Consider the following 68,311-nt stretch of genomic DNA (forward strand, 5'->3'; position numbering starts at 1 on the left):
CTCCGTGGGACTCTGGGGCACATCGCTGGGTGAAGACTCACTACATGCAGAGGTCAGAAGTATGAGAGGAGTTGGGACCACCCATGTAAGACACAGGGCAGGGATCACTGCCACCTAAATGGGCAAGTGCAGTTGTGGTGCCTGTAGTCAGCACTTACCCTGTGCCCAGCACTTGGAGGGGACGAGAAGGAGTAAAGAGGCTCAGCCTAACTTTGGGGAGCATGTGGTCTAGTGAGGCCACATGGGCAGACTAGGACCCATCTGAGATCTGACCTGAGTTTGGATCTTGGCTTTGCTTTTATTTGCTGTGTGATCTTGAGACTGTCACGTCACTTCTCTGAGCTTCAGTTTCCCCATCTGTAAAATGGGGATAAGAATACCTACTGACAAGGCGATTCTAAGGCCTGCAGAATAAGGAGAATGGGAAGCACCTGGAGATGCCTGCCACACAGCACTGTGACTGGTGTCTTTCCCTAAGAAGGACAAGGAGGTGAATTTCTGTGGGATGCCAAGAAAGAGTCTCGTAATGACTGAGGTTGTGCAATGCAAGCACAAGGCTGGTTATCCGAGACCTGCTGCGTACAGGGCACCATACACTTTATGTTCATGTCATTTAAGCCTCACAATAATCCTATGAGGTGGATACAATCGTTATGCCCACTTCACAGATAAGAGGAGGTTAGGTGACATGGTCAAGGCCACACAGCTGGTGTCAGAGCCATTGTCCAAACTCAGGTTTTCGGATCATGCTCTCATGGATGATGCTGATACCACAGGATTCTGCACTGTAAGGCCAGCAGCTCCTGGGAAGAGTCAGTGATGCCGAGGAGGGGCCCCAGCTGTGGAGCGGGAGGGAGGCCGTGTGTCCCTCATGCTTCCTTCTGTCTCTCACTTCTTTGGTTTCCTGGGCTCTGCCCGGGGATAGGAGGCTGAATGCCAAGAATCCTGGAACATCCTGAAATCAGGTGCTGGAGGCCCAGACAGAGGTGACGATAACTTGAAGGGAGCAGGATGTAGGGCAGTTGGAGCTGAGCCCCAGAGCTTGACCTTACCTGGCTGAAGGACTGGTCTCTCCAGAAGCTGCAGAGTCTGGGCCCAGGCCATCTGCAGGAGAGAACGGGGAGGGAGGCTGGGGCTCTCCACAATGTGCTCTTGGCATCTGCCTCCCCAGGGCAGCCCGTGCAGCATCCCGGGGGTTCACCGGCTCTCACTCACCTGGGCTGAGGCTGGGGCCTTCCTCCGTGGGGCTCTCAGGCCACTCCTCAGGGGAGCTGGGTATCACCGCTGCCCCTTCCTCTGACTCTTTTTCCTCATTCCGCTCTTGCTCTTCGGTGGCATCCCCTGGCTCCTGTATGGAACAGGATCTGGTCGGGCTCACAGTCACACAAGCCCATGCCCCATGCTTTGTGAGGACCACAGAATGATCTAGAAGGCAGCCGGGAGTCACAGCGCTGCATCCCTGTTTCCCGCCACCACCCCCAGGCTCTTCACATCTGGGCGGAAGACTGGACCTTCCCAAAGGAATAGAGCGGGGAGGACTTGCTCCCTGGCGAGCAGAAGACTCCAGACCTCGTTGTTGGTGGGTGAGGGGGCGTCTTCCTCTCTTCTGCCTCACTCACCACCAACTCCTTTGCTTCAGAGTCAGCCTCCTGTTTCCCATCCACCTCCTGGGGTTCTTTCTGCTCCTCCTCTTTCATGGCAGCCTTCTTCTGAGATTCAGTCTTGGTCTCCTTGTTGGCAGCCTCCTCCCCAACGGCCTCCTTGGGTTCTGGCTTGTCTTTGTCCCTCACATCAGCTTTCCCCCTAGAATCAGGCTCAGCCTCTTTCTCACCAGCCTTGGCCTCTTTCTCACCAGCCTTGGCCTCTTTCTCACCAGCCTTGGCCTCTTTCTCACCAGCCTTGGCCTCTTTCTCATCAGCCTTCTGCGTCTCTGAGGCCTGCGTGGCCTCCTCTTTTGCCTCCGCCTCCTTGGGTTCAGACTTGGTCTCTTCTTCCCCGCCAGTCTTCTCCCGAGAAGTTATTGTGGCCTCTTCCTGTCCACCATCCTCTTTTTCAGGTTCAGCCTTGGCCTCCTCCTTCCCACTGGCCTTCTTCTGGGATTCTACCTTAACCTCATCTAAGCCGTTGGCTTCCCCCTGGCTTTCCACTGGCATGCCACCCTCGCCTGGTGCTTCTTCCTGCTTTCCTGCCCCTTCTGGAGGCCCCTCTTTGACAGTCTGCCCAGCTGTGCCTTTGGTCTCCTCCTCCGCAGAGCCACCTCCTGACGTCCCAGGGTTCTCTGTGGTCGGAGAGACGGGAGTCCCATCCTCAGAGGGTTTTCCTTCCTTCTGCTCCATGTCTGGAAAGAGAAGGCAAGAGGACCTGCTCATGCTCCATCCCTGCATGAAGTAGAGACCCCATCTTCCAAGAGTTCTTGTCTGGGAGTCAGGATGCCTGTGGGTCAGGCCTGGCTCCCCCATTACTTGGACACGATACTCACATATCCACTTGTTCTGGGGTAAATGAAGGCTACAGTACCGCTTCCCCAGAGGTGGGGCAGTTGGGCCACATTGACTTGATGTTCGGTGGTATTCACCTAACCCCCGCCCCCAACACCCTCGTAGCATCTGGCTTTGACTTTAAAGAACATTGGCTCACATGATGCCTTTTGGATGATTTTGCTCCCCACTCCCCACCTCTCTTTTCTTTTCTTCTTCTTCTTTTTCTCTTTTTTTCAGTAGCAGGGATTGAACCCAGGGGGACTGGAATTACATACATACACCACTGTGCCCAGAGATTTTGCCTCTGTGTTTATTAAGCCAGTGAAGTGGCCACACTTGGATCCTAGCATCCTGGAATACCTGTGGAATAATTGCTACTTGCCCCCCTAGAACTCAAAGCAGGCAGGAGTACCTAGACAGAATTATCTCTGTTTTGTTTCCATTGTAGGTATTTTTACAGTTACTATTTCTGGCAAGTGATATTGAGTTTCCATTTCCAACAGTGATATAAAGTGTCTTTTAAAAATACATTTATTGAATTTTAAAATAAGTTAATTCAAAGGAAGGCATTCAGGAAATTGGAGTCCAGGCGGTGCAGATGTAACTAAATCATAGAGGTGGTGTAAAAAATACTGAAATATGGGAACCCCTGGGCCAGCTGCTCTCTGAATCACTGCCAGACTGTGGTTCTCAGAAAAGGTGGGCAAAGAAGAGTTTGTTTTGGTAAAAAATAGAATCGCACTCAGGCTAGCTTCTGCAGGGAATTCTCAGCCTCCAAGTGCTCCTGGAAGTGTGTGAGACATCATTCTCCTATTTCAGTCCTGTGGATACTTAAGATCTACAATAACAGGTGAGTAGGGGGACAGGTCCAACTCCTTTATCCCCCTGCCTTTCTTGAGGGGGTAGTTACAAAGAAAACAATCCCCAAATAGGGCTCAAGGCATGACTCAGACCATAAGAAAAGTGGTCACTCTTGTCACTGGCTAAAAATACTTCCTGCCCTTGGCAGTACTATCTTTCTTGGTGATAGTGCCCAGGGCACCTGGGTAATTGGGACAGAGCACAGGAGGCAGGAAGACATGCAGACAGGGACAGGGCTCTGTTCCTGCCACCCATCTGGGTCTTACTGCCCCCAGATCAGAGTCCTGGGGTCCTTAGATTTGGTGGCCCCAGCATTTCCCAGGAAGGAGGCTGGGTTCATAAAGATGCAGTCTATAGAGTCCACCCTCCTGCTCAGCCCCCGTGGTGCAGCAGGCCCAGCAATGTATCAGAGTAAGGAGGAACATGGTCCTGGGCGGTGGCACTTCAGTAGAGAACAAGGAGGTCCTGGACCTGGCTTTGACCCCCACCTTCTAGTCACCAGATCTGAGCCCAGGTCAACTGCCTCTGACTCTCAGGGCCTTGATTTCCACTAACAATGACAGGCTTCATCTAGATCCCATTCTATAAACTGTGCTGTGTGGGAAATTAGGGTCTCCCACCATACTAATAAGGTTTCCCATGGACGTGGGAGAGAGATGTATTCTCTGACCAAAGTTCTTCTAGAAATAGCTTGCACTTCACTTAGAGTACACGGCTTCACTGGCACCCAGTGGATCTCATATGGCCCCTGGTAAAGGAAGCGTAACTTTGCCTAACCTCCAAGTTACTTTTTCCCCAAACCAATTTGCACGGGCTTTTTTCTTCCTCTGCTTTTTTTTTTTTTTCTCTTATGGGACTATTTTCCTGAAGAGCATCTACTGCCCCCTGGAGCAATACCATGTCCAGCAGGAAGAAGTATGCAGAACAGCTTGTCTGAAGGAGCCACACAGCCCTTTCCCCTCCTGCTCTGTTCTTGAGGGAAAGGTGGGTGAAGTAGTGGTGAAAGTCAATGATTGGGAGTCTTCCTGGGATCAACCCCAGCCCCCACTCTTTAGTAATGTTGTGATCTTAAGCAAGCTACCTACCTTCTCTTGTTTTAATTTCTGGGGATAAAAGTAGGCCCCACCCCTAGGGGATGATGGAGGGTTAAGGAAGCCAGTTTGGAGGGAGCACAGCACACATCAGGTCTCAGGGTGGAGATTGGATGCACCCTGCCTGTGCCAGATAAGGTCCTGACCTGGCCTGGAGGGCATTTGTTAGTGAAACAAGGGAGAGAGAACTGAATGTCAGTAAGATGATGACAAGCCCTTTTTATACCCCCAAGTGTAGCAGTGTTGGGCTGAGACGCGCTGAGAACTCCCACCCTCTTCTCTCTGTCGGCACGTCACCCACCAATGGCCATCCTGCATGCTCATCTCCTCAGCTCTCCACCCTCCAGACTGATCATAAATAGACGTGGAGTGAAGGAGTCCCGACTGCTGAGGGGCGGGGACAACACCACCTACACCTGCACTCACAATTCCCAAGCAGTTGGCAGCTCTGCCTTACCTGGTCCTTCCTCCCTCTGGCCCTTCTGAATGGGTGTTATTAGCCCCACTTTACAGACCAGTAATTTGAGGCTCAAGGAGCTGAGGCCCCTATGACCAAAGTCATAGGAGAATAAAATGGCCCAGACCATAGCTAGAACCCAGGCCTCCTGACTCCCGGGAGAGAAACCATACACAGACACTGCTCCCAATAGCTCCTCAGCCCAGTGTCCCTTCAAAGGCCCCAGAGCAGGGACACCTCACCTGTGGGTAGAGCTGTCAGGTACAGCTGAGGAACTCCTCTCTCTTCTAAGTGCACACTACTAGGTCCTTCGTGAAAGTTTCTCCACCCCCTCCTTCCTGTCTAACTCTCTACTTCCTTCCTCCTTCCTTCCCCAGGAAGCCCCCATATCATCCCTGTTTTGTGTCTAAAGCAGCACTGCAGACAGCTCCCTCCAGCAGGAAGAAGAAACCCAGGTTCCAAGCCCCAAAGAGCATGAAGGATGCCTGTTGTTTCTACTGATTTCCCCACCACCCACCGCTACCCAATCCATCTTCCAGGGGACCTGAGGCACCCCCTCTTCCCACTCTTCCCACTTGGCCAGAGACCCTCCCTTGGAGGTGTTCCTCTCAACAGCATAGAGTCCACCTCCCAACCCCACTATACTGGCAATACCCCCAAAGTCCCCTCCACCCTTTGAGGTCCTCCTCATGGATGGCTATCTGCAGGCTACTCTGTAGACGAGTTCAAGGTTACCAACTCCTCAGGATCAAGTCCCTGGGCTCTGGCATCTAAAGAGAATTGACATAGTGGTGGAGAAGATTAGAGAGGAACCTGGATTTCTCTAATCGTAGGATCCTTCTTGGAAGCCCTGGCCCTTAGAAGGTGGGCGTAGGGATTGGCAGATGGGGAGGGACCCTTAGAAAGGGGTGCAGGCCTTCTCTTACCTGGAGGCCTCTGCCTGGGCTTGGGAGCTGTCGCCTTTCTCTAGCTGAATGGCCTCACTCCCGGGCTGCCTTAAAGCCCCAGTGACTTCTAGCCCCCAGCTCATGGGCCCGCCTCCCTCTGGCTCTTCCTCTCCCCTTCCACCCCACCCCACCCCCACTGCTAGAGGCCTGGGCTGCCTGAAGAGCATTGTTTACTGCCCTGTTGGTACAACACTTTCCCCTAGACTGGGAGGCTCAGATTTCCCCTGAAGATCTGACAGGTGGCACCTTTCAATCACGCTGTGTCCCTCCCTCCCTGACCCGAGCAGCATCCGTCCTGCGATCACCTTCCTTCCCAATGTGCCCTGGCTCTGGGGACCCTGACAATCACTGCAGAGCCCATTTAGGGCCTGGTTCCCAGTCCTCTGGCCTCCTGGGCTCATCCAGACCACTGTGGCGAGGTCTTGTGCGTTCTCTCAGCCCCTGGCCCTCAATGTTCCTCCATGCAGTCTCTTTCACTCTCAGATCAAGCAGCTGCTGAAGGGTGGGCTGAGGAGGGGGTGAGTGGGCCAGCTGCTGAAGCAGAGGATGTCTCAGGCTCACACTGGACAGAGATTTGAAGGGGGAGGGGAGTCTAGAAAATACATAATTCCCGGGTTCTGTTTTGAGCTCGAGTAAGTGGTAGGCTTTGAATGCATTTCTCTGCTGAACTGCAATTTTCCTTAGTACGAAACCAAAACATGTCTTTACCCTCGCTCTGTGTCCTATGGTCTAAGAAAGGTACCACTTTGGAGAAGGTGGGCAAGAGACATTGCTGCCACTTAGGAGACTTGTGACTCCTCCAGTTAGGCTTTCCCAGACCCCATCACTCAGCCACTGCCTCCATTCTGTTCCTTAAATGTATTGACTCTTTTCCAGACTCGGACTGGTTCTTCCTTCTGCTCTTTGCAAGACTGGCTCCTTCTCATCCTTCTGGACTCAGCTCAAATTTCCTTTCCTCAGAGACTCTTCCATGACCTTCAGTTCCTCTCCCGCATTTCAGCCTGTTTTGTGTTCTTCATAATACTTAATGGAATCTAAAATTACCTTGTTCATTTCCTTCTTCTCTAAGCTCCATGAGTCCAGGAAATTTATCACCCATGCTCATGGACATATGTTCAGGGCTTTGCAAATGCCTGGTGTATATTAGATGCTTGATAAATAAACAGCAAATTAACTAACAAATTAACTGATCAATAGAAATATGGAATAGGAACTGGGATCCTATGCCTGGGATGATCTGGAAGACAGATGGTTTTGCACAGCCAGGTTTAGATGCCAATAGTCAAACAGTTCAATATGAATGGCTGCTGGCTGCCTCTAGTATTATGTTCCCTTCATCCAACCAGAGTTTATCTGTCCAAGACTGGTGAGTGCTTCTACTTCTGTCTTACTGTCCTTTTTCTTTTTTTAAATCCATTTCTCTCTTTGTCTTACTGCCATTAGATACTGAAACCAACAAAATAGTCAATCAATCATCGAAACTTATCTTAGACAATTCTTTTACTCATTGATTAAGTGGTTTTTGAATACCTACTAGGTGCTGGGACATAGCACTGAAAACAGATCATTTTAGTAAGCAAGCCAATAAATTAAAAAAATATGTAGTATATTAGATGGTGACTGGTTCTATAGAAAAAAGTGAAACAGGAAGAGGATGGGGAAGTGGGGATTTCTTTTTTGGGGGGGATGGACTTTTAGATAGAGTGGTCAAGGAAGGAATCACAGAGGCGGTGGTACAGGAGGGAAGAACTGAAGGAAGTGAGACTGAACATGGGCGAACTAGGGAAAGAGCATTGCAGGCAGAGGGAATGGCAATGGAGAGAGGGAAACATGTTTGGCGTGTTCAAGGAAGAGAGAGGCGGTCAGCAAGCTGGAGCAGAGCGCTGGGCCAGGAGAAGAGTTGGACATAAAAGGCAGTAGCAGGGATCTGGCAAATCATGTAGGGTCTTGTCGGTAACTCTGTCCCTTTCATTAAGGATTTTGGCTTTTGCTCTGTGATTGGGAGCCACAGAAGTGTTTTAGGTTGGGAAGTGATATGGTCTAACTTTAGTTTTTGACAACATCACTCTGGTTGCTGTTTTGAGAACAGTTGAGGGGGAAGCATGGGCTTTAGAAGTGGGGACACCAGCCAGGAGACTCTCTTAGTGACTCAGATGCAAGATGAGGTGACTTGGACCAGACTGTCAGCAGTGGAGAAGAGGAGAAATGGTGAGGGACAATAACAGCAAAGGCCGTGATGAAGACTGGACCAGCTTTCTCTTCAAGTTGACAGAATGTTCTCTCATTAGCTCATCTCAGGGCAGTCCAGGGAGGACACCTGTCTTTGTATTCTCTGTATCTTTCATGAGTGGTCAGGTACCATTGGGGACATCCTGAGTGACAACCCTTCATCCCTTCTCTGAAGTTGAATTCCATCCAAGAAGACAATACTGACCCATGGTGAGTGGCAAATACACAACTCCCCTGTGTAAGGCTGGGAACAGAGAGAACTCAGGGTAGAGGGAGAGGCCAGAGTTTCAGCATGGTGCTGACAGAGATCTGCAGTTTTGGATAACATATCAGAAGTTCAAAGATATCCTCACAAGCTGAAGCTATCTAAGTTGTCTTTTTCAGGGACAATTGGAGATTCCTACTTGTGGGTCTCCAAATGTCTGACTATGTAAGTATAGGAGAAAGACACAATCTCACAGTAAATAATAACAATAAAATCATTATCAATAAGAATAATGATTCTCAGGTGCTGAGGGAGGGTGATATGGGGAATTGCTGTTCAATGCATATAGTTTTAGTTATGCAACTTGAATAAGTCCTAGGGATCTGCTGTAAAATAGACAATGATGTTTCATTATACACTCATGTATTTATGAAGTGGGTAGGTCTCATGTTAAGTGTTCTTACACAATTTAAAAGAGAGAGGCCCTTTTGAGAAATTGGAGAAAATAGAATATTTGCATTAAATCATATTAATAATTAAATTATATCAATAAACTACTATATGGGGCTTGGCATACAGCTCAGCCTGTATGAGGCCCACGGTTTTGGTCTTCAGCATTGCAAACGACCACAAAACAAAATAAAATAAAAACAAAACAAAAACCTATAATTTTGAGGGCATGGAAATAGAATTTTTTGGGGAGAAAGAACTTCATTTGTTAGAGATTAAAAACATATGAAGAAAATATAGCCAAATGTGAACAATTGTTAAATCCTGGAGATGGATATATGGACATTCAATAGACTATGCTTTCTACTTTTCTGTATGTTCTAAATTTGTCCTGACAAAAGCCTTTTGAAAAGAATGAGAACAATGATTTCTTTTTATTGAGTATCTATCATGGATTATCTTCTTTACTCACATTGTCTTTTTGATTTGTTTTCCTTTCTATAGAGATTTTTTTAGGCTTTTTTATTGTGAAATAATTATAGGTTCACAGGAAGTTGCATAAATAGTAGAGATAGACCCTGGATACTCTTCACCCAGCTTCCACTAAAAGTTAAATCTTGGAAAGGGAGAAGGTGGAGAGCAAGGGTAAGTACTGGGGACTTAATTAGAATAACTTATACTCCAGGAATTTATGTCAAAATAAATCATAATATTATGTGTAACTATTATGATAATGAAAAATAAAATCTTACAAAACTACATATAATATCAAAACCAGAAAAATTGACATTGGTAAAATATAGGTGTATATTTCTATGATTTTTCTTTTTCTTTGAGTTGTTAGGGATTGACCCTGAGGTATATCCCCAGCCCTTTTTATTTTTGAAACAGGGCCTCCTGAAATGGTTCAGGCTGGCCTCAAACTTTAGATCCTTCTCCCACCTCAGTCCCCCAAGTAGCTGGGATTACAGGAGTGAACACCCACTCTTGGCCATACCACATGTAGATGCTTGTCACCATCACCTCAATCAGGACATAGAACCATTCTATAACCGCTCAGATCTCCCATGTGCTACCTACACTTCCTTTCCTCCACAAGCCTTCACCTCTAGCAAACAGTGGTCTCTTCATCTCTTCATCATTTTGATAATGTTATGTGAATGGAATCATATAGTATATAACCTTTCAGAACACTCAGTAAGTATCTCATTTAAGAGTCAAATTCCTTCTGTAAGAATCCCTCTCCTTTTTCCATGCAGCTTCTTAGTCATTCATAATATGATGATTATATTTTCAAGAGCAAAAATGAGTATGTAAAAACGTGGATGTGTAACCGATGTGATTCTGCAATCTGTATACGGGGAAAAAATGGGAGTTCATAACCCACTTGAATCAGATGTATGAAATATGATATGTCAAGAGCTATGTAAAGTTTTGAACAACTAATAATAAAAAAAAAGAGAAACAAAAACAAAAACAAAACAAAACAAAAAGCAAAAATGAGGGCAGGATATATCCATTAAAACATCTGTACAGGGGATCAGAGTGTAGCTTAATGGGACACTGAATGCTTAGCATGTACAAGGTCCTGGGTTCAATCTCCATAACCCCCCAGAACCTGAAAGGAATATCAGAGCAACATAATTCATCATGGCCCAAATATGGAACAATCAAATGTCCATCAACAGAGAAACGGATGCATGAATCCTGGTATATTCATACAATTAAATACTAGGCAGAGACAGAAAAGAATAAACACAGACATACACAACAATTCGAATGAAATCTTATAGACTACTTTAAGTTAAAGAAATCAGGGACAAAACAAAATAATGCATAATTTTATTTACATGTGGTATAAGAACAGGCAAAACTAATTGATGGTGATAGAAGTCAGAATAGTAATAACATCTAGAGAAGGTGTATTGACTGGGAAGGAACATGAGATAACTTTTGGGGGTGCAGGAAATATTTTATATCTTCATCGGGGTGTAGTTATATGTATGTAAAATATTTTTTAAATTAATTCTTAGTAGGAAGTTTAACTGGAAATGTAACTTATTGGGAGAGCACTTGCCTATCATGTGAAAAGCACACACACACATACACACATGCACTCACAATAAATAAAGTTTAAGACTGATTTGTTTTACACCATTTACTGTATAAATGTTATACTTCAATCTTAAAAGAATCAGGGCATAGACTTTTATGAAGATGAGTCCTAAGGGCAGTAATGGAAGGCTGATGTTTAAAATTAAGAATGTTGGGGCTGGGATGTAGTTCAGTGGTAGAGCATATGCTTAGCATATGTAGGCTCTGGGCTTAACACCTACTATCCCTACCCCAAATCAGAACTGTTTTTGGACAATTACAAAAGTATAATAGATAACTATACATATAAAATGTTCACCCCACCTCCTCCAGTGGGAAATGTAGTCTTGCGTCTGTCCTAAATTTTCATCTTGTAAATGAATTTATGGCTCAGGGCGTCTAATAGAAGTTGAATAAAACAGATTTCATACTTGTCTCCTCTTTTGCAATAGAAACCGTATCTTGCTTATCTTTGCAGCACCTGGCACAATGTGTGTGGAAAGCAGGAATGTTCAGGAACACACAGCCAATGGAGCATTGGTTCTCAAATTTGTTTGCACATAGAAATCACTTGGATTTTTTTTTTTTTTTGGTGGTCGTGGTGGGTGTGCTGGTGATTGAACCCGGAGTGCTTTTACCACTGAGCTACTTCTCCAGCTTTTAGTTATTTATATTTATTTTGAGACAGGGTCTCATCAAGTTGCTGAAGGAATCGCTAATTTGCTGGCCTCCCTTGTGATCCTCCAGCTCAGCCTCCCGAGTCTGGAGAATTTGAAAATTTGCTGAAACCTCAGAGATTCTTATTTAATTGGAACTTGTGGGGCGGGATCTGCATCTCAGTTAGTTTTTCTTCCACACTGGGGGGCTTTGCCACGTTGCTACATTCCCAGCCCCACCCCCTTTTTTTCTTTTAACTTTTTTACTTTTGAGACAGGATCTTGCTAAGTTCTGCAGGCCCGCCTAGAACTTGCGGTCTCCCAGCCTCAGCCTCTAGAGCTGTTAGGGTTACCGGCGGGCGCCGCAGTGCCCAGATGGGAATCGAGTTTTGTTTTTTTTTTTTAAGAGTCCCAGGGAGTTTCAAGGTGCTACAGAAACAAAGGGCCGCAGTTTGGGGGTGTTCTTTCACCTTCACACATGACTTACGCGCAGGTGGGTGTGAAGGTCGCTGACTTGAGTCGCCAGCCCCTTTCCTACACCAAACACACTCAAACTTCCCGGGGATGACCCTACGAGTCTTGAAGTCTCGTCACGCTGCAGGCGCTCTGCACACCCCACACCCCTCTATGGTACGTAGGCGTCCCCTCTAGCATTTGAAAGTCGCCGTCCCCCTCGGCCAGCCGGCAGCTCCCTCTCTATGGTAGAGGATTTCCCAGCAGCGCCTCAGTGGTATTTCTTTCCGGATCAAAGAGGAGGCGGGACTTCTCTCCCGGAAGTGGTCCACGTGCTTCCGCCGTGATCTATTTGGGCACCCGGCAAGTTTCTAGTGTTTGCTTAAATTGGGTACGCGGTGGGCACTGTGTCTCGCACCAATCTGTGGTGAGTGAGTCGTGGCCTTTGACCTCATGGTTACTGAGGTAATGGCATCGCCATTTCGGAGATGCAGCCGTTGGACCGGGGTCCGCAGCACCTCATTTTCAGCGTCGAGTCCAATTTCCAGGGCCCTAGAGGTTGGGTCCCGCGGTTTTTGTGTTCTCCGGTGTCGCGATCTTCTCCCGGATAAGGGTGACCTCAGGGACAGGGTTCAGGGTTCGGGGGCTCGTTTTCCAGGACCTTCAATGACATCCTGAATGACCTTGGGCTAGGCACTGACCCTTTTAGGGCTTTTCCCCCCACTTCTGGGAGAGGGATGGTTAAAGCTCGTTGGCTCCTGTCGGTCCCACGCCCTGTGATTCCTTGGAGTCCCTGGGAGGGAGGATGAACGGGAGGGGGTCGGTGCTGAATCTGATGGCTGCTCCTAGGACTAGAAGACCAGGAGGAGGTTCCCTGCACGGTGCTGGGCCGAGATGGATCCGCTTAGGGCCCAACAGCTGGCAGCTGAGCTGGAGGTGGAGATGATGGCGGACATGTACAACAGGTAAGGAGAGCCTCTCTGCCTAACCTGTGTTGGAAAATTAGCCCTGATCACCCTTCGCGAAGGCAGAAATGGATGTCTTCTAACAGATGCGTTTCTCACTGTGGGGAACCTTGAGGCCTGCCTTCCCCATCCCCACCCCATATTTAGTACTAATGTAGATGCAATATAGAGTCACTAGAAGGACTTGGGAGTTTGCTTGGGATGGAACTGGATTGAAGGAGCAAGAGTAAGAATAGAAGCTCTAAGAGTCTCTGGTTAGTTTTCAAGAACAGTTGAGGCCGGTGTGGTGGCACACACCTGTGATCCCAGTAGCTCAGGAGGCTGAGGCAGAAGGATTGCAAGTTCAAAGCCAGCCTCAACAACTTAGCAAGGCCCTATCTCTAAATAAAATATAAAAAAGGGCTGGGGATATGGCTCAGTGGTTAAGCTCCTCTGGGTTCAATCCCTGGTACCAAAAAAAAAAAAAAAAAAAGAACAGTTAAACATTTGTCTTTTGACAAATAGTTCCTTTAGTAGTTAATATTTACTCTGTCAGGCATTTGTCAAGCTTTTTATATGCATTATCTTTTTTTTTTTTTCCCCCTTTGGTGGTACCAGGGATTGAACACAAAGGCACTTTAACACTGAACTACATCCCTAGCCCTTTTTATATTTTATTTTGGGCCAGAGTCTAGGTTGCCTAGGATAGCCTTGAAATTGAGATCCTCCTGCAGCCTCTTGCCTCACTGGGATTATCGCATACTCTACTGCACCCAGCTGCATTATCTTTTTTTAATTCTTAAAATAATCCAGTGGGTTAATTTTATTAGTCCCATTTTAAGAAGAGGAAATTGAGCCTTCTACAGGTTAAAAACTTCATCAGGGCCCACGCAAGTCAGTAGCAATGTCAGGTCTAGTACATCAGTATGACTCCACAACTGGTGCTTTCAGTGATTTGGCAAATCTGGGAATAGTCCTGGCTCCACCAGGGATTATACTATTTGATAAACATTTCCTCATCTTTAAAATAGACATATACTAGTACCCACATCATAGAGACATTAAAAACATTAAATACAAAGGGCCTTTGCATCAAGCCCAAACAGGAAACAATCACATATTTGCTACTTTTATCAGCTCAAGTTCTGTGAATTGTTTGGTCTTGGAAGTTATAAATTAGAATGATTTTGGGGGTAGGTACCAGGGATTAAACCCAGGGATGCTTAACCACTGAGCCCCATCCCTAACTTTTTTTTTTTTTTTTTTTTTTGAGACATGTCTTGCTAAGTTGTTTAGGGCCTCGATAAGTTGCTGAGGCTGACTTTGAACTAGTGATTCTCTTGCCTCAGCCTCCCCAGCTACTGGGATTACAGGTGTGTGCCACCACATCCAGCAGAATGATTTTTAGATGTAGACTGTGAAGTCAGACTGCCTAGTTCTATGTGATCCTCAACAAATTACTGAGTCTCTCTGTGCCTTAATTTCCTCATCTGTAATATGAGGATAATGATGTGCCTATCCCACAGAAGTATCAGAAGGATTGCATAAAAAGAATCTATGTAAAGCTCTTAGCATGAGGCTTGTTATACATCCAGCATTCAACAAATAGTCATTGTGTCTGGGCTCAAAGGAGGTTCCTACTCTCTGAAAACCCTCCAAGATGTTTGAAGTGCAAAATGAGGATTCACACTGTTTTCTTGGAGGAGATGAAATCAGTATACAGGGTTGGAATGAATGTGGGTTCCTGGGATGTCACAGGATGCTTCTTGCTGGACTTTATCCTTCTCTCTCCTCAGAATGACCAGTGCCTGCCACCGGAAGTGCGTGCCTCCCCACTATAAGGAAGCAGAACTGTCCAAGGGCGAGTCTGTATGCCTGGATCGATGTGTCTCCAAGTACCTGGATATCCATGAACGGATGGGCAAAAAGTTGACAGAGTTGTCTATGCAGGATGAAGAGCTGATGAAGAGAGTGCAGCAGAGCTCTGGTCCTGCATGAGGTCCTCAGACAATATACACCTGGGGTGCACCTTGCTCCTCCCATTTGTTTAATAAAAATGCCCCCTATTGGGTGTCGTGTGAAGACTGCCAGGCCTAGGCTCTCTGTGGAGCATCTCCAGGAGCCCTGGGTGTGGTAGAACTGTCTTGTGGAAGGGATAGTTGTCACACTGGTATGTGACTTGTGTATGTGTATATATATATATGTATATTAAAGCAAGTTTGTTGACACCTACTATGTTTAAAGCAGTGTGCTTAGTGTTTGGAAATTAAAAAAAAATCAAACACAGCCTCTACCAGCAGAGGGAGTCCAAGATAGTGTTTTAAGAGTATGAACAGTTAAAGGCTGGGGATATAGCTCAGTTGGTAGAGTGCCTGCCCTGCATGCACAACACACAAAAAGTATGAACAGTTAAGATAGCTTAGATTTGCACCTGGGATCTGTCTCTGGCTGTGTGACCCTGAATGTGATATTTCTCTGGGCTTTAGCTTTCCCACCTGTAAAATGGGGATGATCAGAGAGCTATTGTGGAGATTAAGCGAGTTTATATGAGAAAAACATATTAAATGCTTTGCTGACAGTAGCATAATGACTCGGGTGTAGGAAGCACTAACTAAATATTTTTTAAAAATTTGAAATTAAGGGGAGACAAGCAGGCATTTCCACAAATGATAGAAAGAAAAGATGTAAAGGAGAGTGTGAAAAGTAGATGGGATTTGATAGAGGGCAATGTCAAGTTGTTGAGGGACCCAGCTTCATGGTAATCCAGGCAGAGACTGAGTAACAGCCACTGTCATTCAGTGTTCACCTGAGTCAGACTCTGCTCCTCACCCTTCATACAATATCCGAGCTAATCCACCTGTCTAGGCTAAAGGTCCTATTGGGAAATGGAGGTTCAGAGAGGTGGCTGCTTGCAGGTCATGCAGGTGGAGCAATATTGTGGAGGCCAGGGTTTATGCTTCATGTGCTGTCTTACTTGGTGGAGTATAGCAAGCTTACATCCTGTCTGAGGAGTCCCCTTAGAGGACTGTACAGCATTTAGACATGTGCGTTGTGCCAGGTGGGATTTTGGTTGACCCCGTGGCACCTGTAGCAGTACCATCAGAGTGGGTCTTCATGGTGGAGATGTCTGGGATGGAGGTAGGTTATTGGAGATGGAGTAAAGGAGAGAATAGAGGCAGTGATTTTGGGCTCACAAGTGCAGGTTCAGGCCAGACTGACTGGGTTTGAGTCCTGACAGATTTTCTAGCTGTATGATCTTGGGTGGGCAATTAACTGCCTCATTTAACCCCCTAATAAAAGTATTGAGATGCCTAACTGGGTGGTCATCAAATTTAACCATTAATAACTAAAACACTTTGAAAAGTGCCTACCTTATACTAACCCATTTTGTCTCATTGTCCCCAATGTGAAACTTAAAAAAACAAACTAACAAATATTAGACTATTTTAATGTACTGTGTTGAAATATTTTGTGTAAAATTGAAAATTTGGGACTTAGTGGTTTATGTATTCAATAGTAGCTCTTTTCATTGCTAAGTTTGGCAGGAGGTGGAGACCCCAGATGGACCCCTGTAAAACTCAAAACCATTGTCTTGCCTTAGGCATAGGCAGAATGTTAAGGCTCCTTTCCAGGTACTGCAGTACAGTTTGGGCCAACAGGTGGCACTGTCTGCTCACAGGTCTGCCTGCCTTGGACAGTTCCACAAATGTTTATCACTTGTTCTCTGCTAGTGTCATACTTGGAAGAAAGGGACTGTGCTGAGACAAAACTGTACCTGATCTCAAGTTTATCCAGGAATGGCAAGAATTTTCCATGCATAGCTGGAACAGATAGAAGTGTGGAAAAGAGGTTTCCACTCAGTAATAATACTTGTGAAGGCTTTGAAAAAGCAGAAATGGGGAGTACTTGTACTGAGGAAGCAAGCCACAGCAAGGCTGGGATGTTGAGTGTGAAGAGAGATGGAGCTGAGAGACAGGCCTTGACGGCTGGGAGGTACAGTTCCCAAAGAGCCTAACTGTGTTAAAGGGAATTTGGATTTTTTCCTACTAAGAGCATCATCGAACAGTTGAAGGAATTAAACCCTTCAGTGACAATGACATCTGCATTTTAGAGGCTCACTCTCACTATCAGCCAGGTAGATAAGTGGTAGGTGATGGTAGGTAATGGATTAAAGGGAGAATGGCAAGGAGGCAGTGAGGAGGGAAGGGATGATGGAAGAATGGCTTAGTTTATTGAGTTGCAATAGCACACTAAGCTCTGTGCTAAGTCCTTAAGTACATAATTCCAATTAATCTTAACCACAGCTGTGTGAGGTAGGTGTGAGTATTCTCATTTTACAGATAAAGAAGCTGAGAATCAAGGGTTAGTAACTTGCCTAAGTCATGCAGCAAGCAGGTAGCAGAGCTGGGATTCCAATTTAGACACCAGAGGCCACTTTAACCACTACCTTAGGATTGAGGGCAATGGTCCCTAGTGGGAAATGTCTGCAGTTTCACATTTTGTTTAACAATATTTGTTATTGGCCTGCTACATGCAGGATGCTATGGCAAAATGTCCAAAGTGAGTTAGCTAGACCCTGCCCCCAGTGTGCAAGAGTGCTGGCTGGGGTGGAGAAAAGGAGAAATAGAGTTTGTACTTAAAGGGAGTAAGAAAAATGGATTAGGCCTTTTCTGCTTAGGAAAAAGTAATAAACTCTTAATCCTCAAATGTGTTTTTGCTTCATTATCAATTTTAAATATCAGGAAATGTCTCATAGAAATCTGCAATTCGTGTTTTTCAAAAAGTTAGATGAAGCTAGGCACAGTGGTGCATGCCTATAATCCCAGCAATTTGGGAGGCTGAGGCAGGGGGATCGCAAGTTTGAGTCCAACTAAGTGAGACCTTGTTTCAAAAAATAAAAAGGGTTGGGTATGTAGCTCAGTGATAAAATGTCCCTGGGTTCAATCTCAGTACAAAAAAAAAAAAAAAAAAGAGGATCTGATAGTAAGCATTCCTGGTTGGCAGCAGTCTGTAGGATGGGCAGAGGCTTGGCCTTTCACCAAACCTACCACCACTAATTTCTTCCATCCTTCTCATCATCTGCTTGACTTGCAAGCATCTGGTCTGGGTCTTTAGCTCTGGGTGTTGAGATGAACTGGATGCTACATGAGAAAACATGTTAAATATCTGTAATAGGCAGCTTGAAAGATCACTGGAACCTCCCTTGAGTATGTACTACACCTTCAGACTTGCTTCTAATAAACAGAACTGGCAAAAATGAGGGGATACCAATCCAAAGTAAAGTTACTAGTGGGACGCTAACTCCAAGATTAAGTTACAGAAGATTGCAATGTCTAGTAGTGCCTCTCCCTTTCTCTTTTCTTCCCTTTCTCTTGCTTACTCTGATGAAGTTAAGCTTATTTCCATGCTGTGAACTGACCTGTGAAGAGACGCATGTGGTTAGGAACCAAGGGCAGCCTCCAGCCAACAGCCAGCAAGGATCTGAATCATCCACCATGTAAGTGAGTGTGGAAGCAGATCCTTCCCCTGCCGAGCTTTCAGAAGACTGCATTCCTGGCCTACACTTTGAAGTGTGTAAGAGACCCTGCAGCTTAGTCCACCTAAGCTGCACCCTATCTCCTGACCTACAGAAACTGGGATAATATTATTTTAAGACACCGTGTTGGGCTGGGGATGTGGCTCAAGCGGTAGCGCGCTCGCCTGGCATGCGTGCGGCCTGGGTTCGATCCTCAGCACCACATGCCAACAAAGGTGTTGTGTCCGCCGAGAACTAAAAAATAAATATTAAAAATTCATTCTCTCTCTCTCTCTCTCTCTCTCTCTCTCTCTCTCCTCTCTCTCTTTAAAAAAAAAGACACCATGTTTTGGGGTCATTTGTTACTCAGCAATGGACAATAAATGCATGTATAGATAACTAATACACAACTGATGCAAATGACTGGTCATTTCACACCTATACATAGAATGTGCCAGGTACCATTCTAGGCACTTGGGATGCATCAATAAACAAAATAAATAAAGATCCTTGCCCTCTTGGAGAAAGAAAAAAATATATACATGGTTTCATATAGAAGTCTGGGTGAGCAGTACTGTTCTGAAAGGAAGACAGCTCCTTCAGCATTTGGGGAAAGCTTCATAACCTCTTTCAGGTTTTAGACAATTAAAAAGCTGGCAAAGTGGGGCATGCTTGTAATCCCTGTGACTCTGGAGATGGAAACAGCCAGCAAGGATCTGAATCATCCACCATGTAAGTGGAAATCTGAGGCCAGCCTCAGCAATTTAGCGAGGCCCTAAGCAACTTTTGATCCTGTCTCAAAACAAAAAAAACTAAAAAGGGCTGAGGATGTGGCTTAGTGGTTAAGTGCCCTTAGGTTTAATCCCCAGTATCAAAACAACACAAACAACAACAACAACAACAAAGCCCTTTAAAAAACTGTGAACCATTTGCCCACCAGCGCATGTAGAATTTTGCATGCAATTATAGAGATTTTCATAAGAGCTTTTATGGGCTGACCTGAGAGGAGTCTTGAGACAAGTATTGTTTTAGGTGCTGAGGCAAAGGAGAAACAAGATTAAAAAAAATTAGAATGGAAGACAGGTGTTAAAAACAGGTGCTTTCTGTGATAAGTGTTAAAAAAGATGTTTAGGGAGTGTGGAGCTTTATAAAAGAAGGTTCGTGCACCCTCTAGCCTGGGTGCTCAGGGAAGGCTGCCTTCCAGAAAGTGATCAGTGTTTCAAAGGTTGGGTAGGAATTTGCTAGGAAAGAGGTAATGGGTGGAAGTGTAGTGTGAAGAAGGTGGGTACAGATACTTGACTCTGAGCCATATAGTCCATCAAAGGAAACAGACACAGCTTGATGAGTTTTGTTAAAGGAGAAAGTCAGTTGTTATATAGGTCAGAAAGCAAAAGGATCTATCAAACAAATTATTGTCCTTGCAATCAGGCACTAAAAGGAAGTGACCATTAAGTCAAGATCTGAAGGGCTGGGTACCAGGACGCAAACCTATAATCTCAGCTTTTCTGGAGGCTAAGGCCGGAGAATCACAAGTTCAAGGCCAGCCTGGGAAACACTCCGAAACCCTTTCACAATAAAAACTATTAAAACACACTGGGGATGTAGCTCAGTGGCAGAGTGCTTGTCTAGCATACTCAAGGTCCTGGGTATGATCTCTAGTACTGGGGGAAAAAAAAAAAAAAGTCTGAAGGATTGCTTAGTGAGGCCAGAGCAGGGGAATGTTCCAGCCCAAGAAGAGCTTGAGGTGAGAGAGAACATGGAGCATTAATGAGTAGGAAGCAGGTTACCATGGTGAGAACAAACACAGGAAAGAGACTAAAAAGGAGGGATGCGTGCAGCAGGTGACTCAGATGACACAGGACTCAGGGGCTGTTATTGAAGTCTGTCATGAGAAGGGTCCTCAAATGTCATTTCCTCAAGGGTCATGAGAAGCATCTCAAGGGAAATGACCCAATCAAATCTGCATTTCTAGTAGACTATGCCCACTGGAAAGTTGGTCCTGTGCAGGGGTGGAACTGGGAAAGCCATGTTGGAAGGGTGGCAAGAAGTCCAGTCCAGAGCTGTGGACTCGGCTGGGGGAGTGAGGGAGCCTGGGAGGGCTGTGTATGGAGGTGTGGGTCTTCAGAAGGTAGGAGCCACAGGCTCGCTGGCAAGTTGGCTGTGGAGAAAGAGACAGCAAAGTCTGGGATGATTCCAGTTTGGTGGCTTAAGCCCTGGGAGAGGTGGTACTTTTACTGACACAATCAATAATGGAGGAGAAGCAAGTTGTTGGGGAGGAAGGTCAGTTTTGGTCACTAGAGATTACCGAGCATGCCTGTGGTCTTAGAAGATTGTGCTACATTCTCCCTCATCCCAAGTGGTTCATCCATGCTGGTCCTCATCTACCTCCCAAAACCTCAGGTGTCCTCCTGGTGTAGGATAGTTCATGTGCTGTTTCTTCCTCTTGGGGGTTGATAAATCCCACTGACTCTGCCCCAGAAAGCTATTTTCAGATCACAGCATACACATCAATTACCCTTAGACTTCCCCATGACCACCCTCCCCCATCTAGATCAACTCCCACCCGTGATATGTTCCCACGCAGTGTATCTTTATCCTCCATGGCACTTCCTGTAGATGAAATTACACTCAATGTGTAACTATTTGACTCATTTATGCCTCTGTCCCACTGGTTTTTCTCTAATGATAGGGCTTATATGTCTTCTTCACCATCCAATCTCTAGTTCTTGATGTATATGAAGATGTATATGAATTTTTTATGTATATGATTTTTAAAAAAATTGAGATATAATTCACATACCAAAAAATTCTCTCTAAATTTTAGAGTATATGATCCTGTGTATCTTAGCATGTTCACAAAGCTGTATAACCATCACCATTATCTAACGACACAACATTTATTGCCACAAGAAGAAATCCCATAACCATTAGTAGTCATTCCCCATTTCCCCTCCTGTAGTTTCTCACAACCACTAATCTATTTTCTGTCTCTATGGATTTGCCTTTTCTGGGCATTTTATAAATGCAATTGTATGTGGCTTTCTGTATCTGGCTTCTTTCACTCAGCATAATTTTCAAGGTTCACCTATGTTGTAGCTTGTATCCATACTTCATTCCTTTTTATAGTTGGATAACATCATATTGTATGGGTATTCCATATTTCATTTCTCCATCAGTTAATGGATAATTGGATTGTTTGTGCTTTTGACTATTATAAATAATATGGCTCTGAACACTGTGTAAGAGCTTTTGTGTTGATCTAAGTTCTCAGTTCTCTTGGGTATATATCTAGGAGAGGAATTACTGGGTTATAATGGTAAGTCTATGTTTAACTATACAAATAGGATATGCCAAGTGGTTTTTTAAATCGGCTATGTAAGTTTTTTGACATTCCTCACGAAAAGTTTATAGTACGTATTTTTTTAAATATTTTTTTTAAAGAGAGGGTGATAGAGGGAGAGAGAGAGAGAATTTTTTAATATTTATTTTCTTTAGTTATCAGCAGACACAACATCTTTGTTTATATGTGGTGCTGAGGATCAAACCCAGGCCGCACGCATGCCAGGCGAGCACGCTACCGCTTGAGCCACATCCCCAGCCCTATGGTACGTATTTTTAAGGCTAATAGCTTCTCACAGAATGAATTCAATCAGGTACTATTATTTTCAGCACTTAAAAAAGCAGAATGAAGCTCAGGAGATAAGTGACTTGGGCAACATCCACAATTTATCAGTTGCAGAGCCAAGATTTAGATCCCACCTGACTCTTGATCCAGCGCTCTTGTCCAGTAAGCTGTGAAGTAGTCTAGCCAGGAGCCCACATGAGATCCAATGGGATAACACTGCTTTTCTTAAGCTATGGCTAGTATCAGGAAAACAGTCTAGGAAGGAGGTTTTATTTTTGGAGCTAGAGGAAGAAAGAGGTTGATAAATCCTATTAATTTGGGTACAGAAGTATATCTTGGTTCTCTCCCTTTGCTTTCCTGTTTTTAAAAATCTGAACTATTACAGTGGCCTCCTAAGTGCTTTGATTCTCCTTTCCAATATGTCCTCCATCATTAAACCCATGAACTTGACCACATCTATCCCTTTATTAGGAAGAACAAAACAAAACACACCAAAAATCTGCCAAATCCAGGAGTTCCCATCACCTTCTTCACAGCACTGGAAATCCTTGGCTTCACAGAAGTCATTCCAAGGTGGCCCTAGCCTACCTTTATAGCTTAATTTCCCACTACTCCCTTTTCATGTATTCAACAAATGTTTACCCTGGGTGTTTTACATGCCAGGTCCTGTGATAGGCAGCAGGCATACAAATTACCTATAATGTGGTCATTCCTGCCTCCGAGAAATTGATACCTCATGGGATGGGGAAAGGGAGGAAGGAACAGAACTTCCTTGTAGATGTCTGTGTGGTCTTCAATGGAGGTCAGCACAGTGTTTGGGGGGTTATTTGGGAAAGGCCCCTAATGCAGCGTAGGAGGTCACACAGCTTCCAGACAGATATGAAACTTGAGCTGAATTGTGAAGGATGAATATATTAGAAATGAAAAGAGGAATCTGTCATTCCATCAAGAAGGAGTAGCAGGTGCAAAGGTAGGGAGGTGTCAAATCAGCTGGATGGACCTTTGGTTGCATATGTGCTCACTGAGAGCTTATTAGGTACCAGGAGCTGTGGATACCCAGGCAGTGAACTCAACAGACAGGGCCCTTGCCCACAGGGAGCTGGTACTTCTAGGGGTAAAACTGTGGAATGCAGGCTGGGATAAGCAAGGGCAAGCCTCCCCGTCATGGGGGGTGTGTGGGTCACCAGAATCTCATGGGGGGAGGTGTCCACAAAACCCTGAGATTTTGAATGTACCAGTATTTTCATAGAGTGGATTAACAATATTTTATTGTTTTCTCCAGGGCATCCATGACCCTCTTGGGTTAGAACATTTATTCTAGGTCATCTTGTGCAGAGCTATGAAATTAAACCTTGACCTGAAGTTCTGGTAGCCGGTTTATTTATTTATTTATTTTTATTTTTTGGTGGCACTGGGGACTAAACCCAGGGCCTCACACATGGTAGACAAATGCTTTACCACTGACCTACACTGCATGCTCCCGTGGTGCATTTTAAGAAGTGGAATCACCAAAGCCTGACTAGGGCTTTTGCCAGAGAGAACATCCCGTGCCTTTTCTACTGCTAAGCTTTTGCTTCTGTCATTTCCCCGCCTAGAGGATTGGAAAGAGCAGTGCTTAGAGCCTGACAGATCTGACCATGCGTCCTGCCTCCAACTACCACCTGACAGCCTCCAGTATTCTCCCTAAGTGAAGTTATGATGTCTGAATGTGTATTCTTCTTCTTCTTTTTCTGTTGCAAGTCTCCAGCATATGGTCACCACTTGGCAATGCTCTTCTCTTGGCTTGGTGGCTCAGCTGCTCAGGGGTCCTGTCTTGTCTGAGGCTTTTCTTGGAACTTTCTGTGTAATTGCTCATCCTGTCAAAGAGCTTTACAAGCATCACTAAGTCTTCTGAAATAATAACAACAGCGGCAGCAACAATTAACATTTATTATTCTTACTATGCTAAGTGCTATACCCAGCTTTTTGCCCCCATCACAATCCCGAATCCCTTCTGGAAGATAGCTAAATTCTATTGTCATCTGAATTTTCAGAGGAGATAACTAAAAGCTCAGAGAGGTTAAGTAAGTCGCCCAAGATACCCCAGGCTAGTCAGTTTCAAAGTCAAGATTCCGACCTGGACAGAAGGAAATCCAAAGAAACCTGTGTCATTCTGCCTCTTGGAAAACTCTACTTCCAACTGCACAGTTCAAAACCCCACCCAAGCCTGCTTAGTATCCCCGTGGGTCGGCTCCAGCAGAGTCGTCATTCTTTGTTTTGACCAAAGATGCAGAAGGCGTGCCAGATGTTAGCCCGGGAGGACAAGGGAGGAGGTGGGGGTCGAGGGTGTCAATTCAGGAGCTGGGGTGTGTGCGGGGAGCTTATCTGGGGACCGACAGGCGAGTCACGTGCATGTGAAACTCGACCTAGGGGGAGGGGAAAGGAAGGGAGCTCCCGCCCCTACCTCGGGGCGCAGCTCCGGACGCGTGTAAACACAACTATCAATTCGGTAGATCACTTCGTTCCTACCCTGCTTCGTGGATCCGTGGCGCCCGGCAGGTTCCAAGCTCCGTGACTTCTCCCAAGAGAGCGGAGGAGTCGAGACCACTGGGCTGTCGGGCTGCAATTTCAAGGCCCCCGGGTCCAAAGAGCAGAGAAGACCTCAGCGTGCGCGCAGATCAGGGCTGGGCCCGCCGGTCCCGGGACACCCGGAGTGTGGACGTGCTGCCAAGGGTCTGAGCTCCAGGGGGCGTTCGCAGCTGCAGAAGGCGCGTTTGCCCGCGACCCGAGGTGAGCCGCGTGTGAGAATCAGTGTCTTCAGCTGCAAGTCCGCTGAGAGCCACCCGGGCCGGTTCCGATAGACTCCCTGACTTCCCAAGAAAAGCCCGTTACCTGAGCTCTTGAGCCCTGCGGCCCATTATCCCCTCTCCAAGCGCGCCCCCCCCTCCTCTTTACCCTGGCCCAGTGGACTCTGGTGTTCCTCTCGGCCCCCCTTGCTGCTCTGCTTGGCGCGACACTTGTCAGGAGAGACCTCCGGGAGCCCCTGAATCGAAAGCCCCCATTTCACAGAAAAGGGTACTGTGGCTCTCCCGCCCCCCGGGAGAAGTGACTCGTGCTTCCCACCCCTTGATCTTGGGCTTTCCATTTTGCCCTCCCCAGTTCCTCACCTCTCCGCCTTCCTCGGTCTTACCCCATTCGTCTTGTCGCTCCCGCCCCCGCGCTGCCGGCCCCAGGTCTCCTCCCGCGATGGCTGTAGCGGCCCCGGCCGGGGCGAGTTCCGATTCCTTTCTCCCACCTCTGGTAAACACACTCGCCCGCCCGCCAACCCATCCGCTGCCACTGCCCTTATAAAGTCAGCCACCACCGGACTTCCTGCCTAAGCCTGAGCCCCCTTCCCTGGCTGGGGGGAGCTGGCGGGCTCCTAGGCGCGCGACTTAAATCGGGTCGCCTTGGGAGTGAGTGAGGGGCGCGTGGGGACGCCACATTGCCAGCCCTGGGTCTCCCTCCACGTGGCAGCTGTTGGATTGGCCCATGAGACTGTAGGGACACGGATCGCCTGGTGCAGCAAGCAGAGGACTTATTCTCGCCTGGCTTCAGAGGAGAGGAGTGGACTGAGAGGGGCAAAAGGAAAGAGGGGTCTTTGGTTAGCCTCAGACTTCCCTTTCCTCCTCCTGCCTGCTTCTGGGGGGGGGGTCTTTCCTGGGGCAAGAGGCCAAAGAGGTCAGACATGGGCTAGGGGAGGCTTCAGGGCGCGCTTTGTACCTTACTGAATTTTGGAGACTTGGGGAAGTTCTGGTTTGGCTCTGCGCGCCATGGCCTGGGTGGGAGAGCCCGGCAGCACGCCAAGAAGCTTCTGTGCGCAGACAGGACCTTCCTTGTTTTTGATAGTGGCCCGGCGGGAACCCAGCGCCGCGTGCGTACCTGGCACTGCCAGAGCGCGCCGAGCCAGCTTGGCAGAACTGGCTAGGAAGCTCTGGGTTCTATGGGCCTTCCATGAAGGTTCCATCGCGGGGTGGCACAAGGGATCTCAGGAGCTACCATGATGCAGTACCCTTCCCAGGGGCCGTTGAGAGGTCCTTCGCTCAGCGTTCTCTTTCTCTGCAATCTCTCGACCAGAATGGCCCCCACGTTGCAACAGGCGTACCGCAGGCGCTGGTGGATGGCCTGCACCGCTGTGCTGGAGAACCTCTTCTTCTCTGCAGTGCTCCTGGGCTGGGCCTCCTTGCTGATCATACTCAAGAACGAGGGCTTCTATTCCAGCTTATGCCCAGGTATGCTGGGGTCGTCTGGGGCAGGGACCGCAGAGGGAGGAGGTGGAAGCTGAAAAAGACTGTAGGTAAGCTAGAGAGAGAACAGGACTGCTCAAAAGGGGAGCCCTAGGCTGGGGATTGGATAGCCTCACTTCTTGACCTCTTAAAACTTCATCATGAAATGGGTGACATTCCACATGCTCCACTTGGAATATATCAACCAACTGAATGCTGGGTTCTGGCTGGGCATCCAGATCCTGGGATTCTTAGGCAGAGTCCTAAGTTTCTGACAGCCTCCAGTCTAGAAGAGGATGTAGTCTCTCTGAAATGTCTCACCTAAAAGGTGAGGGATTTCTTTGTGTCTGTTGAGCCAGGGTGCTGGGGATGGAGCTCAGAGCCTGGAGCTCAATACCAATAAGCTACATCCCCAGTCTTTTCACTTTTTTTTTTTTTTTTTTTTTTAATATGTGTATGTGGTAGTGGGGACTGAACCCAGGATGGGGGATTGGGGCCTACCACTGAACTACACTTCCAGCCCTTTTAAAAAAAAATAAAATTTTGAGACAGGGTCTCACTAAATTGCTAGGCTGGCTTACAACTTGCAATACTAGCCTTTCCTGTAGCTGGGAGTTACAGACATGTGCCACTGAGCTGTGCTCCCAAGGGATTTCTTGAGGTCTGCTGTTGTAAAGCTAAAAAAGAGAAAGGAATCCCTTAGGTGGCAAATGCTTGTAATTCCAGCCAACTGGGAGGCTGAGGCAGGAGGATCACAAGTTCAAGGCCTGCGCCTGCAATTTATCAGGGCCTGTCACAAAAAAGGCCTGAGGATACAGTTTAATAGTAGAGCATCCCCAGGAATGGGGACAGGGGGGTCAGGGGAAAGCCACACAGAGTGAAATATGAATGTGAAGGGCCTGCATTCTTCTCTTTGCAGGACCTTGAAGTCCCCAGGTTTTCAAATCTTCCATTTGCATGAAGTCCATAGTCCTGTTTCCTCGACAATGGGCATTGTGGAGGGTCTCTGTTTTCCTCCAATCATCTTGACCTTGTAGGAATGGCCCTGAATGCTGAAGTGAGAATTCTAAATGCCCCAGGATTAGTAGCTGCAGCCCCGAGCTGTCTGCAGCTGTCCAGGGGAAAGGAGTTTCCCTTCTGATGTCAGGGACTTGGTGGGTTTCTCACTTCTCTGGGAGGAAAGTGCTTAGCTGACAAGCTCAGCTAAGGAGCCAGGTGGAAGTGGGGTTTGATTCTTTTCCTCCCTCCTTACCCCTTCCTCAGCCTCCCTGTTCTAGAGTAAACTTGGAAGGAAGGCCAATTTGGATTTGATTCTCAGCTTCCACCATGTATACCAGCTGAGTGACATCAGTGAGTTCCTTAGACCTTGAGCTTGGGTTACTTGGTCTGCAGAATGGGAACAATAATTTCTTTCCCAATAAGAGTATCTGTCTCATTGTTGAGAGACTCAGCAATGCTTGGTAAATGTTTCTGGCTTCTCCTGTCTCCCCAACTCAACATGTCTCACAGAGCATGCTGTGGCTGGGGAAGAAAACCAGCTCCCGTGGGTGGAGGTCGGGAGGTCTTGATCTCTGCTCTGAGCAGCAGCTGCCCCACCCTGGGGGCTGTCTCATCTCTGCCAGGGTTATCTGTAAGGAGCAGGCACATGCCTAGGCCTCCTGGCCTCAGTTCTGTGGGTTGGAGGCTGTAGAGCTGAGCTGGCCTAGGAAGGCAGGTGAGTTGTTGAGGAGGAGGCCTAAGAGGAAGTGATAGGCATTTCGGGGTGGTCAAGAGGATCAAATCGTGGGTCACTAGGGGACTCATATGACACCCAAGTCCCCTCTTGAGTTTTCCCTGGAGACTGGAGAAGACCTGCCTTTGGCTACCCAATGGCTCTGATGCCCACCACTGTTCCTGCCTTTTCCACCTGGAGCTGGTGGCGTTTTCTAAATCAGCTTCCCTGAAGATTAATTTATATCACACATTTTGATGAGGCTTGACAAGTTTGTACACCCCAGTAACCATCACCACAGTCAATGTTTAAAACATTTCTGGGGCTGGGGATGTAGCTCAGAGTGCTTGTGCCTGCCAGCGTGCTCAAGGCCCTGGGTTTCATCTTGAAAAAGAAAGAAAGAAAAGCTATTTCTACCACCTCAAAACCTCTTGCTTCCCTTTTAAGGGTCCATCTGTCCACCTGTGTCTTTAAAAAAATATGTAAAACAACTTTAGCAAGACAAAATTTACATATCTTACAAATCACTCAGAGTTGTACAGTCATCATCTCCATCAATTTTAGAACATTTTCTTTCCTCCCAAATGTAACCCTCTACCCATTTAGTAGCACCCACTCTCCCCACTCTTCCTTCTACCCCAAGCACTATGCAGCTGCTCCTCTACTCTTTATTTTCTGATCTTTCCTTCCTTAATCCATTCATTCTTTCCTCCCTTCCTTCCTCCCTTTCTCTTCTTTCTTTCCCAGGATTGAACCCAGGGGCCTTACCACTGAGCCATCTCCCAGCCTTTTTATTTTTTATTTAGAGACAGGGTCTCACCAAGTTGCTTAGGATTTCACTAAGTTGCTCAGGATGGCTTTGAACCCCCGATCCTTCTGCCTCAGCCACCTGAGCTGCTGGGATTATAGGCATACGCTCGCCCGGCTAACTTTAACATTTTGAAGAACCTTCAGACTATTTTCTTAAGTGGCTACACCATTTTACATTCCCACCAGCAGTGTATGAGGGTTCCAGTTTCTTCACACACTCGACAATATTTATGATTGTTCATTTTTTTATTATAGGTATTCTTTTTAAAAATATTAATTTTTTTAGTTGTAGTCGGACACAATACCTTTATTTCATTTATTTATTTTTATGTGGTGCTGAGGATCGAACCCAGGGCCTTGCATGTGCTAGGCGAGTGCTCTACCGCTAAGTCACAACCCCAGCCCCTTATTATAGATATTGTAATAGCTATAAAGCAGTATAATTTTTTGGTTTTGATTTGCATTTTCCTAATGGCTAATGATGTTGAGCATCTTTTCATGTGCTTATTGGCTATTGGTATATCTTTGGAGAAATGTCTATTAAAAGCCTTTGCCCATTTTTAAATTGAATTATCTTTTTATTATTGATAATTAATAATTAGTTATTTTTAGTGTTGAGGATGGAACCCAGGGCCCTGCACATGCTAATCGTGGATTTCAGGGCCTTGCACATGCATATCATATGCGTTACCCCTGAGTTCCATCACGAGCCCTTGTAAGAGCTCTTTATATTCTAGATACAAGTCCTTTTCAGATATATGATTTGCAAAAGTTTTTTTCCACTATGGATTCTTTTTATTTTCTTGAAGGTATCTTTTAGTGCATGATAATTTTGAATATTGACAAAGTCCAACATAGTTGGACTTTGTCAATATTCAAAATTATCATGACATTATGTTGGACTTTGTCAATATTCAAAATTATCATGACATATTCTGTGTCATGAATATGAAAGCATTGCTTAATCTAAGGTCACAAAGATTTACCTCTGTGTTTTCTTGGTTTTATAGTTTCAGCTCTTACACTTAGATTTTTGATCCATTTTGAGTTAATTTTTGCATATGGCAGGAGGTATCCACCTGGTATTTTGAGTTGCTCAAATGTGGGTGTGTATCTAATTTGGCTGTTTGGGATCACTAGAGGTGACCAAAGTGAACCCTTCTTTTTCTCAGAAACTTTTTGTCCCCTCTTGCAAAGCAGAGTACAACAAGCCTCTTTTCCCCCACTTCTCTCCCATTCCAGGGACTCTGGCTTAAACTCCCTCGGCTGTCGGGCTGATCAGAGATGCTGTTCCTTGTTCTATCTCAGTCATGTTGCAGATCAAAAGTGTCAACTTTCTGCTGCTTAGAGCTTCATACACTGTGGGTCTCTGCCTCCTTCTACAGTGTCCCAGGAATCTAGTATCAGACCAGGAAACTGTCCCCACAGAGGCAGGAAAGGTCTCTTCCAACTCAACTTTGTGCTGGTTACCTGATTTGAGCCAGTTACTCCATGTGTTAAAGAGGACCAATAATCCCCACCTGGTGGGGCTTCTATGAAAATGAGAGCAAGCAGCCAAAATTTAGGCTTCCGGTAAGGGCTGTGAATATGTTCTAGACCCACCTTCATTCTTCATTTGCTGTGTGCCTTAGGCAAGTCATTTATTCTTCCTGGATCTCATTTCTTTCCAAGTCTGTTAATGAGGGTACAGTTGTCACCTTCCCACCACAGAACAATGATGTGAGAATTAAAGGATGTTGTTTAATACATACGTAAAGGAGCTCATTATTGATGATTTCATTTGTGTAGGTTTTGGAGTTCTCTGGCCATACCCTCTGTCTTCTTTCTTTCTTGATGGGTATTCACCTAAAGGGACGTCACAGCTAGTGCGGGCTCTGTTACCCAGAATATAGGCAGTGGCAGCTCCGTTCATCACGCATCCTTATATATCCAGCATAAGTGCCAAAGTGATAAAACAATCAAAGAGTGCTTGGAAGCCTGAGGCAGGAGGATTGCAAGTTCAAGCAAGACTCTGTCTTAAAAAGTAAAAAGGACTGAGAATGTAGCTTAGTGGTAAAGCACCCCTGGGTTCAGTCCCTAGTACAAAAAAAAAAAAAAAACCCTAGCTATCACTAAAATTCATTAAGTCTTTACTGTTTGTGAGTTAGATTTTTAGTCTTCACCATAAAGCTGTGATACAAGTATTATAACCTCATTTTATAAAAGAGAAACCTGAAGTTCAGAGATGCTAAGTAACTTGCCTAAGGTCACCTAGCTATATTTTTTTTTGGGGGGGGGTAGTACTAGGGATTGAACTCAGGGGCACTCAACCACTGAGCCACATCCCCAGCCCTATTTTGTATTTTATTTAGAGACAGGGTCTCACTGAGTTGCTTAGTGCCTCGCTGTTGCTAAGGCTGGCTTTGAAATTGCGATCCTCCTGTCTCTGCCTCCCAAGCCACTGGGATTACAGGCATGCACCAAGGCACACAGCTCACCTAGCTATTTTATAAAGAGCAGAGTTAGGATTCAACTTCAGTTTTGACCCCAGAACCTTTCTGCTGGGCCTCATAGGAATAGCATAGATATCCCTGATCTTATGTTTCTCCTGGGAGAGACCAGCCCTAGACACGACCGGCTATGGCTCTGACCTAAGATGTTTTGGTGAATGTTACTGTGCCAAGAGCCAAAAGTGAAGCATCAGGAGGTTAGGAAGGGAACATGACGAGTGGAACAAAGAAGATGAGATCATTTTGTGAATGTGTTTGTGCCTATGTGGCAGTCTTCAGAGCCAGCCTCTCGGGTCCTTGAAACCACTGTCCCATTGCACAGATGGGATAATGAGAAAGTGCCAGCAGCATAGCTAGTAAAACCAGAATTCAACAGGTGAAAGCTCAGCCATAATCCCATTTTCCAGTGTTTCTCAGACCTGATCATTTTCAGTCCACCTTCAAGATTTTACCATACCTGGGTGCCACAAGTACTAGTATTTCAAGTGCAAATTTGCTTGAAATCTCGAGTTTGATATTGTTATACATATTATGCATATTCGTCTAATAACATATGTAGTATATAAAACATGTTATATGTAAAATATAATGTATAATATAAAATATATCATTATATCCTATATTATAAGATACTATATAGCAGTATATTATATAATAATATAACATACCATTACATAATGGTATAGTCATATATAATTAATTAGTATATATTATATGAAATAATATGTATTATGTGTCTTTATATATATACATTGTGTTCACATGTGTACGTGTGTGTTTTACCAGGGATTGAACCCAAGGGCATTTTACCACTGAGCCTCACCCCCAGCCCTTTTAAATTTGTATTTTGAGACTGGGTCTCACTAAGTAGCTCAGACTGTTCTCGAGTATTTGATTCTCCTGCCTTAGCCTCCTGAGACACTGGGATTTCAGGTGTGAAATCACCACTGCACCTGACCAAATATATATTTTTTAATACATTCACATATACATACATATGCCTGTTTCCATTATCCATTTAAATAACCAATAACTGTGAAACCTCTGAAACCATTCCATGTACCACACAAACCCATTTGAGTGCCACCTGCACTGCATACCACGCACTGAGAAACCCTGTTTCCCTGACTTCTGAGCCCAACTCTTATCACTGACTGACTGAATACATCCTCCCTGTTCCATCCCATGCCTCACTTTACCTCTCTATGAAAGTCAGGAAGTTGGATGCAAAGACTTCTATTGTAACTGCCTTAGATACAGGTCGAAGAGTTCTTTGCATCTTGGTTGAGAAGCCTTACTTTGACCAACCACTCAGTGATCAGGCCTCAGGAACTACTAGTTCATATCAGTCAAACTCACAAGAGACTGATGATAAACCAGAGGAAGTGATGTATTAATTGACCTTGAGTCGTTAGCAGTCCACTGTGGTGGATTCTCTATCACTGGAGAAGCACATGTCCTCATCAGCACTATCTGGTACTTGGGAAAAGTACCAAGCTGGCCAGTGCAAGACATCAAGGACCTATGGTGGGATGGAAAAGTGTTGGCTTTGGAGATCCTCTTGAATTTGAACTCTCCTGTTAGGAACTGGGTGACTGGCCTGGGGTTGTAGCTCAGTGGTAGAGCGCTTGCCTGGCACGTTTGAGGCACCGAGTTGGATCCTCTGCACTGCATAAAAATAAGTAAATAAAGGCATTGTGTCCATCTACAACTAAGAGAAATATTTTTAAAAAGAAGCTGGGTGACCAAGTGGTTTTGCTCTTGAGAGCCTCCTCATCTCTAATGGGGACCATTATATTCACTTTTGAGGGCTGTCGGAAGGCTTAAATGAGATTCTGTATGGAAAACTGAGGTACAAAGGGGTGTTCATTGAAAGTCAGTGGGATTGCTTATGAGGGAAATTGTCCTTTGATTGTGAAGAACTTAGGGGCAGGGTCAACCTCCAGTTCCAGGACTGCAAATTCCAATGCTAGGTCAGGTCAGGCAGATGTGATAACTGAGTACAACAGGGCAGGTGTACGATTGCATATATCTGGAAACAGAGAGATGAGGACTTGTGTGACTTTGAGAAGGCCAACCCTGGCCAAAAGGGGAGACCTCCATCCAGCTCTGGGGATGGCCAGGTCTCCTGACTATTTTTTTGTTTGTTTGTTTTGAGATGGGGATGGCCTCAAACTTTTGGGCTCAAGCAGTTCTCCTGCCTCAGCCTCCTGAGTACATACCATCATACCTGGCTGATCTTCCAACTTTTTTAAAAAATATTTTTTAGTTGTAAATGGACCTTTATTCTGTATATTTTTATGTGGTGCTGAGGATCGAACCCAGTGCCTCACACGTGCTAGGCAAGCGCTCTACCACTGAGCTGCAACTCCAGCCCCTCCAACTTTTTTAAAAATCAGAAATCTGGATATTTATGTGCTAACTCCTGAGTGTGTGTGTGTGTATGTGTGTGTGTGTACTGAGGATTGAACCCAGGGAACACTTTACCACTGAAGTACAACGCCTAGTCCTTTTAAAATTTTGAGACAGTCTCACTAAATTGCTGAGGCTGGCCTCAAACTTGTGATCTTCCTACATTAGCCTCCCCAGATGCTGGGATTATAGGTGTGCCTAGCCCTTTCTCTTTTCTTTTTATTCTGACACAGGGTCTTATTAAGTTCCCCAGGGTGGCCTTGAATTCGCTATCCTCCTGCCTCAGTCTCCTGAGTTGCTGGGATTATAGGCGAGTGCCACCATCCGGGCTACTAATCCTGATTTTAAACTGGCACCCCATTACAATTTACAACATTATAAGGGTCAACACTGCCAGCCAAGCAAAACTTGGGTGGGGTTCAATGCTGGTCATCTCATTGCAGACCCTGGTCTAAATGATCTTTCCATTTCTTCTTGCTTTTTGCACTGTCCCGACACAGTGTTGACATATGGTCAATGTCCAGGAAGTGGGTGGGGAAATGAACAGTGATCCTAAAGACCACCAAATTACAGGGTGAGCACGAACCCCAAAGCTGTGCGGTCTAACCCCCCCCCCAACCGCTTCCTCCAGGTGCCTTGGTACTCTCCCCAGCCTCCTGACAGCTGGAGACAGTGGGGGAAGTCCCCATCACCCAAGACAGTTCCTTCCGTGGGTGGCCAGTGCTCAGTCTGACAGTTCTTTATGTTGGTTCTTATGTTTACACACAAATCCAATTACCCTTTGCTGCCCGAAGGCCCTTGGGATACCTGAAGTCAGGGGTCATTGCTGTCCCCTCCCCAACATGCAGGTACCATCCCAATCCTCTTGGTTCTCTTCCAACACCTGAGACTCTTTAAATCAACATCCATTTTTTCCCTACCATCTAACATAGGCCCCTTGAAAACTAACAGCTGCCTGTCTTACTGTGGGATCCCAGCACCTGGAGGCTGTGTTCCTCTCCCCCTTCCTCAGCCATGTCCGGAGTGCCTTCCTGGAGGCAGGCACTGTGCAGGGTTCTCCATTCCCTGAGACGTCCTGAGGAGCCTGTGGCTTAGGCATTCCCTGCTCCTGTTTATAGCAGGGGGCCTGAGGCTCAGAGGCAGTTACTTGTCCAAAGTTGTCACAAAGTTGCTTGTGCAGCTAGTAAGGCTGTTAATGGAGACCCCCAGCGGTCTGCCTCCAGGGTGCGTCCTGAGTTTGCCCTTGGCAGTGCTGCCTAGTAACAAATTGGAGGTGGTGGGGCAGCCCCCTCATTGACTCAGTGAAAACTGAGTACAGTGATAATCATTCTCTGTCCCCCACATTGGCCTTTCTCATGGTCTTGTCACAACCCCAAGTTGGCAGTTTACCTTGAGGACAGGTTCTCCAGGTGAACTTTGAGAGTCACAGAGGGCAGTGCCTCAGTTTCATCGTCTGGAGGATGGGAAGACTTGTTTGACCCACGGAAGGATCGTTGAGAGTTAATGTAGGAACAGTTTAGAACGGGACCTGGAACATAAAGTGCTCAGCCAATACTGGCTTTATCAGAATGTCATTTATCTAAGTTTTAAGCGACTTCTTATCACGTGCATTAGAGTGCCTCTCAGCAGCTTTGCCCCTTGACTGGGGAGCACTTCTCTTGGAGGCCCGCAGCCCCAGAAGCTTGCACATTGAGTGAGGTTATATGAGGTAAATACTTGGACGTCCATTATCTCATTTGAGCTAGTGGAGGCCCTAGGTTGAGTGTGTATTGGCTGTCCTGGGAGCAGATACTAATTGTGGCCATTTACGGAGCTCCCAGCCCCCAGAAGAGTAAACACGACTCCAGGTCACCCCCGGGAACACCGAGGTTGGTTTGACCAGGCCTGGGACTTGAAGGCCGGGAACACCGAGGTTGGTTCAATCAGGCCTGGGACTTGAAGGCAGGACTCTGGTTCAGGCTGCTCGCATCTCAGCAGCTTGTGCTTTTCTGTACTGAATGCTCCCTTCCCCCTCCTCAGCTGAGAACATCACCACCAACACTACCCAGGACCAGCCACACCAGTGGCCCAGCTGTGACCAGCAGGAAGAGATGCTCAATCTTGGCTTTACCATTGGCTCTTTCCTGCTCAGTGCCACCACCCTGCCACTGGGGATCCTCATGGACCGCTTTGGCCCCCGGCCCCTCCGGCTGGTTGGCAGGTAAGGTGGCTGGGCTGTGGGAGCTAGAGAACTAGGAAGATGCTGCAGCCCCGGGTGGGGTGGGGCCGGGGAGGCTCACAGGTCAGTCCTGCCCTTCCCTGTGTCCCCACAGTGCTTGCTTCGCTGCATCCTGCACCCTCATGGCCTTGGCCTCTCGGGACACGGAAGGTGAGCTGTCTGACCTCTTGTGCTTCCACAAGAAGGGAATGGGTGGAACGAAGGGGGATGTCCTGGCCTCCCACAGCTCCCCAGATGCCCTCACCTGCCCCTCTCCCCCTTCCCAGTCCTGTCTCCATTGATATTCCTGGCGCTGTCTCTGAATGGGTTTGGTGGCATCTGCCTCACGTTCACTTCACTCACTGTGAGTATAACAGGCCACCCGGGTGCAGAGTGGGGTTAGCAATGGGTGGGGCACTGGTGGGGGAGGGGCTCAGAGGGTGTCCATCAGGTGCATGTGTGTGAAACTGTGCAGGTGGCAGCTATGGGTGGGTGTGGTCAGTGTGTGTTCACCTAGCCCGGGAATGTCGGATGAGCTCCATTCTAGGCACAAACACAGCCTGGGTTTGCAGCACAAACAGGATCAACCATGTCCTCACCTTCTAGGAGTTTCCATTTCAGAGCTAGGAGGAACAGAAAACCCAATAAGCAAGCAAACTCATAAACTATGTCAGTAGTCACAAGTGCTAGGAAGAAAATTAAACTGGATGATGTGATAGGGAGGGGAGAGGGAGCAGCTGGAGATGGTGTGTGTACCTTTGCCGTGTGTGTGTGTGTGTGTGTGTGTGTGTGTGTGTGTGTGTGTGTTGCTGTCCATGTGGAAGGGCAGGAGTGGGAGTGGGTAAATAGATCTATGAGGTTGAATATGAAATTGCCAACATTTGTTCGTGCTTGATCTAGAAAACTGACTTTTTCACAACTTCACCTATTACTTATGTGTGTGAGTTGTTATCAAAGTGTGTATGTTTGTAGAGGTGAGTAATATAAGGAAGGGACACGTGGAGGTAGGTGGCCTGGGCCGCCTTCGCCTTTGGTTTAGGGTTGTTTATCTTTGATGCGGCCCAACTGGGAGTTTTGGGCAGAATTTCTCCTCACCCCAGCAGCCGCCTATAATTCCAGCTGGGGACATTTCACAACTCTCAAGGAAACGGATCCCTTCCTACCCACAGCCCCTTCCCGCTGTGCAACTTGGCTTTTGTCCCCAAATCCCTCTCCCTTCTCCGGGGGCGGGCCTGCGGCTTGACCTCCCCGCACCCTGGCCCGGCCAGCCAAAGGGGCTCCGCCCGCGGCCCGCCGGCGGCTCCTCGCATCTTCACGGTCCGGTAATCTCCAGCCAATGGCAGTGGCCGGCGCCGGCCCCGCCCTCGCCCCGCCTCCCACCGGTGTTGCCCCCTGCCCGCGGGTCAGCTCCAGCCCAGCGCCCAGGGCTGCAGCGGGTTGCTGTTGGCGCCGGCTGCTTCCTATCCGCTCCCAGGCTGCGGGTAGCAGGGCTGGCCTTGTCCTCCTCCTGGTGCTGAGCTGACACGGCCCTTGAGGAGCCGGGGTCCCGGCCCTGGCCTCCTTCCCTGATGTCGTTGGCAGTGTGCCTGGCAGAGAAAGAGGGTGCCCAGGGAAACCTCTGCCCAAGTGGGGGATAACTTTGCTCCACTCCCTTTATGGAGTCACTGGGGCGGGGGCGGGGGAGGACAGCCCACTTCTCTGTGTTTAAATATTTTCCTTCTCAGAGCTATTTGAAGTCCATTTGCAGAGCCATGCTCCATTTCCCCCTCTGTGGAGGAGGGGCTCGGCTCTGCATGGCATGTAAAGTCCTACTCGTCCATGGGATGCGGTGACTTGGGGAGGGTGATAGGGCCAAAGGGGGATGTAAGCAAAGGACTTTGCCCTCTCTTCCCCTGAGGGCCTGGGTCAGGCCCGGAAACGGGACATACAATCAATCCTTGACTGGTTGGAGTTCTGCATCTGCTTTGCCCCCCAGAGCCACCTGTCATCATCAGGCTGGTTCCTGCCCCTCCCAGTCTCTGTCTCACCTCCATGGCCCTTTCCGTGATTTCTCCTAGTTCAGTAGGCTGGGGTTTTTGGGTGCCATCAAGAAGTTTAAGGGCACCATCTTAGTTATAGAGTCAGCCCTGAGCACAGCCTTCAGGCTGGATGCAGAGCAGGGGAGAAAGTCTTTAATACGCTTTGTGAACCCGAGGGCACTTCTTTCCCTCTTGGCTTCAGTTTTCTCATCTGTGAAATGAATTGAACCTGATCAGTGTTTCTTAACACCGGTTCAATGCAAGTATTTAGAGGTGTAACACAATCAAGGGGTTTCATAACCAACTTGGGCAACCCCGGATTAAATGGAATTTAAAAAGTCTCTCTAGGAGGTGCTTCTGGGAATCTTTAGGTGCTAATGTGCATTGTAGGTGTGCCAGAGGGGGTCAGAGTACAGTTTCCTATATTGATTTTGTCTTGGAACCTCCCCTCCCCACAGTGCTGGGAATCAAACCGAGCACTCTGGGCATACTAGGCAAGCGCGCTACCACTGAGTTACATCCCCAACCGAGGGCTTTTCCATTGTATCTCTTGGTGACATTGTTGCTGAAGCCTACGTTTAAGAAATGCCCCCATGGAGCCTCCAAGATTTCTAGGGGGGCTCTGGGCAAGGGGAACCCTAGGTGATGTCAGGCTATTCACGGTACCATTCTTCTCCCCCAGCTGCCCAACATGTTTGGGAACCTGCGCTCCACTTTCATGGCCCTCATGATTGGCTCCTATGTCTCTTCTGCCATCACTTTTGGAGGAATCAAGGTATGGAGGTTCTTGAGGGACCAGTAAAGTCACCTGTCTTTTTACCTTGATGCTAGAACTGGGTGTGGCTGGGTGAGTGGTGGCTATTGTGTCCAATGGCCCTGTTCCTGCCCATCATAGGTCATTTCCCACCATTGTGCAGAAAAGCACTGAAGCATCCTGGGAAGGGCCCTGGCCCTACTGCTGACCCAAAGGTCAGACATCTCCAGTCTCCTCTTTCCTTCACCCATGTCCCAGCAGACCTTTCTTTTCTCCCCTGGACCCAGTAAACTTCCTCAGCCTCTGATCTTTTCTTTGTCTAATCTGCAGTCACATGACTTCCTGACTGATATTAGAAAACTATTGCACAGACTCACAAGTCAAGGGCTCGACTCTCTGGCTTCGCTCAGCCTTTTGAGTCATACCTCCCTACTGGGGAGGCTGAGTGAGTTGGTTCAAGGTCACAAAGTGAGTCTATGCCAGGTAGCTCATGGACAGGTCAGCCTGGTGACTTGGGAGCCTAGACGCCTGAACTTGGGGCAGGCTGGGGGTCTCAGTTTCTTCCTCTATTAGACTCTGTCAAAGGCTTCTTTTATTTTTTTATTTTTGCAGTCCTAAGGCCTGAATCTAGGGCAGCTTTCAAAGTGCTATTTTTGCCTGGGCTGGGATAATTCCTTAAACTCTATGTTGGGTAGTTAATTTTTTTTTTAATTTTTATTGTTGGTTGTTCAAAACATTACAATGCTCTTGACATATCATATTTCATACATTTGATTCCAGTGGGTTATGAACTCCCATTTTTACCCCATATACAGATTGCAGAATCACATCGGGTACACATCCACTGTTTTACATATTGCCATACTAGTGTCTGATGTGTTCTGCTGCCTTTCCTATCCTCTACTATCCCCCTCCCCTCCCCTCCCCTCCCATCTTCTCTCTTTACCCCCTCTACTGTAATTCATTTCTCCCCCTTGTTGGTTTTTTTTTTCCCTTTCCCCTCACTTCCTCGGGTAGTTAATTTTTGATTTAAAAGGCACTTCTGCTCACCCTCTCATAGGAGTTGGAGAGTGTGTGAATGGGCCAGCTGTTACTCCCACACATTTGGGAGTGTGGCCCTTTTAAGTGCAGTCCTGTCCCCAGAAAGGAAAGCACCTTAAGGTCCAAAGCCAAGGAGTGGCAGAGGTTTCTCCCAGGAGGCAACTGGAGCTCTGAGCAGGAGCCTGGCAGTCATCCCAGGTGGAGAGTGTCAGGGAGGACACGAGGAACCACAGCATCTTGGTGCACAGGGACTTCACCCACTAGAGGGGATGTCTCATTGAACCCAGTCAGTGCAGAACCGAGTTGTCCTGGGGTTAGGAGGCCTTATGAGGGCAGAGGACTTTCGATCCCCATCCTCTTGGTGCAACTGGAAGCACCTGTTAAAGGTGAGATAAGGTTTTTCAGATTGGGTTTGCCTTTCCCCCAGGGAACGTGCCAGAAAGGGAAAGAATAAACACCGTTGGGTCTGGTAAACCCAGAGCTTTAATTTTCCTTTGTACAGAATATGAAATGACTTTTTTTTGTGTGTGTGTGTGAAAATAAACATTTTGTGGAACCACAGACAAAATATGCGCCTTTTTAAGACCATAATTGAGATTTCCAAGACATTCGGAGTGAGTGGCCAACAACTTCAGTACTTTGTGGAGACTACTCCACACTTCTTGAGAGGGGCTTGGGTGAATGAGAAGAAGATTGGTAGGTTTGGGGATCTGACTCTTAATTTCTGGCTTTATTTTTTTCAATTGCAAATTGAGCACAAGGAATGGGGAAGAGGAGATCTTTAAGGCATCTGAGAGCTGGGTTTGACCTCTGTGGGGCCTGGGGCCATGGGCTGTCCTGCTCCTCCCACAGCTGATCTACGATGCTGGGGTGCCCTTTGTGGTCATCATGTTCACCTGGTCTGTCCTGGCCTGCCTTATCTTTCTGAATTGTGCCCTCAACTGGCCCATGGAAGCCTTTCCTGCTCCTGAGGAAGGTGCTTACAAGTGAGTGGCTGGAGGGGTGGGGGTTTGGAGTGGGAAGGGGACTCCCCCTTGCACCACTGAAGGGGAGGCCAGGGCCCTGAGGTATGACACAATCAGCTTTGGAGAGAGACCTACATTTGGAGCCCCGCTTTGCAAACGCCTTCATTTCTCCGAGCTCTGCTTTCTCATCTGTACGGTGAGAAATTCTACCCACTCACAGGTGTTTTGAAATAATAGAGCTGGCCCATGATGGGTGGTCAAAATATGGTGACTGTTGAGCCCAGTGGTGTATGCCTGTAATCCCAGTGACTTGGAAGGCTGAGACAGGAAGACTGCAAGTTCAAGGCCAGCCTCAGCAACTTAGTGAGAACCTGTCTCAAGAAAGAAAGAGAAGTAGGGATGTAGCTCAGTGGTAAAATTCCCCTGGATTCAAACCCAGAATCAAACCAAACCAAAATCAAAACACAACACACACAGTCACTCAAAACCACCACAACAAAAACCCATAGAGAATATTATTGTTATTATCCTTTCTGTGTTTGGATATCAGAAATCTGGTACACCAGCAATAGCACCAGATACTTTTTGGACCCAAAAGGGAAGATGTAGAGGAATCAAGCAGACCACCTGCTGGGGGGCAGCTGGAATTGCAGCTCTTCCCAGCTTCATTGCGACTCAGCAGTGGCAGAGGGTGGTGCCCCACAACCAGCCACATAGGGTGGCAGTCATGTAGCTGACATATATGGAGTACCTACTCTATGCTGGCGCTGTACTTAGCTCCCATATCATTCTCTAATACCTGTGTGTCTCTGTTAGATACTTCATAAATAACAAAATGCAAGCCGGGCACAGGGGCACATGCCTGTAATCCCAGGGGCTTGGGAGGATCGAGAATTCAAAGCTAGCCTCAGCAAAAGTGAGGCACTAAGCAACTCAGTGAGACTCTTGTCTTTTTAAATAAAATACAAAATAGGGCTAGGGATGTGGCTCAGTGGTTGAGTGCCCCCGAGGTCAATCTCCAGTATCCTCCCACCCTGCAAAAAACCCCAACAACAACAAAAATAACAAGATGCAAAGAACAAAGTGATTTTCTGAAGGTCATCCCATTGAAAAGGGGGTAAGTTGAGGGCAGGCGACCTCAGAGTTTGAATTCTCCATGCTGCCTCTTCTGTAGGAACAAGTGAAAATGATTCATTTGCCGTTTGTTTGTCCATCTGTGCCTGTGCTGGTCTGTGCCTATGCTGGTCTCTGGGCCAGGCTCTGAGCCACAGAGATGAGCCCTCCATTAGGGAGCTCATTAGTGGGTCTGTCAACGCTAGGGATCCTCGACACTCTTGGGACAGGCTGGGATGGCACCCTGGAGTTGAGGGTGGCCTCTGTGTGGCTGGTTTTCTTATGCTCTGGCCTGGTTGCCTGCAGGAAGAAGGACAATCTCGCTGGATTGAACCTGGACCACAAGCTCACGGGTGACCGCTTCTACACCCATGTGACCAACGTGGGTCAGCGGCTGAGCCAGAAGGCTCCCAGCCTGGATGAGGGGGCTGACGCGTTTCTCTCATTCCAGGACGCCCGTGACACCTCAGAAGACCTTCCTGAGAGTAAGTGTCTGGTCGAGGTGCCAGCACTGGGGACCGGGAGGGTGCATTCTTACACCAGTGAACATCAGTCTCTTTCCACTTCTGTTCTCACACTACCCTGGGATGCAGGAGGAGCGCACTTCCCACTCACAGATGGGGAAGCCAAACTTCAAACAATTCTGGCAATTTCAGATTCGGGGATACCCTGCTTGGTACCCCGGGTGAGGAAGGGAGGAGCAGTCTCTTGGTCTGTCCAGCAATTGGTTCACTCAGGGTCCCCTGCAATCTCTGAGCCTGTTGTGACAGGGCAGTGGAGCCCTGTCAAAAGATGCAGCCCTCCTACTCCTGACTGTCCAGCGCCCCCTGCTGTCTGCAGGAGGAGCTGCATCCACCTGCTTGGGTCACTTCTCAAGTTGTTGACTTGGGGATATAGCTCAGTTGGTAGAGTGCTTGCCTCGCTTGCACAAGGTCCTGGGTTCAATCCCCAGCACCACACCAAAAAAAAGAAGGCGTATATCCTTTGGTGAGAGAGGATGGGGTTTGAGTCCTGCTTCCCATGCATGGGCTATGTAACTTGGGTGGATCACTTGTGCTTGATCTCACCTTCTTCACCTCTCAAACTAGCACTAATAAAACCCACTCAGCTGGGCACGGTGGTGCATGCTTGTAATCCCAACCCTGTGGGAGGCTGAGGCAGGAGGATTGCAAGTTCTAGGCCAGCCTCAGCAACTTAGCGAGGCCCTATGCAACTTAGTGAAAACCTATCTCAAAAAATAAAAAGGGCTGGAGCTGGTGTTGTGACTCAGTAGTAGAGCGCTCTGGGTTCAATTCCGGTACCAAAACCAAAACATAAGCACCCACCTAAATAGACAAGTTAGTTGTAAGGGTTGGATTACATCATGGACATGGGACCTCTTTGTAAAGTGCAAAATTGGTATGTTCAGTAGGGTCGTTATTCCCACTGCCCATCCCCATGGGACAAGTGGTCAAGGGCAGGAGCCTGAGTCAGGCCAACCTGCTGTTTCCGGTCCTGTGAGCTCAGGCAGGATCTGTTTGAACTACAGTTTCCTCATCTGTAAAATGTGGTAAAGAGCTGGGCATGGTGGCAGGCAGTTGTAATCCCAGCTACATCAGAGGCCGAGACAGGAGGATCCCTTGAATTTAGGAGTTCAAGACCAGCCTGGATAACATTGTGAGGCCCTGTAGAGGAGGTTATTGTAAGACTTGGTTCAATGGAATAGCTCATAGTAAGTGCTTCAGTTATTATTACCACACAAAACACCGGTGCTGTGGGGATAGTTACTGAGCGGTCCTTCTCCAGAATCACATAGTTAGTGTCCCAGCCCCCATTAGGCCTGCATGAGCTGGGACAAACAGAGAGAAACTGGAGTTCTGGGGGCCTAGGGGCACCCCCTGCCGTCTCTCCACAGTCGGTCCCCTTCCGCAAGAGCCTCTGCTCCCCCATTTTCCTGTGGAGCCTCGTCACCATGGGCATGACCCAGCTCCGAGTTATATTCTACATGGCCATCATGAACAAGATGCTGGAGTACCTCATGACCGGTGGCCAGGAGCATGGTGAGGCACTGCTGAGGCCCGGGGTGGGGGCATAGGAGGGTCACCCTGGCTGAGCTGGCTCACTGTGTCTCTCCCCTACCCACAGTGACCGATGAGCTGAGACAAAATGTGCAAGAGACAGGTAGGGAGATGAAAGCGGGGCCCAGGCCCGGGCCCACCCTGCTGTCGCCTGTTCCCCAGGCGCTGGGATTCCTCTGGGCCTGGGCCTACCCTGGTAACCCTGGGGATCCAAGAACCTGGGTCAGAGGGAGGCTGTTTGTCTGCTGGAAGTGGGTGGCCCTACCCACGGGGCCACTAGCATCCTGACCCCACTTCCCTCCCTGTCCTGTCCAGTTGGGTTCTACTCCTCCATCTTTGGGGCCATGCAGCTGCTGTGCCTTCTCACCTGCCCCCTCATTGGCTACCTCATGGACTGGCGGATCAAGGATTGCGTGGACTCCCCACATGAGGGCACTGCTCTCGGAGATGCCAGGTGACCTGCCCAAGGACGGAGACAGCGAGTGGTCAGACAGTGCTTTTCGTTTTCTCCATTCTTGCACATACAGTGTCTCGTTTCATTCTCCTCCGAGTCCTGGGAGGGTAGGAGTACTTCTCCACTTTTACAGATGAGGAAACGGAGGCTAGAGGGGGCGTGGCTTGCTTGGTCATAAGAATAGCTTAACAGTGAGGACTGACCCTGTGTGAGGCACCTTGTGTGATCTGCTGAGTCCTGCAGCAGCCCTCTGAGGTGGGTGCATTATTGTCCTTGTTTGCAGACGAGGAAGCTGAAACACAGGGTCACATGGTTAAGTAACTTACTCAAGACCCCACGGCAAGCTCCAGCCACTATGTCACAAAGGCCGTACTCCAAAGTGTTCTTAACCCACGAAGTCCCGAGTTTTTGATTCGTGAATGTCTCAATGAAATTGATACCGGTGCATTAAAATAGAGTAGAAGTAATAATCTAGAGCTTATATATCCAATTTGGGGAATTTGGGGATGACAGCTGATTCTGACCCAGGGCCTCTCATGAGGCTGTGGTCCACCTCGGGCCAGGGCCACAGCCATCTGAGGACTGCCTGGGGCTGCAGAGCTGCTTCCAAGCTCAGCCGCGTGGCTGTGGGTAGGAGGGTCAGTGCCTGCCCACGAGGGACCCTTGGGTCTTGAACCCACTGTGTCTGCGACGGGTCTTCTGATGGCTTTGGGTTTTTGTGTCAGTACAAATAGTCCCCATTTGTCCTGAGAGGATGGGAGAGAGACACCAGGAGAGAAGCCTCTAAGGAACAATCCAGGGGCTTCTCTCTCTACCAGCAGCGCCCCAACCTTCCTCCCTCACCCTGTGCTCCTGGTGGCCAGGGTCCATTCGCTGGCCTATTTGTCCAGGATAGATGGGCAGCGTGCCCTCACCCCAGCCTACTGACCTCTCTCCTGGGCTGGCCACGGAGCTCTTGATCATGCCAGACAGAGGAGCTTTCTGGTTGGTCAGAGGCCCAGCTGTCTAGACCGGCGGGAGAGCCGTTGTGAAACTCCCTTTTCTCTACCATTCTTCTCAGTCTTGATTCTAAAATTGCAGTGTGCATCAGAAATGCTCCGGGCATTTGTCCTGCAGACTCCTGGGCTTCACTCCTGAGGCTCTGAGACCTGGGGTCAGGCCTGCATTCTAGAAAGACATCCCCCCACCCCCAATCTGATCTTGAGTGGGAACCACACTTCGAGAGAATGGTTTTCCTGCCTTTTCTTCTGTCCCAACAATCAGGGGCAGGGGGCAGGGGGCAGGGCCTGGTTGAGAACCAGGGAAGTCCAGGTGGGGTCCAGTGATGGCTTTTTCTCCTCAGGGATGGGGTCACCACCAAGTCCACCAAACCACGCTACCGCAAGATCCAGAAGCTCACTAATGCCATCAACGCCTTCACCCTGACCAACCTCCTCCTTGTGGGTTTTGGTATCACCTGCCTAATCAGCAACCTACACCTCCAGGTGCCGCTTCCCTCTGTCCCCTCCCTCTGCCTCCCACGATCCTCCCAAGGGACCATCCACCAGGGCCTGCCTTCGGGAGGCATGGCTCTGGCCCCTGCTCGGGGCCTGTTTCCCGGGTTCCCAGGTGTTCTTAGTAGATTGGTGGCAGGTGGGGTGCGAGTGTGTAGATGACTTGGTGAGGCCCCATGTCCCTGTGCACCCCGCCTTGACGCTGTCTCCCTTTTGGTTTCAGTTTTTGACTTTTGTCCTGCACACCATAGTTCGAGGATTCTACCACTCGGCCTGTGGGGGCCTGTACGCTGCCGTGTGAGTCTTTGAGGCTGAACGCCTTTCCCAGCTTTGTCCCCGTCACAGAGAAAACCAGGGTAGAGCCAGAAGGGCCCCTCGCGTCCCTTCAGTACCTCTCCTGCATGCTGACCTCTCAGAGTTGGGGAGCTTGGGGGGGCCATCTGGTGCACTCCTCTGAGCCCCTCTGATCATGGGGAGCCCACCTCCTCCACGCCAGCCTTCCCCCCGCAGGGAGACTCCCGTTGTTGGAAATCTTCCTTGGGGGAGGCTGGAATACGTGGTTTGATGACAGAGGCGCTGGTCCCTGGGTCTGCTGTCAGAAATGGCCTCCACCGTGGCCTCCCTCCCCCGGCTGCCCTGTAGAACACCCCCCTTCCTTATGACTCTCCTTCTCCACCGGGAACAGCCCCGTGTCCCTTTCTCTCCTAGTTTCCACTGCCAGGCACTGCCGAGTGCCTCCCCTGCGGGGCGATGGAGTAATAAAGGACATTACAGTAGCGATGACAGAATCTTAACTGGTACCGGGGGCCTCGTCCGCGGCCGGTCCAGGCCAGGAGGCTTGGCCATTGCTCCCGAGTGTGAGCCTCATGGCAGCCTCTCGGCACCGAGCAGCCTGTCCGTGTCTTGAACTTGTCTCTGTGTTTGTTCAAGCCAAGGGCTCACAGTCTACCCTTGAGTCTTCTTCCTGCTCCACATTCGATCCATCGGCCTCCTGCCCACATTCCACCACCCCTTTGACTCCTTCTGACCACCATTGCTGCGACCTCGGGCCAAGCCACTGTTGGCTCCGGCTTGGATCACTGCAGTGGCCTCCAAATAGTCTCTTGAGGCTTGTCCTTCTTCAGTCCTTTTGTGTGTGTGTGTGTGTGTGTGTGTGTGTGTGTGTGTGTGTGTGTGTGGTACTAGGAATTGAACCCAGGGATGCTCTGTCACTGAACCATATTTTACTTTTCATTTTGAGGCAGGGACTCATTAAGTTGCCGAGGCTGGCCTCCAACTTGTGATCCTCCTGCCTCAGCCTTCCGGGTCACTGGGACTAGAGGTGTGCCCCACTGTGCCTGGCCTCCTCAAGTCTATTTTTACACCAGTGGCTAGAGTCCCCTCGTAGGATATACATCTCTTTGTGTCACTAGTCTCACTAGAGAGTAAAAGCCAAAGGTTTATTATGACCTAAAAATCCCCACAAGACCTGGCCCCCTCTCCTCACTCGCTCACTCTTAGGCCTCAGAAGCCCCAGCATGTTACGCCCTCGGGGTCTTTGCACTCGCTGTTCCCTCTTGCTAAAACACCCTTCCTCCAGATGTCTGCCAGGCTCACAGTTCCACCTCCTCCTCTTCTTACCTAGTCGGCCTCATCTGCTGAGGCCTTCCCAGGCCACCGTCTCCACAGTTGAAACCCCCTGACCTCCCCAGCCTCTTCTCTGCCTGACCTCTTTCCTCAGCACCTAGACCGTGCACTTGTTCACGGTCGGATGGCCACCTGCTCCATCCATGACAATGTCACCCTGTGAGGCAGGCACCTTTGCCCGCTTGGTACATAGCTTTATCCCCCAGCACCTACATCAGTGCCATTTGTGGAAAGAATAAAGAGAGCAGCCGAGTGGGTTTCATGCTGTCCCTGTTATTCGGGGAACTGGGGAACAGAGACGTTGAGCTCCTTATGATGATCACACAGAGAGGAGCTGTCAGACCCGCAGGGCTCAGGGCCCAGGCATGCCCCCTCCAGGGCAGGGACCAAGGAGCACATGCAAGGCCAGTAGTCCTCTTCCTGGGGAGGTCCTCCCTGGCCACCATCTCTAGCTAAGTTCTGCTCTGCTTGCCAAGAGAGCCAAGCCTGGGGCGGGGGCACAGTGGGGGGGCGGTTAACCCTGATTCCTGGCCACCTCTCTGTGGACAGGTTCCCATCCAACCACTTTGGGACGCTGACGGGCCTGCAGTCTCTCATCAGCGCCGTGTTCGCCCTCCTCCAGCAGCCGCTCTTCATGGTCGTCGTGGGACCCCTGCGAGGAGACTCCTTCTGGGTGAGAGCCAGGGTGGGCTCAGGGCACGGGGGAGGGGGAGGGGGACTCGTATGTGATAGCATCCCGAGCTGGTGCCCATCAGAACTCCTTGTGGAGTGTTAAGAACGCAGGTCCCCGGCCTCCTGAGCTGGCCTCTCTCAACCTGGCTCTGTTTTCAGTAAGCCCCCAGGTGAGTTGCACGGTGGGCCAGCCCTGATCCTCGAGCCCATGTTTAGGAGCCCTGGTCCCTAAGGTCCTACCAGGGGTCTCCCTGCAGCACGGAGGGTATTCGATAGGCTTTCCCTTGCATTGGACTGACATCTGCCTCCCTGAAACCAATTTCTGTCCCGTGGGGCCTCCCACATCATAAATCCTCTTCCCCCAAGAACTGTGATGAAAGATCTGCTCCCGCTCCTGGAGAATTTGCTGTGTGCCAAGCACGCTGTGTACCTTTGGGCACTTGATCTTGGCCGCAGTGGCCGAGAAAGAGGCACTTGGAGTGGAGGTGGCTGGCCCCGGGTCACACTGTGTCTTGTGGAGTGGAATGTGAACTCATTCACTCTCTTGGGCCTTGCAAGTCATCTGTCCCGCAGTCTGTCCATCTCCGTTCCTTTGCCCAGGCCTGAGAGCCGCTACTCATCACCCCACATGGCACCCCACTGGCCAATATCTGCCAGCCCATGTCCCATTGCAAAGGCAGCCTGTCCCCCAAGAGAATGCCCCATTGTGTGGCCCCCAGCCAGGCCCTGCCACTTACTAGACTCCAGGGTTTTCATCTCAGCCACTTGGCCAGGCTGCTGAGCATTAAATGAGATACTGGTGGAGCAGCGATTGCATGCACTGAGTGCTATTTCTCATTCTTCTTTAGGTCTTGGAGCAAAAATGGCTGCCTTCTCTGGGTTGGCGGCTAAGGCGGGTCTCTGAGGATGGTGAGGTTTAACCAGCACATACTTGACTTTCTCTTTCCTTTCCCTAAAGGTGAACCTGGGCCTCTTGTTATTCTCACTTCTGGGATTCCTGCTACCTTGCTACCTCTTCTACTTCCGTGCCCGGCTCCAGAGGGAGTATGTCACCAGTGAGCCAGGCCCACAGAAGATGCTCAGCACCTCCAAAGGGGCAGCATAGACGTCTGAGGCCGAGAAACTGGATGGCCGGCAACCAAGGCTTGAATAACCAAAGGGAACACCCGGACGGCTCCCTACCTGTCACATGTGCATGGAGCCCGGAGCGGTGCATTTAAAAGATACCAAGAGAAGGTCTATTTTTATAGGGACTTGCAAAAAGGGGTGGGGATAACCTTAAGACAATATTTCCCAAAGCAACCCTCCAGGGACTGAAGAAGCCTCTGTGCTGGAGGAATTGGGCCTTCTTCCTTGGACAGAGGAGACCAAGGCGTGAGGCTGCCCTTTCTCCAGGCCTTTGTCCCAGGGGCCTCGAGGGTCCTGTCTTCTGGTGCCTCTGGAGGACTGTGGGGTCAGTGAGCAGGCTACCCCTGCGGCCCCAGCTGCCAGGAGTGTGAGTTCCTGTGTGTGCTGTGACATACCTTCCCCCAGAGGAAAAGGGGCTCAAGGTACTGGCTGTGTCCTGTACAGGGTGCAGGGACAAGCCCCTTGCAGGACTGGAGGGCAGGTTCCCTCTCTGGTGCTGCTGCTCTCAGATCCAGGAGGAAATAAAAAGGGAGCAGGAGACTGGCTGGCGTGTACCTGTGCTTTGGGGCAGTGGCGGGAGGGTTGTCTGTCCCCTGTCCCTCCTCCCCCGGGGCTCAGCTGGGCATTAGGTAGTATGCTTGGGGTGCCAGGCTGTCCTCGGGCTGTCTGGCTCACCTCCCCGTTCTCTCCCTGCCTTGAGTGCCGGGAGGAAGTCTGAATCTTGCCCTCCACTTCCCAGGATTTGGGGTGCACCCAGGAAGCTGGCCTTTTTCCACCCAGTGGATCAGAGAAGGATGCTTCAGAAAGAAAACTAGGGGATGACTCAAACTTTCCCACCGAGGCATCTCTGGGGCCTGCTGAAAGCAACACTTCTTTGTAGTCTCCTATTTTATCTTAAAACTTTATGCAAATTTTAAGCTTTATGTTATGCTATATTTACATTTGCTTTTTTTTTTTTCCTCGGTTCTGGGGATTGAACCCAGGGTTCTGTATCACCGAGTGAGCTATATCCCCAGTCCTTTTTTTCTATCTTATTTTGAGACGGGGTCTTGCTAAATTGCTGAGGCTTGCCTCAAACTTGGGATCCTCCTTCCTGCCTCAGCCTCCAGATCCTTGGTGTCTCAGGCATGTGCCACCATACTCAGCTATGTGACTTTTAACATTAAAGTGAGACTTTAAAATTATCCACATTAAGGGAAGACATCATCTTTGAGGACAAGAGGCTGTTCCGGAAGATGTAGCTCATTTACCCTGCACCTACTTGTGTTCCTGGGACATAAACCTTACCAATTAAAGTCACAGAATGGAGGGGCAACTAACTGTGGTTGAGGATCTGTCCGGTTCTATACAGTGTCTCCTTTCATCCCAACAATAGCACAAGAGGTCGATATTGTCATCCTGTTTTGGAGATTGAGGAACAAGCCCAGAGAGGTTAAGGCAGAAACCAAGGACACACAGTGGTGGGTGGTGGAGCTCATCATGGAACTCAGGCAGTCTGCCTGCAGAGTCCTAACCTCAGGCCTTCCCTGGCAATCAGGGATGAAATGGAGACCCCAAGCTTCTTCCCAGTTATCAGCAGCCCTCTCTGGGCTGAGAGTGACCTTGACATCACTATCCATCCTCCTCACATTTCTATCCCTGAAAAGGACTTGGGAGATAGCATCCCGGATAAACCATATTCTCTCTGTCTTAAGTTTTCTTGAGAAGTTAATGAAACAGACTGGCCCAACTGTTTTCAATTGAGAAAATGTTCAGAGAGGTGTGGAGACTTGACCAGGTCACACTGCACATCCCTGGCTGCTCAGAGCTGACTTCCAACATTGCCTTAGCAAAATACAAGATCAGAGTTAGCGCCCACCAGGGGATCCTGCCGGTTCCCAGAGGCCCTGCCCGGATCTCACTGCATCTCTCCGGCCGGGATCTTGGCTTTCCCAAGATTGAGCAAGAAACTTGAGATCCCACCGGATTCTGGGTGGGAAGCAGGCGTGCGCGCCGGGTACCCGTTGCGCCCAGCAGGCGGCGCTGCATGGCTGTGGCTGGCGCAGCCTGGGACCCGGGCTGGGGGCGGCGAACCACTCGCGGAACCCCACACCCTGCCCACTAGTCCGCCCCTCCCCGGGCTCGGCCTCCTGAGCCTCTAACCTGGACATACTCTGCCCCTCCTTTGAGGTCTCCCCGGTGTCTTCCCGGACCCCCAACCTTTCAGGCATCATCCCCAGCCCCACTGCCCACCCCCACCATGGAAGGAAGGGGTCTCAGCGCTCAACCCTGCCCAGATGAGGCCTGGGACCGGGTGGGCGGTGGAGGCAGACCTTTGGGCCTCCTAGGAGAGGGGTGCCACCACTTTTCCTCTCCCGGGGGTGGGGGGAGTTTGGGGAGGGGGCTGGGCAGGGGCGGAAGCGAGCTGGAGCCGTGTTTGTCGCGGCGCTGCGGAGTAGAACAGATGGCTGGGGAGGGGAGAGGGTGCGTGGCGGGGAGGAGGAGGGGTGCGGGGGCCGAAGGACGAGGAACGAGGAATTTCGACGCCCCGAGTCTCCCGGGAGAAGCCCCCGCCCTCCGTGTCTTCCCAGAAAGCGGGGCGGGCGGGAGCCTGCCTTTCCCCCGCCCCCGGCCCCCGGCCGACCCCTGTGCTCCGCCCGCCGCCCCAGGGCGCGCCCCTCGCCCCCCGGTTCCCACCGCGCGGCGGGCTGGCGGGGTCGAGGCCAGCGGGAGCCGCCCGGGGCGCAAGGGTTAAAGGGGCCGCGATCCGGAGGACGAGGGGGCGGCGGGAAGTGGGCTCCCGGCTGGGAGCGAGTTCAGGGATCGCAAATAGCTAAGGGAAAACGTGTTAATTGGAACTTTATGCAGATGAGCTGGGACTGGGGGCTGGCGGGAGGGGGAAGGGGCGGGTCAGAGGGACGTCGGACCCAGCTGGGCCCGGAGGGCCAGGGTGGCGGGCTCTGGCCAGGGGACGGAGGCGCGACTGTCCCTAGATTCGTGCGAGGCACCTCGGGAGGGCGCTAGTCCCCTCTGACCCTCCGCCGCAGAAACCTGGGGTGGCCGTCTTCCCGGCCTCGGCACCGGGTCCAGAAGTTGTGCCTCCGAGGAGAGGGCGGGGCGCACCTGCAGGTGCCCGTTTCCGCTACTGGCCGCTCGCGGGCCTCGCTCCCTTTGTCCCCCACCCCACTCTCTGGTTACATCTCGTCTCAGTTTGCTGGCTGCATCCTTTATCTCCTCCACCCACCCAGGGCGTCACCTTTTTTCCATGCACGAGTCTGGTCCCTAACTTTCACCAGGTGCGCGGGGGTGGGAGCGGAGCTAACCTTTCTCCACTCGCACTCGCCTTTCCGACCCACGGGGACCACCTCACCTTCGAGGGGAAGTTTCTTCAACTTTCTAGTGCTTTCTAAGCCACCCCCACTTGTTAACATGCAGCGTCCAGGGTGCCTGAGAGATGGGCTTCTGCAGGTGTGAGGAGCTCAGGAATCAGCTTCTCATTTAAATCGGATGCGAAGGGCCCTGGTTTTTAGGAACCCTGTGCAAGGACGAAGGTGGGGGTGGGCGTTTAGTGGCTCCTACCACAGTCCCTCCCCCTCCCCCTCGCTGCCCTCAAGGTTCATGACCTCCCCTCCGCTCAGTGTGGCCGCTTAGTTTCCGGTCTAGCTTCGGGCACATCAGGAGGCCTGGGGAGGGTGCCAACTAGAAAGGAGGGAGGGAGGGAGAGGAAAGGGGTGGGGTCCACCTGGCTTTTCCCCCTTTGAGCAGGGTCTTCTCCTTCCTTTCTGCGATGTCCACTTCCACCAGCCTGGCCATATTCTCACCTCTCTCCCTCTCTCTTCTGAAGTCCCTAGGAAGACCCCAGTGTCTCCGGTGGATGGTGGAAACAACCAAAGTCCTCACCTTCAAAAGGAGGAACCAGGGCCCCTCTCCCGTGGGGAGAAAACAGGAGGAGGGAGGTAGGACTTGAGGAAGGATAATAATTCAGACAATGCAGGTCATCTTCCCATGGGCTATGGCACTTACTCCCTACAACAACTCGACTTGACCCGGCATAGCTGCCCCTGCCTCCAGTTATAAAATGAAAATGAAAAATTACAAAAAAAAAAAAAAGATACCCTGATGTTCAGAGAGGTTAAATAATTTGCACAAGGCCACACAGCTTGCAAGTAGGAGAGTAGTTAGGTCTGTCACCCTTCTACCCTCTCAAAACTGTTTCTCCAGGGCCCACTGGATAGCTAGCTGTCCCAGGTCTGCCCTCCCTGCCCTGCCTCCCTGGGGTATTGGGGATGGGGAAGGGCATTGTGTACACAGAGGAAAGGATATGGATACTCGGGTTTCGGAACATCTGACAGGTTTGGCTGGAGGCATTAAAAATTCATGTAGCAACCTGACCCCAACTGGACCTTGGGCCTGCCACCTGGACTGCCCCTGGCTCTGTGACCTCTTAGAGTTCCGTGGGCAAACTTTCCTTCTACAGTGTCCTGGGAGCCCCAAGTCTTTGTATTTCACAGGCGAGGAGCCCTCACACAAATTAGAGATCAGAAAGCAGGGCTGGGAGCTCTACCCCCAATCCGGGTGTAAGAACCTTAGAGGCTTAAAGGCTTATAAACCTTGTCATCTGGCGTCCTTCTCTTCCTCTCCGGGGGCGATTAGATAGATGCTCGCTCTCAGGTTAGGTTGGCTGAAACCCGGCTGTGCTTCCCAAGGTGGCCGTTAGGGGACAGCCGTCCGCCTGGAGGAAGCCGGGGCCCGGCTGCTGACTGCTGCTTTGAAGGGCAGCAAGAGAACCCCCAAGCGTGGTCAGAGGGATGCAGTCTTGGCCTTGGGAAAGGCTCAGGAGCCTGGACTGGGGAGGTTTCCTAGTCTGCGAGGAGAGCAGTTAGGGGGCATTCAAAGTAGGTTTGTGGGTTTCAAGTGCAGGATAACTGCTGGCCAGCAGGACCCAGGCGTTCTTAGCTGGAGAGAAGGCTTGGGACACCGCCATGAGAGAAAAGGCTAGGAAAAGCAGATGCCTGGGGACCCTGAAGAATGTCTGATGTTCCGCTGAGGTGTTTATCCTGAGGCAATAGGGAGCCACTGTAGGTTCCTGAGGGACATAGTGGCCTAATGCAAATTTTGGCCAGATGACTCTGGTCACCAAGGGCAGGCTGGGTGAGAGGAAGGGAGAGAGGGACTGCAGCAAAATGAGTGCAGAGATGATGGCTGTTTTCTTTTACATTCCCAGCAGGAGGTCAGGAGTAGCTGGAGCAGGGAGGTGGCGGGAAGGAAATGGAAAGGAGAGAGGGGCACTGGGTAACCAAGTAGATACCGGAGACTAGGGAAAGGGAGGCGCTGACTACAACCAGACTGGGTGTCTGGCAGATGACAAGAAAGCAGAATGGGGGTACACTCACCGAACGTGGGAGGCGAATGCGTTTCGCATTTCAGGAGGTTGGGGGAGTGTGGGACAAGTCCCTTTCCCTCTCTCTGGCCTCAATTTTCCTATCAGAGCACTGGTGGGGGTTGGGCTGGATGGCCTTGAATGTCCCTTCTATTTCAGGGACATTTGAGGGTGGGGCTCAAAGATGTAAATTTGTTGGTTTTTTTTGGGGGGGGGAGGGATAGGGATCCCTGTGTTTGAGGTCTCTGGGAGTGGTCTCCCTCCGTGCTGGGTCCTGGTGGAGAGGGTGTGCGTGCACATCCATATCTGGGGTGCATCTGCCTGTTTGTGGGGCCCGTGGGTGGCTGGCGTGCCTGCACGTGCCGGGCAGCTCTGCTTTGTGTGAGTGTGTGAGCAGGAGCTGGAGAGCGTGGGTGTGCACGTGATGGGCGTCCGTGGGTCTGTCTGGGTGAGTGGTGATGGAGGTGGGGGCTGGTGGGGTGCGCCTCCCCTTTAGGCTTCTTCCTGAGGCTCACGCACTCCGCCTGCTCTCACTGTTCTGAAATAGCATCTGGACTGAAGGCCCATGAATATTTCACAACGATAATTTTGTGACCTGGACAGCCTGCCTCTGATTTACCAGCATGCCCCTCCCCCTGCCCAGGCCAGCAGCCCCTCCTCCATCAGAGCTCTTGCCTGCTCCCCCCCACCACCAACTCACAGGCTTTCTCAAAGCCAGCTGACTCAGGCCCCTGCAAGACCCTCGACTCAGCTCTGTGGGTCCCTGACCTCACTGTGCCCCTGCCCACATCGTGCCCTTCTGCAGAGCTTACCATGCCGGCTCCCACCTCCCCTTCTCACCATCCTCCGACCTCCACAGCTAGAGACACAGAATCTCAACACCCTGCCTGGAGCCCTACCACCTCTGGGTCCCTTCTGGCTCTCTGTTCCCACCTCCCAGCTAGATTCTTAACCCCAATTCAAACCACCAAGCTTCAATCACTTCTGTCTGAGACTCAGTCCTAACACTCTCAGTCTCAACCCCTTCTTAGCCTGTCTCCTGTCTCAGGCTCTCCTCCATACACCAGAAAGATGAAGCTTGTGATTCCACCACAAGATCCCACCTTGGGATTCCTGTCCCTCTTGACTACCCAGCCTCTTGACCTTTCTTCTAGCTTGCTTGGAGAACCTTCTCTGATGTGGTCCATCCATCATAGCTTCTAGCTCACCGGAAGTCAGGGAGAGAGGCTGCTTTTGCTGTGTACGGTTCTGCAGGCTGTACACTGCACAAGGGCACTCAGCCAAGGTGACAAATATGAGCTGAAATCCAGCCCTGGGCTCCTCTCCCTAAGGTGTTTGCTCTACCTTAGAACTGTGTATCCCCTGGGGAAGAGGTGCCTTTCCCAGATTTGCTTAAAGCCTTGTTTGGGCTGGTGGTGACCATGGATGTCTTCCCCCACCCCCCCCTCCTTGCAGGAAAAGGAGACTTTAGCCAGGCTGGAGACAAGTCAGGGCTGGTTGTTGCTGCTTCTCCTGGACAAAAGAGAGGAGATGCCATCAGCACCCACCACTCTGGGCTGTAACTTCACCTCCCTGGGACTCAGTGCTACACAAATCTTCCTCAGGCTTCAACTTCTCAAAGGGAGAGATCACACACCAGCTCGCAGCAGCAGGGAGCTCTTTGATGGCACAAGGTGGTTCTTTTCCCCTAGCCCTCCAGTCCTGAAATCCTTACGGTGGTTCTCAGCCCTCATCCCACTTTTGAGATCCTGAGCTCCCCCAGTCCCCAGAAAAAAAAATCTTACAGGAGATAAAATAATAGAATTTTTTAATAAATTTTTTTTTCCCAAACAACTTCTTTTGATCTTCACCACACAGGGGCCATGGTGGAGAGGAAAGCTCTCCCCAGGCGCCCTAAAAATTGTCCAGGGTAGACTTAGGAGAAAGTGTTCCCCCAGTGTCAGGAGGTCGAGGGGACTGGGATCAGCAGGGGCCCGCACTGAGGCATCCCTCCCAAGGGTCCTGGGTGGGGCCCCCCTGGGGGAGCTTCCAAAGGCTCTGCTGGTGGAAGATGCTCTGCAGACAAAAGCCCCTCTGTGTCCACTGTGGGCCCCGGAGAGGGCGGCCAGCGGCTGCCCGGGGTGCCCCACCCCAGCCTCGGGATGGGGAAGAAGAGTTAATGGCTAGAATTAGGGCGAACAGGGCTGAGCCGCCACACACCCTGCCACAGTCGGAGCAGCCAGAAGGCCAGGAGCGACAGCCTGGTCCAGAGGAGGCGGGGAGCCGGGAGGGGACCGGAAGGCGGCGGGGCCTGGCGGGGTGGGGTGGGCAGGGACGGGGTCCGGGGCCGCGGCTCGGGGGGAGGGGCCTGAGCCCCGGCCTCTTCAGTCTCAGCACCGCAGTCAGAGGTGATGGGGAGCCAGCAGCAAGAGGCAAAGCAGGGGGCTGGGGAGCCCGGCCGCCAGCGCGGGGCCGCGGGAGTCCGGGGGCGCCTGGCAAGCAGCCCCGGGGCACGTCTGCTCCCCGCGCTGGTCCTCGCCCCCGTAGCCCACCCAGTAGTCGTCCTCGGTGGGCGCGTCTCCGCCCTGGCGCCCCCGCGAGTCCTCGGCGGGCAGGTCTCGGTAGAGCGTGGAGGGGTCGGCGGGGGGCGCCCCGGCCTCGGCCACCCCGTACAGGTGGTTGGAGGAGCTGTTGCCGCGGGCGCGGCTGCCGGGCCGCGTGGGCGCGGCGGGCGGACACGCCTGGAAGTCGGCCTCGCGCAGCGCGCGCAGGTCTCGGCCCTGGCGCTCCGGGGGCGTGGCGCAGGTCACGTCGGAGCTGGACACGCGCGCGCGCTGGAACCAGGCCCAGAGCGGCCGCGCGCGGCAGTCGCACGCCCAGGGGTTGGCGTTGAGCCGCAGGAACTCGAGCGCCGGCAGGTCGGCGAGCGCCTCGCCCGGCAGCGAGGCCAGGCTGTTGTTGAACAGGTAGAGGATGGTGAGGCGGCTGAGGCCGCGGAAGGCCGCGCGGTGCACGCCCTGCAGCCGGTTCCCGTGCAGGAGCAGCCGGTCCAGGCTGCCCAGGCCGCGGAACACGTGCTCTGTGAGCAGCCGCAGGCGGTTGCCGTGGAGGAAGAGGTGGCTCAGGTTGGCCAGGTCCGCGAACAGGTCATCCTGGGTGGGGGCGGGAATAGAAGAGAGTGGTCCTGAGCGAGGTGGGGACCCGGGTGAGGGAAGGAGCGGAGCACTGTGGCAGAGTGGAAAGGGTTGGACCTTTGGGTTCGGAGTCCGGGATTGGAACTCTGCCTCTTCTAACCTATTTGCAGCGGAAAAAGCGGGAACGTTGAGGTCAGCGGCTCTTACCCTTAGGGTGTATCCCGTGCAGATCCCCGAACGCCGCCCCGGGCTTCCCATCTGGCAGGTCTGGGGCTCCGGGTGCTGCCTGGGAATCTGTCTATCCTGACAGGTTCCCAGGCGAGGCTGATGCGGCTGTTGGAGGACCACACTTGGAGAATGGGCATCTCTGGTTTGGTTAAGTTTGCAGACAGCGAACCAGACTTTCTGGTTTCAAATCCTGGATCGGTCCCTAAGTGACTCTGCCACCTTATACTAGTCACTCGGTATCCCGGTGCCTCAGTTTCCTCAACTGTAACGTGTGGACTAAATGAAGCAGAGCACATTAGGGTGTTTGGAAAACTGTTTCCCCCTTGATAGACTTTCTCTGCGTTAGTTATTATCTTAAACCTGGCCAAGTCTGCAATGTCTCCAAACCTGTCTCCTCTTCTGTAAAGTGGAGATGAGTGACCCCACCTGGTGAATTTGTTCTGAGGATCAAACAAGACCCTTCACATGAAGTTCATATGAGCCCGAGGCTGAGCACAGTGCCTGTACACAGGGACTCAGTCCAGGGAGGAAGGAGCCTACAGGCTCAGGAGTTAGAGCCCTGGTTCTGAACCCAGCTTGCCTTTCTCCTGGCTGGGTTATTTTGGACAAGTTATTTAACCCCATCAAGACTCAGTTTCCTCAATATGCACATCAGGGAGAAAAATTCTCAGTGGACTGAGGGCTAAAGTTACCACCCTGCTGAGGACCAGTACCTGGCAGGTATGCCATGGAACACCATCAGTAACTGATGGTTATCAGGGAAGTAGGGCTAGGCTGGGTGATTCAGGGGACCAGGGATCAGCTCCACCCCACCTCCACTAGGGGAAGCAGGGGAAGGGAAGGAAGAGTTGCTTCCCCTGCACCTCGACCCCTTAGAGAAGCTGTCCCACCTGCCTGGGGGTGGGGGAGTCATGTGAGTGCTGGAAGGGACCTTGGAATTCAGAATTGAGTTCACAGTTAACAGGTGTGGGTGTGATCCACGGTGGGGGTGGGGACCATTTTAACCCCCTCATCAGGGAATTCTGAGGATCAGTGTATCTGGGAGCTAGTATTTTAAGATCCCCCAGCACAACCCACTTTTTACAGGGGAGGGCACCAAGGTCCAGAGAGATGAAGGGCTCATTGGAGAAGCAGCTAGAACCCCAGTCCCCTGACCCCACAGCCTTGAGGTCCTGCCAGCATCAGCATCACTGTGGTTAGCAGGTCCCAGCAGGTCTGCTGCTCTCGGGGACAGGAGCATCCTCCCTTCTCATGACAGCTCAGCTGGGGTCCTGGTCCCTGACTGTGGCTGTCCTCCTGCCTGGGGAGGACATCCCCTGTCCACACCACCCCGGAGCCTGGTGGGAGGCCTCAGGTGGGGGAGGGCACTGCCTCCCAGCCCCCACCCCCAGCTCCACCTCCCTGCTCCCGCGCCTTCTCACCCCCTCCCATCTGGCTTCCGCCCTCTCTGCCACAGGAACTGAGCCTGCCAACAGCCCTCCTCTTGGCCACATTGAGATCCGTCCCCCTCAACCTTCTCGCTGCCTCAGACACCAGCGTTCTCCGCCTCCCTGATGCCACTGCCCAGCCCCAGTCCCCGTTCGGGTCCTCAGCTGGCTCCTGCACCTGCCTAGCTCCAGCCTTGCTTGTCCCCTGTCCTCCTCCAGAGTGGACTCGGAATGGCTTCCCCTCACTTATTGAGGGTTTCTCTTTTTCATGGAGCGTCAGCAAGACTAGGACACACCCAGAGATGTATGGTCAGAGGATCAATATGGGAGAGGGCAGGGGAGGAGCAGGGGTAATCAGCACTTTGGGGACTTGGGAAGGTCAGGCAGGGAAGAGCATGTGTTCAGGGACCACAGTCCTGCTTTCCCGTTCCAGGCTCTTCTCCTCTTTGTCTCTCTGCACAGTCCTGCCCTCCCCTCCCTGAGCCTCGGCCCTGGGGTCCATCCCCCCTTCCCCCATCCAAGCTGTTGCCAAATCCCGTTGCCACTTCCTGGGCTGCAGCTCTCAAATCCGGTCCTTCCTCTCTCCACCGTTAAAACGGTTCTCTGTGCATTAATAAGCTCTTGACTTTCACAGCCCAGGCCCTCCCCCCTCCCCCTCTCTACCGCCCCTCCCTCTGGGTTGAGAGTGGCTGCTCAAGTCATCCTCTTCCATTTCAAAAACCACATTTCCCTCACCTCCTCACTGGCCAGTTCACAGCTCTCTGCATCCATTTGGAAGCTTAAGGCAGGATCCCTGCCCCCTCCCTTTCCTGGACAGCCTTCCCTGTTCTTAACCTTGCTTCCCTCCGGCCTTCCAGCTCCTGGCACTCATCACATTAGCTGCTAGGCTGTGTGACCTTGGATAGCTCCAGGCACCTCTCTGGGCCTCAGTTCTTTTCTTTTCCTTTCTTTTCTTTTTCTTTTTTTTTTCATCGGAAACAAATGACTTCCAGGGTAGTTGATCTTTACGGGCCCATTCTCATCTGCTATTTATGAGTTGGCGAGTCCTGAAATGTACCTCACTCATTCAGCAAAGCTGTTTTGAGTGCCTCCTCTGTGCCAGGCACCCCCGCTCATGGTGCTCACCAGTCTATGGTGGGCATCATCGTCACCGTCGGCGTCAGCAGCCTCAGGCAGATGAGTTGCTGAGCTCCCGCCGTGTGCCAGGCTCTGGGCCGCACGTAGCCTAGGTAGTAACTGCATCACCGCAACCTTGTGAGGCAGAGACGATGATCACCTCCACTTCACAGGCCAGGAGAGGGAGGCTCAGAGACCGAAGCCACTTGCCCAGAGCCCAACAGCTCACATTAAATGTCTGTGGACGCGAACTCCTGGGATCGGGCTCTGAACAACTGCACTCTGGGGCTGGGCAGACCTGGGCCAAGTCTAGACGGTGTCCCTTGCCACTGGTGACTTGAGACTGGTGCCTTAGTTTTGCTGAGGCTCCGTGGGTGTCCTTGCTGCCAACAGTTGAATGAAAGCCACTATTCAACGGATTGGATACTCATGCTGGGCCAGACGTCAGCCTGAGCCCCTTGAAAAAGTCTCTTGCCTTTAATCATCACAACACCTCTCCCACCTCAGGGGGGTTCAGAGTGGTTAAGTAACTTACCCCAAAGCACTCAGCAAATGGGAAGTGAGGCTGGGATTGATTCAAACTCAGACTTGCCTGAGTGCAAAGATGGCTCTTAAGCACTGTGCAGGCTGCTGCTACGGCTGAAAGAAGGAGGTCTGGGAAGTGGCTCCATGGTGGAGCGCTTGCCTAGCCACTGCCTGAGGCCCCAGGTTCAATTCCCAGCACCCCTTCTCCCCCCCCCCCCCACACACACACAGAGAAAGGAAGAATAAACTCTCTATCGTTTTCTGGCTACCCTCCCACAGAAAATAGTCTCCAGCAGAGCAGGGACATTGTTTTGTTCACTCCTCGAATCCCTGGCACCCCTGCACACTGCCTGGCATGTAGTAGGTGCTCAGTAAATATCTGTTGTTGAATGAACTCCTCTGGCTTGGTGCCTGGCCCACAGCAGACCATCTGTGAGTTCCTCCACCCCACCCCATTTCCGTGTCTACCTGCCACATCCTGAAAAGCTGTGGTCCCCTTTGGTAGCCTCCTCCAAGCCTCCCTTCTCGGGTAGGCCCAGCTCCATCTTGGGTCACACCTGCCCCTGTGGATCTCACCTCAGCCCACGGGTTTCCTCACCTGCCTGTGGCATCTCCCAGCCTAGTTCCACCAGGCAGGCAGGCAGGTCACAGGCAGAGGCTGCGTCTTTCTGCCTCTATAAAGGGCCAGGTGTGAAGTGCTTCCTTCCCATGATGCCCTGTACCCTGCACGCCAGGGATGTGCAGAACAAGTGCTCTCCCCGGTGCCACCTGCGGTCCCCTCTGTCTGGGCCTTTGCTGACCCCAGGCCCGGACTACTGTCTTGTCCTGCAACTCCGTGGAGGATCGTTCGTATTAACCTAATTTATTCAGCACTACACTATGTTTTACGGACACTCACTCCTTTACTCAGTCCATCCACTCTTGGTGGAAGGTATTGTTTTTCTTATTCCCAGTGTACAGATGAGGAAACTGAGGTTCAGAGAGGGGAAACAACTCATCTGAGGTTAGATAATGAACAACTAATATGTATGAATAAGGAAGGAGACGCCGGAGAGCTCTGCAGGAGTGGTTGAGTACCAGGAGTAGCAGGAGTAATGAAAATACAGGTTGAGCACCCTCATCAGAAAATCTAAACTCAGAAATGCTACGAAATCTGAAAGTTTGGCCGCACGGACATGATGCCACAGTGGAAAATTCCACAGCATGAAACTTTGTTCCTGGTGGGTGTGACAGTGCACACCTGCAATCCCAGAGAAGGTCAGGCAAGAGGATTTCAAGTTCCGGGCACCGGCCTGGGTAACTGAGGGAGACCCCCCGTCTCAAAATAAATCAATCAAAAGGGCTGCAGCTCCAGCTCAGTGGTAGAGCGTCCGTGGGTTCAATCCCACAAAACAAAACAAAACAAATTTTGTTTCATGTGCAAATTTATTTAAATGTTGTATAAAATTACCTTCAGCTTATGTGTATAGGCATAGATGAAACGTAAATGAATTTTGTGCTCAGACTCTGGTCCCATCCCCAAGATATCTCATTATGTCTATGCAAATAGTCCCAAATCCAAAACAGTTGAAATCTGAAACGCTCCTGGTCCCCAAGCAATTTGGATACAGGGTGCTCAACCTGTAGTGAAAAGGACAGTACCTTTGGCGGGTGGCTCTGCGCTGATCGCTTCCACTTCATCCTCACAAAACTGAGATAAGTAGTAGGTACTGTCCTGACTGCCAACTTAGAAGCAGGGAAATGGTGACTGAGAGGTGAGGGGATTTGTCCAAAGTCGTTTAGCGGCCGGGACTGGAACGTGGGTTTGGCACACTCCAAAGTGCGGGTTTTTCCTTTTTTTTTTTTTGGCGGGGGAGGGTGGGGGTAGCAGGAATTGAACTCAGGGGCACTCAACCACTGGGCCACATCCCTAGCTCTATTTTGCATTTTACTTAGAGACAGGGGCTCACTGAGTTGCTTAGCACCTGCTTTGGCTGAGGCTGCCTTTGAACTTGCCATCCTCCTGCCTCAGCCTCCGCTGGAATCACAGGCGTGCGCCACTGTGTCCAGCACTGTGTGGGTTTTCAAAAACAAGCCCACCCAGCTGTACTTTGGGGGTACCATCCCCCTGAAGTGCAGTCAGACTGTACAGGCTCAAGTGGCAACTCCTCTGACTGTGTGGCCTCAGGAAGTTCCATCCCGTGTCCCCTGTGTCCCTAACTGTCCCTGCGGCCAGGCGGCTGTAAAGCTAGTGTGATGGTGAGAACAGCGAGCCCCGAGTCACAAGGACCATGGCTAAGAGATTTGTGTTTAGAGGTGGTTACATCTCTACAAAGTCCTGGGGACACCCGGCCTCCGCTTTGTCACTGTTAACAGTGAGGTGAGGGCTGGGGCTGTAGCTCAGGGGCAGAGCACTTGCCTCCCACGTGGGAGGCCCTGGGTTGGGTCCTCAGCACCACATAAAAATAAACGAATATAATAAAGGCATTCTGTCCCTCTACCACTACAAACAATTAAAACTAAACAGTGAAGACCAGCCCCCAACAGGGTGGTGGGAGTGAGCTGCGGTGGTCAGGATCGCCTTGTAAACCACGTGGTTCTGGGAAACATTAGGAAGGAGAAGGAGGGGGTGTTCTGGAACCCACCACGGCCTTAGTATAGTCCTTGACTTTGACCTAAATTCCCAGGATGAGGTTCAGGTTGGGGCACTTCACCAAGACCAGTGTTAAATAAGGCTCCTTCCTCTTTCTTAAAATAGTATTTTAACAAGCATTTATATAGTGCTTACAGTATGCCAAGCACTATTCTAAGTGCCTTACAAATTATTCATGCATTTAATTCTTATGAAATCCCTAGGAGATGGGTGCTTGTGCTACCCCTGATTTACAGGTGGGAAAACTGAGGCCCAGGTTGAAATTCACAAAATACCCTCTTGTGAATGGCAGGGTTGACCGGGGTCAAATGCTTAGCCTCTGAGTGCCCACGGCTGCTCATGGTTTCCGCACTAGCACAAGCCATTTTCCCAGCACACTATGCATTTTACTTCTCTTCCTCCCCATAAAAATGCTCTCTCTGTGAAGGCAGGGACTGTTCCGTCCACCACTGTCTTCTCAGCACCTAGCACACTGTGGGTACTTTTGACAAATGCTTGTTAGATTATTATTGCAATGGCTATCATCATGAGCCTCAGCGATGCAGACCTGGTTTTCCAGCCAGCAGACTGGTGACTATCTAGCGCCAGCCCTGGGGTGGGAGGGGGAGGTGCCTGCCAGGCTTAAGTGGGGAGGGGGAGAAGTGGGGTACCTTGTCCCCTTCCAGCCAGAGGCTGCATAGCCAGGAAAGTTTCCTGCTCCTGTGGTTTGGAGGGTGTGTGATTGCTTCCCAGGGAAACAGACCCAGAGGATCTGACTGTCAGGCGCTCAGCATAACAACAACAATAAACAACAATTAGATCAATAATAATAACAATAAATAACAATTGCTGTTACTCCTTTAGCTTTCAGGGCCTCCTTTTCCGGCTGGGTAAGAGTGCCACAGCGTTTTTTTTTTTACCCTTTGTTCTGTCCTCCCTTGCACTGAGAGAAAAGGTGTGGAAACAGAAAGCCCGAGAGGGCAGGGCAGGGCAGGTCCATGTCCTATTATCCAGGGAGCTGGACAGAGTGGGCCCTTCTCTGGGACCTCAGAGCAGTGCCCTGCCCTCTGGCCCCACTTGCCTGTGCTGTGGGAGGACCTGGGGGTGGGTGAGAAGAGCAGCCACAGAGCCCTTTGGGCTGGGGTGCCTGGCGCAAGGCACCGTCCCCTGAAGGCAAACGCGGGGAAAGCAGAGATCACAGAAAGACACATCCACACTCCCAGACAGACATGGGGGAGTGTGCAGAGTGGGTGTGTGAAGGGAGACAGACAGAAGAGGCAGAGGCAGACAGATGGGGGAGGCAAGTCAGGGAAAGAGGCAGAGAGGGCCGGGAAGGGACAGGCAAAGGCAGGTGAAGACAGGTGGGGGCTGGGGAGCTAGAGGGGCACACGGGGACCCACACTGAGGCAGGCAGACAGAGGAGATGAAAGACCCTGAGAATGTGAGGGGCACAGAAACTTAGAACAGGGGCAGAGAAAGAGAGACGTGGAGACTGTGAGGCAGGCAGCTGTCCTGGGAGAGAGGAGGGACTGGAGGCACCCGGGCAGGGCTGGGGGGTGGGGGTGGGGCGCTCACCTGGAGGTGGAGCAGGCTGTTCTCCTGGAGGTAGAGGTACTGCAGGCTGACCAGGCCGCGGAAGATGTTCCCGGGCAGGCTGCTGAGCTGGCAGCGGTACAGATGCAGCGACTGCAGCCGCTCCAGGCCCTGGAAGGTGTCAGGCTCCAGGGAGCGCAGGTGCCGGTTGTCACCGAGGTCCAGCTCCTCCAGGGCCTGCAGGTGGCGGAAGGTGCCCGGGTAGATGGTGGAGAGGTTGTTGGAGAAGAGCCACAGGGTGAGCAGGTTGGGCCCGAAGGTGCCGGGCCGCAGAGTGCGGATGAGGTTGTTCTGGAGGAAGAGTCGCTGCGTGCTGGGCGGCAGGGACAGCGGCACCGAGGAGAAGTTGTTGGCCTGGCAGCTCACGGTGGGCGGCGACGAGTAGCAGGTACAGAGCATGGGGCAGCTGGGGGCTGCGGGGGGCAGGGCCAGGAGCAGCAGCAGCAGGCAGGCTGAGGCGGGACCTGCGGGGAGAGGCCAGTGAGGGCTGGCTGGAGGCCCAGGGGCCGCGCCCACCCGCCCAAGACGGCTCTCTGCACAGGATGTCAGGCAGGGGCTTCTGGATGCCCCTCAGAGTCTGCAGAGGCCTGGCCGCTTCATTCTTGAGGCTCCTTTGAGGCTTGCAAACTTTTATTTATTATTTTTATTTGTTTGTTTGTTTGTTTATTTATTTATTTATTGGCACTGGGGATTCAACTCAAGGTGCTCTACCACTGAGCTGCACCCCCGGCCCTTTTCATTTTTTAAAATTATTGTTTTAGCTGGGTGCGGTGTCGCGCACCTGTAATCCCAGTGAGTTGGGAGGCTGAGACAGGAGGATTGCAGTTCAAAGTCAACCTCAGCAATTTAGTGAGGCCCTAAGCAACTTAGTGAGGTCCTGTCTCTAAATAAAATATAAAAAGGGCTGGGGATATGGCTCAGTGATTGAGTGAACCCAAAGGGTTTCAATCCCCATTACTATATATATGTGTGTGTGTGTGTGTGTGTGTGTGTGTGTGTGTGTGTAATTTTGAGACAGGGTCTGGCTAAGTTGCCTAGGCTGGCCTCAAACTTGCAATCTTCCTATCTCAGCCTCCAGCATAGCTAGGATTCTAGGTGTGTGTGCCACCAGGTAAGGCTGTGAACCTTCTTTTTGAGGTATATTAAAACATAACACCAAGAGGCATTGTAGGAAGCACCTCCGTGCATATAAAGTTGTTGGATGATCACATGTCTCTTCATTCTAGTCTGCTTTCACCGCCGCATGTTTGACCTTGTTGAGAAACTAATGTCAAAAGACTAACTGTGAGAGCTGCACCACCCCAGGGTCCACAGTGGGCCGGGAGTCCTTTGTTGTGGGGGCAGTCCTATGTAGGGTGTTTAACAGTCGCTCTGTCTTCTATCCACTAGATGCCAGCAGCACCCTGCCCCCAGTTGTGATAACCGAAATGTCTCCAGACACTGCCAAATGTCCCCTGGGGAGAAAAACCAACCCACTTGAGAATGACTAGAACTAACTGAAGACTCTGTGAGTCTAAGGCCTGTGCACAGTGTTCCTGAGGCCCAGCCTTGCTGAACCCAGTGACCAAAGTCCTCCCTCACTATCCTGCTGTTTTACCTGGGAGGAAGCAGAGCCTCTACACTCCAGGAGGGACCGTAGGGACCAGTGGGTCTACCCAGGGCCACCAGGCACCTGCACCAGGATCAGCTGTCCTCTCCAAAAGAATGCAGAATCCAAACTCTGAGTGTGGCAGCCCAGAAATCTGCGTTCTGCATCTCGGGCTCTTCTCGTTCAAAGTCACTTTAAAAAGTTTTAATTTTTTTCTTAAAGTAACGTTTGAAGATGGGGTATGGTCCACCCTTCTTACCATGTAGACAGAGAAGGAGATGCATGGATTAGCCTGAGGACTGGAGGGTCCAGTGCAGGGGCCTGTGTTTCTGGGCTCCAGCAAGGCAGGGCAGGCCCCTCCACCCCTGTCCACCCGCAGGAACTAGAGCACATTAAAGTTCTGGCTGGAGCCAACTTGACCTCTCCTCTGCATGTGCTTCCCACAGATAGCTCCTGGGATTTTCTTCTGGCAGCCTTGCCTGGAGAGAGGACAGCCCAGCCTCCCACAGCCAGGCCCCAGTCCCTGGGCCACAGCGACCGAGCACCCTTGGCTTCAAGCAGTGTCCCAGGCCTTCAAAGGCTCAGGGGAGGCAGACTTGGTTCTTGGGCCCAAGGACCTGAGATCCTGGGGCTCTGCGTGGATCCAGAGACCCCAGAAGAGGCTCAGGGGTGGGTGACTGAGGGTGAGGCCTCCAGGGCTGTGAACTGCACACCCAGGAGGTTGTTTTGTGCCGATGTCACACTCCGGAGGTGGCTGTGTGTGGATGCGTGCATGTGCGTGTGCTTCTGGGAAACCGGGAGCCAGGTGCTTACTACGTGAAGTGCTGGGCGCCAGGTGTTCGCACATGGCACCGGCAGGCCCCGAATATGGCCTTGCCGTCACAGGTGCTGGGGGGTCTCCTCCCCAGGGCAGCACACTGGCACAGATTCGGGGACCCCATGCCCAGCACCTGGTGGTCCTGGCTGCTGGCTCTCGGGGGGCCTCCTAGCACCAACCCAGGAACCCAGGCCCCATGGCCCTGTCCCGGGCCCCTCCCTGCGCTGCGCGGTGCGTGCAAGCGTGCGCTGGCTGTCCCCCCGCGCGTGTGTGTGAGTGCCGGGCCCCGTGCGTGTGTAGGCTGGGTGTGATGTAATACTCAGTGACACAGCGCGGCTGTTCCATTCGTTCACACCACCTCCGCGTTTCTCGGCCCTTCTCACCCCTCCCCCGTGCGGCGTTTCACGATTACTTTCTCCTCCCGAGTTTTTCAAAGCCACGTGGGGCGGAGGAGCATGTCTCTCACCCCTCATCTGTACCAGGCAGGGGTGGGGTGTGGGAGCACAATGGGGGACCCACGGTAGGTTTCCTGAGCACTGAGGTTTAGGGCTTCAAATTGGACATCTTCAGAGCTGCCTAAGTCCTCCAGGTTCATCTGGTATGATCATTTGTTCGACAGAGGTGACAGCCGGGGCTCAGAGAGGGCAAGCAACTTGCCCAAGGTCACACAGAAAAGTGGTGCCAGGCAAGAATCAGAATAAAGGATTCTCCTGATGCCCAGCAGGACACTTCCTTTCCTGTCA

General features: G+C 50.6%; 4 protein-coding genes and 1 long non-coding RNA gene across 17 annotated transcripts in view; 2 read left to right on the forward strand and 3 right to left on the reverse strand.

Annotated features, from left to right (window-relative positions):
* Smtnl1 (smoothelin like 1) overlaps positions 1-2,336 on the reverse strand; it is a 7,039-nt gene extending 4,703 nt beyond the window's left edge. The window contains exons 1-4 of the mRNA XM_078045010.1: positions 1,620-2,336; positions 1,216-1,348; positions 1,053-1,104; positions 1-40 (exon numbers count right to left, since the gene is read on the reverse strand). The exon at positions 1-40 is cut by the window's left edge and continues 119 nt beyond it. Of these exons, the coding sequence (XP_077901136.1) occupies positions 1-40; positions 1,053-1,104; positions 1,216-1,348; positions 1,620-2,336 (942 nt within the window). The remainder of the gene's footprint in view (positions 41-1,052; positions 1,105-1,215; positions 1,349-1,619) is intronic.
* Positions 2,337-12,155: 9,819 nt separating this feature from the next.
* Positions 12,156-15,099, forward strand: Timm10 (translocase of inner mitochondrial membrane 10). 5 transcript variants are annotated; one of them, XM_013361264.4, is made up of 3 exons: positions 12,156-12,286; positions 12,773-12,888; positions 14,664-15,099. In XM_013361264.4, the coding sequence occupies exons 2-3, from the start codon at positions 12,818-12,820 to the stop codon at positions 14,863-14,865; spliced, it is 273 nt and encodes a 90-aa protein (XP_013216718.1). In that variant the 5' UTR covers positions 12,156-12,286; positions 12,773-12,817; the 3' UTR covers positions 14,866-15,099. The 5 variants fall into 5 exon arrangements, with proteins under 5 accessions (XP_013216718.1, XP_005331646.1, XP_077902124.1 ...); XM_005331589.5 differs by having other exon boundaries at positions 12,201-12,350; XM_078045998.1 differs by having other exon boundaries at positions 12,228-12,314.
* A 2,463-nt stretch (positions 15,100-17,562) lies between these two features.
* LOC120889561 (uncharacterized) lies at positions 17,563-25,369 on the reverse strand. Of its 5 annotated transcripts, none has more exons than XR_013437564.1 (6): positions 25,177-25,369; positions 24,942-25,029; positions 24,516-24,852; positions 22,142-23,897; positions 20,946-20,992; positions 17,563-18,008 (listed from the first exon to the last, which is right to left on the reverse strand). It is a non-coding gene; the product is annotated as an uncharacterized LOC120889561 (long non-coding RNA). The 5 variants fall into 5 exon arrangements; XR_013437562.1 differs by having other exon boundaries at positions 25,154-25,369; XR_013437563.1 differs by lacking the exon at positions 24,942-25,029 and having other exon boundaries at positions 24,516-24,856; positions 25,154-25,362.
* Slc43a1 (solute carrier family 43 member 1) lies at positions 24,640-49,734 on the forward strand. 4 transcript variants are annotated; one of them, XM_040284328.2, is made up of 15 exons: positions 24,640-24,776; positions 26,103-26,257; positions 35,693-35,873; positions 35,986-36,041; positions 36,158-36,234; positions 38,571-38,663; positions 40,536-40,669; positions 42,068-42,246; positions 43,630-43,800; positions 43,886-43,921; positions 44,134-44,272; positions 45,615-45,756; positions 45,989-46,062; positions 47,941-48,064; positions 49,022-49,734. In XM_040284328.2, exons 2-15 carry the CDS (start codon positions 26,104-26,106, stop codon positions 49,166-49,168), a joined length of 1,707 nt encoding a protein of 568 aa, XP_040140262.2. In that variant the 5' UTR covers positions 24,640-24,776; position 26,103; the 3' UTR covers positions 49,169-49,734. The 4 variants fall into 4 exon arrangements, with proteins under 4 accessions (XP_040140262.2, XP_040140264.2, XP_040140263.2 ...); XM_040284330.2 differs by having other exon boundaries at positions 42,213-42,246; positions 43,656-43,800; XM_040284329.2 differs by lacking the exon at positions 24,640-24,776 and adding an exon at positions 25,497-25,629.
* Positions 49,735-56,340: 6,606 nt separating this feature from the next.
* The window catches only part of Rtn4rl2 (reticulon 4 receptor like 2), a 15,867-nt gene continuing 3,896 nt past the window's right edge, over positions 56,341-68,311 (reverse strand). Inside the window, exons 1-3 of one of the 2 annotated variants that reach the window (XM_078046001.1) lie at positions 67,011-68,311; positions 65,146-65,627; positions 56,341-57,681 (exon numbers count right to left, since the gene is read on the reverse strand). The exon at positions 67,011-68,311 is cut by the window's right edge and continues 368 nt beyond it. In XM_078046001.1, coding sequence (XP_077902127.1) covers positions 56,932-57,681; positions 65,146-65,627; positions 67,011-67,035 — 1,257 coding nt within the window. In that variant the 5' untranslated portion in view covers positions 67,036-68,311 and the 3' untranslated portion in view covers positions 56,341-56,931. The remainder of the gene's footprint in view (positions 57,682-65,145; positions 65,628-67,010) is intronic. The other variant, XM_078046000.1, reaches the window with a different exon arrangement.

This window comes from Ictidomys tridecemlineatus, chromosome 4 (genome assembly GCF_052094955.1).
Source record: "Ictidomys tridecemlineatus isolate mIctTri1 chromosome 4, mIctTri1.hap1, whole genome shotgun sequence".
Taxonomy (NCBI): Eukaryota; Metazoa; Chordata; class Mammalia; order Rodentia; family Sciuridae; genus Ictidomys; species Ictidomys tridecemlineatus.

Bases quoted from the DNA above. Each gene is read 5' to 3' on its own strand.
- Timm10 (XM_013361264.4), top strand. From the start codon at position 12,818: ATGGATCCGCTTAGGGCCCAACAGCTGGCAGCTGAGCTGGAGGTGGAG. The intron at 12,889-14,663 runs GTAAGGAGAGCC...CTCTCTCCTCAG, and splicing joins ATGGCGGACATGTACAACAG to AATGACCAGTGCCTGCCACC.
- Slc43a1 (XM_040284327.2), top strand. From the start codon at position 26,026: ATGATGCAGTACCCTTCCCAGGGGCCGTTGAGAGGTCCTTCGCTCAGC. The intron at 36,235-38,570 runs GTGAGTATAACA...CTTCTCCCCCAG, and splicing joins TCACGTTCACTTCACTCACT to CTGCCCAACATGTTTGGGAA. The intron at 46,063-47,940 runs GTGAGTCTTTGA...CTCTGTGGACAG, and splicing joins GGGGGCCTGTACGCTGCCGT to GTTCCCATCCAACCACTTTG.